The following is a 72,089-nucleotide window of genomic DNA, read 5'->3' as shown; positions in this document are numbered from 1 at the left end:
AAAAGTGCTGTTAGACTACCTTTTCAACAAGAGAACGACACACCAAAACCGCGAAATACTATATACAACGAAATGGATGACCACATGAAAAGCCAAGTGGAAGCTAGGTGGACTAATCTGACCACATGCAAAACTGCAAAAGTTATGTGAAGAACTAACGACAAAAAACTGACTCAATTCGTACTTACGCTCTCGCGAAAGGACTGAGGGTCTGGAGGACGTCTCAAAAGCGGATCTCTCAGCTCTGCTTAGATTCGCCAAAAGCGCTGACATCCTACATCATGTCTACTTTCAGAATTCATAGAGGTCGGTCTCCATTGGGTATCACTAGGGGCCAAAAGGTCTATGCGTGGCTTATTGCTAACCAGGCTAACCTATCCTAACCTTAGTTTCGTATGCCGATCTACCAAATGAATCTTCAAGACGTGGAGGAATTCAAACGTAAACTTTCAAATCGCCGATACAAAAATATTTTTGTCTTGCCCCTTCAACCAGAATCCATTCCCGGTATCTTTTGATTTTGATAAAAGCTTGATTTTGTCCTACCCTGTAATATGATGCAAACATTCCAAATGTTATTATTTTTATTACGAGTGAGCCACTGTACGTTCGCGAAGGTCTGTGTTGTGAAGATTGTACACGTAAAGTGAAAGCGAAAGCGAAAATTCAAATGAAATTGAAATTGAAAGGGTATTAAGAGCGATTGCCAGGCTAGTGAACGCAGTGGCGCACACACACACATACATATTTTTGCGTGCGTGTGTATGTACGTGTGTATACGCATGTGGGTGAATGAAAAGCGATGCGAAATATGCTGCATAAATGATTGAAATCCGCGCTTGAATGATGGCATAATAGGCTTCCTGCTGCTTCCTATTAACCATCGCTGCCCCATCAGCCACCATAACATCCTGCCACGCAATTCCACGCAATTATTTGAGTTGAATGCGTTAGCACCAAAGAGCTGTCTGCACATTAGTGCTAAGAGATGACACTGGTGAAGTGTCAGCCGTTTATGCCAGCACATAAAGGACTCTGACAAGGCAGTGGGGCGTTTTCAAAATCTTTGAATATTCATCGAAATTGTGCGCCCCGCCCAACGTAAGGTACAGACATATCTATGTGCAGTGCGCGATAAAAATATATTGTAGGAATTCAAGATTTTGAGAAATTTTGACTGGGAATTTATTTATTAAAAAAAAACTCTTAAATACATTTTTATATAATTTTTTTTTTAATTAAATAATTTTAAATAAATAAAGGTCGCATTAATCGGAGTTTCAAGCTTCGTACAAGTTTTAAAAAAATCATCACATATTCATAAAAATTTCAAAACTTGTAAGCTGAATTTGTAAAACATCGCAGCTTTGTAGCCCATTAAATTTTGGTATAACAAAGTGCAAGTTTAAAGTGGCTCAAAATTCCCGTTGATTTTATTGTATATAATTTTTTTTCTACACGATGTTGCGTATTTTTTCCATTTTTTTGTTTTTTATTATTTACATTGTAACTAGTTAATAAATTATAAACTAACGAGCAATTTGGATTTAATTTTGTGCATAACAAATGCCCAAGGCTTGCAGAGAAATGGGCTACTGCGTGAGTTGGTGTGGTTTTTTTCGTTTCAGCCTTTCTTTCCATTTACCGGGATGAATTAGGGCTTAGGCTTCGCTATTTACATGGTGGCGTAGTCTTTCCATATGAGACTTAGCGTTTATGTTGATCGAAGTGGCGACTGATTCGATGCCAAGGTCGTGTTCGATATCGATGTTGCGGACGTACCAAAGTGTATTAACAGCGCATCGTAGTACCTTATTTTGGAATCTTTGTATAGATTTTATAGTGGTTGAGCTTGAGCAGCCAGATAGCTGGATCCCATAGTTTGTAATTGGTTTAAGCACCTTCTTCTTCTTTCATAGCGTTACAACGCGTGGTGCGTTCTTCAAAATGCTCCTCCAAAGCGGTCTATCTTGAGCTGTTGCTTCGTAGTTACGTATTCTCAACTTCTTAAGATCGTGTTCCACTTCGTCTATCCAACGGTTCCTCGGTCTGCCTTTGGCCTTCACGCCCATTAGCTTTCCAGTCAAGGCTTTCTTCACGGTACAGTCAACAGGCATACGGATCACATGACCTAGCCATCTCATGCGATGCGCTTTAACAAAACGCACAGCTGTCTCGTTCTGAGTTAGATCGTTCAGTTCAGAGTTCAATCGGATTCTATAGGTACCATAAAGATCTTTCTTAAACTTTTTCTTTCCATGCGAGCAATCTGAGCACAATCATCAACCTTAAGAGTCCATACCTCACAACCGTATGTTAGGATTGGTCGAATAAGAGTCTCGTACATAGTGAACTTTGTAGCTTTAGACAAAAGTCGGGACTTGAACAAGTTAAGGTGGGTGTAATACGCTTTGTTGGCGGCGTTGATGCGATACCTGACGACGGAAGTTGAATCACCGCTACATGCGAACATAACTCCTTGACACTTAAAATGCTGCACTGCTTCAAAAGTATAGGCTCCCACATGGAAATTTGGCATCTGTGCAGGCCGCCTCGATTTCAACAGATATTTAGTTTTGCCCTCGTTTACAAAAAGGCCAATATCGTTCGCTGGTTTAAGCACCTGCTTATATAAAAGTATAGGGATAAGGCTGATTGGTTGCCCATAAGCTAGTACATATTTCTAAATCTGATTTCTAACTCTTCTTTTTTCTTTTTAACGTGAGCATTCCATCTAAGCTTGGTATCTAGTATCATACCTTAGTATTTGGCGTTATTGTGATATGGGATTTGCACACCGTTTATGTGTAGTGACAGATATGGGATTTTCTTCTGTGTGAAGTCCAAATGAACCGATTTTGTTTCGTTTAGTTTTATGCGCCATTTAATGGTCCACTCGGAGATTTTATTTAAATAAATTTCAAAGTTTTTGATTGAGTCAATCTGGGTTTCTTCTACCGCCAAGGTGGCTATCTCGTCAGCAGAAGTTGCCACTTGTGTCATTAGGCAAATTACGTGTGAAAAGAATATAGAGAATGGACCCCGGAATATATGTCTTCGTATTTTATTCAGAAGAAGCGATCCGATAGGCACGATTTTAGAATATTAAAATATTGTGTTGGTAGAAGCGCATTTATTTTGTTGAGGTGCCCACCGTGGCAAACTTTGTCTAATGTCTTAGACACGTCCAGAAAGACAGCAGAGCACACCTTTTTTCCTCAAAGACGTTTTCAAGGATGCGAGTAATTCTGTGCACTTAATCAATGGTAGAGTGTTTTGTGCGAAAACCAAATCGATGTACTGGTATTATATTTCTTTGCTTAATAATTATGTTGAGACGCTCTTCCATCAGTTTTGATGTGATTGGTAGGAGCGAGATTGGCCAATAAGATGTGATATCATGCGTTGGCTTCCCTGGTTGATTAAACATAATTATTTCAGCCGTTTTCCAATATATAGAGATCTGCACCACATTCGAATGTGGCGTTCATTATTTCAGTAATTTTGGATATTGTGCATTGAAGAAGTAGTTTTAGAATTTCAGCAGTAAGAAGGTCATACCCAGGCGCCTTTTTTGATTCTAGCTTATTTATTTCACTAAGCAATTCGGAATCTGTAACAAGGAGAATTTCGGCATCGGTTTCATAGTTAAGTGGCTGCATTCCGGCTGCGCTCGATGTGTCATATGGCTTAAAGATGCCGCCGAGGTACTCAGCAAAAACATTAGATTTTTTTGTATTGCTTTTGGCCCAATAACTGTCGTCTATTTATTTTGATTGGCAGGTGCTGTGTTACTGGCTGTGCAAAGTTTTTTGTGCATTTCCAGAGCGGCATTTTTTGTGAATTTCCAGAAGAGCATTCATTTGACGAGCCCTTTAGATAAGTACTCAGAGATCTATTTTTAAAGCCTTTTATTTTCTTGGAAATTCCTTTCGTAATTTTATTTAGTAGTTTTTTGTCGGATGGAGATCTTGTTTGCTGCCATCGTCTACGTACCTTTTGAGAAATTAAAAATAAAATATATGAAAATGTGTTTCATTTTTATATTGTATATTGTAAAATTTTAAATGGATTTGTATAGTCCATTAAATTTTAGTACAACAAAGGGTAAGTTTGAAGTGGCTCAAAATGCCCGTTAATTTTTTATAATTTTTTTTCTTGCAAGGACTTTTTTGGGATTTTTTAAGAGCTTGATGAATTATAAAACTGCGTACGTTTTTTATTGTTCTTTTTTTTTTTGAAAAATGAAAAATCAAAAATTTGAAAATCTGTCTCATTTTTGTATAAAGTTTGAAGTGGATTTGTATAGTATTTTGTTAGAATTTAAAAAAAGTTTAACATGCAGCCTTATAGTTCATTAAATTTTAGTATAACAAAGGGCAAGTTTGAGGTGGCTCAAAATTCCCGTTGGTTTTTATAATTTTTTTTCTTGACGATGTTGCATATTTTTTCCATATAAAAAAATTTTTGTGGAAAGAAAAAATCATTTAAATACAATGGGGTTTTCTAGCAACTACAAACTTTCACTAAAATTTAATGGGCCATAAAACTGCGTACTAAATTTATTTATTTTTTTTTTCTTTTTTTTTTGGTTTTGTATGAAAAATGAAATATAAAAAGTTTTAAAATTTGTCTAATTTTTGTATGAAATTTGAAATGGATTTATATGGTATTTTGTTAGAACTTTAAAAATTTGAGTACGCAGCTTTATAGTCTTTTAAATTTTACTATAACAAAGTTAAAGTTTGAAGCGGCTCAAAATGTTCGTTGATTTTTTATAATTTTTTTCCTTGGCGGTGTGGCGAAGAAAAAAAATTTTCTTTGAATGAATCATTTAAATTCAATGGAGTTTTTTCTAGCAACAGAAACTTTCACAAATATTTGATGAATCATAAAACTGTTTGCTCAAGTTTTTTTTTTTTTTTTTTTTTTTTTTTTTGAAAAATTAAAAATCAAAAGTTTGAAAACTTGTCTAATTTTTGTTGAAATTGGAAATGTCGATGTATATGGCTTTTTGTTAGACAAAGAGCAATCCTTTTATAAAAAAATAAGGCACTCTAGAAAAGTAAGAAACTGATTAAAATGTTGTGGTGTTATATTCTTTCCGCGCACTGTATGTAAGTTTGTCTGCTATGTGAAAATGCGCGTCGACGCAACCACCGTCACAGCTGCTTAAATTGCTTGATGACAGCGTCATAATTGAATTTACGAGTTTCCACACTTTGCTTTTGTAAAGATTTTCTTTTCCAATTAAATATTTGTTAGAATTTTTCGTTGCTCTACGTACCTTAGACTTTCATGTTTTCATGCTTTCATTGTGGGCATTGTTTTACAGTTGCTGACGCACACACATACACATACATTTTGTATATAAAGCGGGAGCACTTAAAGTAGCAGTAACGGCAGCAAGAAGTAGCAACATCCGTTCAAAAGGTGCGCTTGTGCCATCAAACAGAAGGCCTTTATTATTCCTCCACCTTCGGAGTTTTCTTTGTTGCATAAATTGCGTGTGCTTTAAATAGGCAATGAATGCTGCTGCCATTTAAAAATTAATTCTCGGTTTTTAGCGCATCCAAAATTACTTAAAGGATTCCGAATATAAAGTGTAAACACCCAAATCGATTTGTTTGGTAATGAAAATTCTATTCGATAAGTTCTGTGTAAATATCCATCGTAACCATATAAAAGGACAATTCTGTATTTTACATTTTAATAAAAGGACAATTCTGTATTTTACATTTCTATTTCTCAATCGAGCGAATATTCAACTTTCGTTTAAAGCAAAATGCTTTGGTGTTGAGTGAAACATGAAACCGAGTTAACATTGCACGACGTGTAAAATAATCTAGAATAGAGAAATTCAAGCGAAAGCGTGCCACCTGAAGCCCAAGGGCACTCGTGCATGCCACAAATGTTTTCCTTCCTTTTTATTCTGTTTTGAACTTGGCGCAAATTGGGATAGTGCAGAAGTAGGGCATTTGAAGCCACACTCAATTTGTAAGTAGTGAAATTTTCAACTATTCGATTAAACTGCTGCATAATACGAGGTGTGTTCAAAAAGTATTGCGAATTTTGTGTTTTTTTTCAAAAATTATTTATTTATTCATTAATATCTATTTTGCCCCCTTCAAAGTAATCCTCATGAGATATTATGTGCCAACGTTTTTTCCAATCTTCGTAGCAGTTCAAAAAATCATTTTTTTGTATCTTGTTCAGCTCCTCCTTCGATACCGTATTTATCTCGTCAATCTGAGCTACGATTGTCGTCGTCCTTTCATGGGCCTCTTCAGTCTCGGGAACAAGAAAAAGTCACAGGGGGCCAGATCTGGGGAATACGGTGGCTGTGGCATCATTAGTGTGTTGTTTTTGGCCCAAAAGTCGCGCACAAGCAACGATTTGTGAGCAGGGGCGTTATCGTGATGCAAGAGCAAAGTTTTGTTCTTCCACAAATCCGGGCGTTTCTGGCGGATTGCGCATTGCGGATTGCTTCGCGCAAATTGCGCATAACTTGCAGGTAATATTCCTTATTGACCGTTTTACCCTGTGGCAAGAACTCATGATGCACAACGCCCCTGCAATTAGCCCTGAAACGAAACGGAAAGCGGTAAGCAAAACTTTTACATTCGACCGCTTTTTTCGGTCTTGGTTCGTGCGGCAACTTCTATTGAGATTATTGAGCTTTGGTTTTCACGTCATAATCATAGACCATAAACCCACGATTCATCACCAGTTATGACCGTATGGAGCAAATTTGGGTCGTCGCGGACTGAGTCCAACATCTCATTAGCAATGTTCAGGCGATGCTGCTTTTGGAATCCGTAAGGGAGCAGAAGTCGCGGTCGGCCAAAGAATACTTGGCGAAGGTCGATGTTGCGAGATCGCATGGGACGGAGCAAAAACAACAACCTAGAACCGTGTACGATGATAGAGTCTTGTCAAGGCCCTATGCACCCGAGCAGAGTGGTAGATAGGTAGGTAGGTGAAATGGTTGAAGTGCCAATCTGGCACTCCTCAAGTAGCACTGAAACGCCGTTTTGATACCGTTTTGAGCCAGCCAGAGCTGTTGATATAATGGAGAAGATTGATGGGACTTAGGTTGGCGCACTGCTCCAGGCTGTTGAAGAAAGGAGCACCCAGTGACCTTTGTCGCCTAGCTGCCAATGTTGGGCATTTACAGAGAAAGTGCTCAACAGTCTCCTTCTTCGAAAGGTCCCCACAGCTTCTGCAATGGGGGTTAAATGGTAGCCCTAGCTTTTCCGCGTCGAACGTCCAGTGACCCGTAAACACAGCTACGAGTTTGAAAATTGAATGGTGAGGAGTCCAAAGGGCTTTCTGAGTCCTTCGTATTGTACCGGAGCCCAAAGGGTTTTCGAAATAGCACATGAAGAAATGGAGCTTCATCTTTTCTGCGCTTCTTGAGAAATAATTTGTGCAGTTCCCTTTAACAACTGTCAAGAGGATGCCGATGACCGGGTATGAGGTCTCTGAGGCCAATTCAGTCCCCTTCCTAGCAAGCTCATCAGCAATTTCATTTCCCTCTATGCTCCTATATACTGGAACTCAGATCAGTGAAATGTTACCTGCACACCCAAGAGATTTGATCTCCTCCTTACAGGAGTTTACTACTTTGATTCCATGGCGTCGTCATAGCCTTGATCGCGGCTTGACTTGCACTTTGAGCTGCTGTGGAAATAACGTAAAAGTCGATGGGAAGTAAGTGCAAAACGACATTCAGGGCAGCCCTGGACAAGTTTCATATGCTCCGATGATACCAATGAATGTAGTCCTTTCCACCCTCCCCAGTTGAGTGATATTATAGCCCTTCCGAAGAGCTTTCAACCCAGGCATCCGAACGTTAAAATTGGCAGAACAACTGCGTTGTACATCTACAGCGCGATCTTTGGCTTGAATCCCCTTTTGACGTGATAACGTCTTATAATTCGATTTAACAGGCTGCACGCACGAAAAAATGTGTCGTTACCTTGCTCATTAGTGTTACCTTGCTCTTTAGTGTTACCTTGCTCATTAGTGTTACCTTGCTCATTAGTGTTACCTTGCTCTTTAGTGTTACCTTGCTCTTTAGTGTTACCTTGCTCATTAGTGTTACCTTGCTCATTAGTGTTACCTTGCTCATATGTAGTTACCTTGCTCATTGCATTGAATGAACTGCAAGCGAAAGCACGGAACGAACGACAAAGCAAACAAAGCAAACGAACGGCAACGTTCGACATCTTGCTCTCTCCTACTTAAGTGAGCGTATATATGTATGTATATGCGCATATGTACATATATAAATTCACGTATTTGTATTTGCATATGCCTTCTTATTGATTATTATTAATTTGATTCACTTGAAGAATTTAAAATAAAACCAAGTTTGTTAATAATACCTGTTGTTTTAATGTTATAATTATTAATTTTTTTATTATATATGAAGGAAAAAATGTATTTTAATATTTACCATATACCATATAAGATATGTTGTCTATACTAATATTATAAAGAGGAAAACTTTGTTTGTTTGTAATGAATAGGCTCAAAACTACTGGACCGATTTTAAAAATTCTTTCACCATTCGAAAGCTACATCATCCACGAGTAACATGGATTATATTTTATTTTGGAAATAGGGCTCGAGATATAGGTCAAAACGTGGACCCGGGTAACCTTCGGATGTGTATGTACAATATGGGTATCAAATGGAAGCTGTTGGTGAATGCTTTAGTTCAGAGTATTTCCATCCGCTCCGTGACTAGGGTCTCGAGATAGAGACCAAAACGTGGACCCTAGAATGTGTTTGTACAATATGGATATTAAATGAAAGCTGTTGATAAGTGCTTTAATACGGGGTAATTTTCATACCTATTGATGACTAGGGTCTCGAAATATATGCCAAAACGTGGACCCGCCGTGTCTTTGAACCGAATTAAACCAAACTTACACACATTGTTAAGTAGGTATGGAAGATGATTTCCGTATAGTTTGAATACCTATTGGTAGATAGGGTCTCGAGATATAGGTCAAAACGTGGACTCGGGTAACCTTCGGACGTGTATGTACAATATGGGTATCAAATGAAAGCTGTTGGTGAGTGCTTTATGATATGTTATGTTATGTTATGTTATGTTATGTTATGTTATGTTATGTTATGTTATGTTATGTTATGTTATGTTATGTTATGTTATGTTATGTTATGTTATGTTATGTTATGTTATGTTATGTTATGTTATGTTATGTTATGTTATGTTATGTTATGTTATGTTATGTTATGTTATGTTATGTTATGTTATGTTATGTTATGTTATGTTATGTTATGTTATGTTATGTTATGTTATGTTATGTTATGTTATGTTATGTTATGTTATGTTATGTTATGTTATGTTATGTTATGTTATGTTATGTTATGTTATGTTATGTTATGTTATGTTATGTTATGTTATGTTATGTTATGTTATGTTATGTTATGTTATGTTATGTTATGTTATGTTATATTATGTTATGTTAATGTTAACTCATTCTCTATATCCATACAAAATATCTATCAAACAAATAAAATTAAAATTTTCTTTTGAAAAATGCAACCATTCAATCAGTATTTTCTTATGACGTTATCACGTTAAACTATCGTCAGTAAACCGACTTTACAGACAACCTCTTTTTTTACGGAACATAGATTTTCAGGAGTAGAAGGCTATACTGGCCTTCTTTACCCGATTTCCAATGTGTAGCTACCAATAGAGCTCCGATGAGTGCGGGAGAACGTGGCTGTTTAATTTGGGAAGTCGAAAGGGTGGAGGTTCATATTTTCTGGTAAATAGCACCAGCTCTGTTTTGTCAGAGTTGACTCGAAGGTCGCAAATGGTAGCCCAGCGACTGAGTATAGCCAGTGACCTTTCGAAAATCACAGCTATGACTGAGGGAAACGGTACCGATACCATTAGGACCAAGTCATCAGCGTATGCTACTACCTTAGCTTTACCCTTATTTAGCATTATCAGAACTGAGTCAATAGCAACTAGTCAAAGTAGGGGCGAAAGGCAAGTGAGGTTAAGTCCTTGTATTTTTATGGTTAAGTCCTTGTATTTTTATTTTTATGGCTTCCTATAGAAAATTGAATTGACTTTGCGTGGTTTCATTTTGCGTCGCTCTGTTTTTTTTTTTTTTTTTTTGAAGTGAAACTTCTTAGGCGTCGATGGACGAGCGAGAATGGAGAGTAAAATTTCAAGGTCATGCAACGTTTTGGGCATTTTCGTTCCGCGAGAGAGAAAAAGATATAACGTAGAGGAAAATGAGAGAGAGAGAGAGAGCTATACCTTATATATATCTTCGATACACTTTAGGCTATTTTTCCTGAGTTTTTTCTTGTGGTTGCTAATTTCTAGTGTAATCTTTCCAAAATCTCCGTCAGCAGAGTGAATAAAGATATAAAAACAAAATTCAAATAGTTGTAGTTGAATTGTAATGAATCCAGTCATCTATGTACATACGTGGATATTTTGAAAATTAAAATTAAATAAAAACTTAGAATTTACATTTATTATGCCCTGTTTGCTTTTGCTTCACCGTTGCTTCACTGCTGCTTCGCGTTTTGTTACCCTTACTTTTGCATCGCTACATTTGCCTTGCATACCTGCATTCCTCGCTATTTTGTTTAGACACGTTTTAATAAGCTAATAGAGAAAAAGATAGCGAATATTATATTTTTTATTCGCGGATGTGTTGATTCTCGCGCCGCAGTTGCAGCAAAAGTTAATGGCATTACGAGTATTTACTTTCGCCACCGTTTTGCTCAACTACCTACGAGTTATTTAATTAAAATATTAACCTTGGCCACAGCTTACGCGAATATAGTGTGCAATGGAAATCCCCGTAAGCCCCACAGTAAATGACTACTAAATAGAAAAGCAAAAAAAGACAAACAACAACAACGCCCGCTGACACCACCAAGCAGGCGAAATATGTAGCGAGAATAGTATAATTAACAGAAGCAGCGCATCCCTTAATGTCACTTCGACAGTCAGTCCAGTGAAACCGAGTCAAATAGACGTGAAGTGCTCTAAGTCGTTGATTTCACCATTTGATGCTTTTATATCTACATTTACTTGTACGTATGTATGTGTGTGTGTATGTATGTATGTAAGTATGTATGAATGTATGTATGATATTTGTATACTGAGTATAGAGTACTCTGAATTTTTATTTTTCCTTTGCTTGTTTATTTCAACTTACAAATAAATGCGCGCAATTTAGTGGTTGATTTGCTGAAAACAAAAACAGTTAGTTAATTGCTTCTTAGTTTCAATTGTTCAATTAGAAAATCTCTCGACGAAGTCAAGACTTAATCGATAATAAAATCCCTGGCGAACTAATTTAAAATCCACACCACGTTGAAGCAGTTGTTGTTGCAGTTGTTGTTCAAGCAGTGTTGGGTAGTAAAATTGCTAAATAAAGTATCTCAAACATGTGTATGCACATATAATGAGTGCTTTTTTGTGACGTATCGAACTTTTTGTAGAAATATCTGTCAAACCACTTGCCCTTACTAGGGCACATGTTTTGGTCAATTCTCTTAGTATCTTTTTCTTCTTCTCGATTGGCGCCACAACAGCTCAAGCGATTTTGGTCAAGTTTAACAAAGAGGCTCAGCCGTTTCTTTTACTAAACGATGCTAGTTGGGCACACTAAGTGAACCCAAGTCCATCTCCGCTTAATCTTTCTTACGCAGAGAAGGCCCTCCTCTTCCTCTGCCTTCTACCACCAGCTGGTACCGCATCGAATACTTCCAGAGCCGGAGCGTTTGTATACCTTTGGACAACATGACCCAGCCAATGTAGCCACTGTTCTTTATTCGCTGCGCTATTTCGACGAGGTGTGTTCAGAAAATAAGGCGAATTTTCATTTTCCTCAAAAAATAATTACTTATTCGGAAGGTGGTTAAGTTTTAAGGGCCGGTGTTGATTTTGAATAAAATACAATTTTTTACGAAATTAGTATCAGTTTTCATTATTATAATAATACTGGTATGGCTCAATTACGCATGGAACAAAAATTGGTCAAATGGCCGCCGTGGCCTCGGCGGCACACCTCCATCCGATGGTCCCAATTTTCGATGACGCTGAGGCATAATTGAGGTTCTATGCCGTTAATGGGCCGAATTATCTCATCCTTTAGCTCTTGAATTGTTGCTGGCTTATCGACGTACACCTTTTCTTTCAAATGGCCGCAAAGAAAGAAGTCCCACAGGGGTTCAAATCACATGATCTTGGCGGTCAATTGACATCGCCGCGACGTGAGATTATTCGGCAATCAAATTTTTCGCACAAAAGAGCCATTGTTTCGTTAGCTGTGTGACAAGTGGCACCGTCCTGTTGAAACCACATATCGTCCACATCCATATATTCCAATTCGGGCCATAAAAAGTTCGTTATCATCTCACGATAGCGAACACAATTCACAGTAACTGCCTGACCGGCCTGATTTTGGAAAAAAACGGCCCAATGATGCCGCCGGCCCATAAACCGCACCAAACAGTCACTCTTTGTGCATTGGTTTTTCGTCAATCACTCTTGGATTATCATTCGCCCAAATGCGGCAATTCTGTTTATTGACGAATCCACTGAGGTGAAAATGGACGATTAAATTGACCGAAAAAATTAAGAAGTGACCGAGATATGCATTTTGATTTGAACGCCCGTTTTCATAATAAGCCTGAATAACTTTAACGCGTTGCTTGATTGTGTATCTTTCCGTGGTTCAAATTGAACTAGTCTCAAATTGAAAAATGTCAAATGAAATGCAGAAATAACTTGAAGTTTAGGTGTGGTTCACATTCAACATCGGCCCTTGAAATTTAACCACCCTTTATATCTCCTTCAAAGTAGTCCCCCTCAGATGTAATATGATACATTTATGCCGGCGTTTTTTCCAATCCTCGAAGCAGTTCTGATATGCACTTTTTGCCGTGCCCTTCAGCTCTCTCAGCGATTCGGTTTTTATCTAATCAATTGTCGCAAAACGCCGCCCTTTTATGGGTCTCTTCAATCTTGAGAACAGGAAGAAGCCGCAGAAGGGGCCAAATCTGGTGTATACGGTAGCTGAGGCATGATAACGGTTTCGTTTTTTTTGCCAAATAATCTTTCACAAGCAAAGATGAGTGAGCAGCTGCATTATCATGAAGCAAAAGTCATGAATTTTTTGTCCGCAATTCCGGGCGTTTTCTTCGTATTGCTTCACGCAAATTGCGCATAACTTCAAGGTAGTACTACTTATTTCCTGTACGACCTTGTGGTAAGAACTCCTGTTGCACTACGCCTTAGTAATTGAAGAAAACAGTGAGCAAAATCTTGACGTTTGATCGAACTTGGCGTGCTTTTTTGGTCTTGTCTGTACTGGACTCTTCCATTGGAAGGATTGGGCTTTGGTTTCGTTGTCATAACCATATACCCATGATCACCAGTCAGCAGATATGAACCTTTTAAGTAAATCTGGATCATCGGTGACGCCATTAAACAATTCCTGAGCGTTGCTCATGCGACGTTGTTTGCGGTCGAAATTCAGCAATTTCATGCCCATAATTTCCGAAAGGATTGCATGACATGAGCCAACCGATATGCCGACACCCTCAGCAAGTTCTCCAATTGTGATTCGACGATTGTCCATAACAATTTTCTTCACTTTCTCAACATTTTCATCGATTGTTGATGTGCTGGGGTGTCCAGAACGAGCGTCGTCATTCACATTTTCTCGACCTTCTGTGAAAAGCTTGTAGCACTTGTAACTTTTTCGACTCCGTGTACTCGACCGTATGCCACCGTCAACAATGCAAATGTTTTTGAGCAATTAATTCCATTTTTTACTCAACTACTTCGTTAGCAGAAAATCACCCAATACGCAAAGCACTTGTCTTATTTATGCCTCTCACAAAAAAACTAAAACTGCAACGAGTATATTGCTAAAACCGTGAACATATCTTCGAGAGTGTACCAACATAAAAAAAATAATAATAATCGAAAGTCGAATGTACGTAGCCCGTGAAATTTGAAAATTAACCTCGTTTTTGAGCACACCTCGTACGTCAAAAAGCTCTTACAGCTCATTGTTCCATCGCCTGCGATATTCGCCGTCACCAACATCCAAAGGTTGAAAAAATTTCCACAGAATCTTTCTCTCGAACACCACAAGCGACGCCTCATCGGATGTTGTCTTCATCCACGCTTGTGCGCCATACGTTAGGACGGGCATGATGAGAGTCTTGTAGAGTGTTAGTTTTGTTCGTCGAGAGGAGACTTTACTGCTCAGTTGCCTACTTAGTCCAAAGTAGCACTTATGGCGAGCGGGATTCTCCGTTGGATTTCAAGGCTGACATTGGTATTGGTGCTAATCCTGGCTCCCAGATAAACGAAGTCTTTTACAACCTTAAAATCATAACTATTAGCAGTGACGTGGGTGCTGATTCACCTTTTCTGAAACCGCGTTTGGTATCACACGGCTCGCAGAGATCCTTCCCAGAAGATGGTTCCATATGTAGAAGTCCACGCAAGGGGGGAAAGTTATTGACCGCCATTCACCTGGATGTGGCCAGGACGATTCTTCTACATATAGTTCAAGTAGCTCATAACTTCCGGGACTAGCCCAAGTATCCTCTGGGTAGCTTCCGAACACCCGTTCGGGAGTGAGCCAACGAGAAAAGCCGAAGCATCCCAGGATAGCTGGTTGTGCGCTGGGTTTGAGACCCGCCACTTAAAAATACTCCCCAATGAAAACATATACAAAAAATGTATCTCTCTCATAAAAAAACACCCTTTAAATGAGTGCACAATACCACGGCGAATCTTTTTTTTACAAATGAAATTCAGAGCGACTAAAGAGCAGAATTTTGTTTCGTTATGCTTCGCTTGAGAGCTTAGTGGATAATCGACAATTAAACAGCTACAAATAAGACAAGAAGCTCACAAAGTTGCAAATACACGAAAATACAAGCTTGCATACGTAAAATATATAAATATATGTACATACATATATTTACATACGCAGAGTTTACTCCATTTCAAGACGTTCGCAATTTTTGCTAGGTTTCGTGATTTGTCCTCGCCGTTAGAGTAAGTAAGTCGCTTTTTCGTGGAAAACAACAAAAATTTGCTTATTGTTTTGCAGCAGAAAATAATTAAAAGAGGATTTTTTTCCTCTGGTATCATACAATTGGGACACATGTGGTCGTATTTCTGATATTTTGAAATTAAATAAAATACATATTTACAAATCGTAAACCCAGTGTCATATTAAATGTACTTTCATTTGATTATTTTATAAAAGAAATAGAAATATTTTGTTGCTTCATTGCGACGATGAAATTAATGTAGTTAAGGGTATTCGATGTAAACCATTTTTTCGGCTAAAACTTTAGTTCATAAAGAATGGAGTACGTAAGAGCTCACATGCCGGAGTCACTCGTCAATTTTTTTGATATTATTAACATTTTCTACGATCGGCATAGCAAAGTTTGCGTCCCCTTCGGTGTTCGTAATCCTTGAAACCATCGCTTTGTTGTTGCAATCGATATTACATTGGGTCTATCGGTTTTTTTTTTTTTTTTGGCGGCTCTATCCGACTTTCCAGCTTGGCTTTTAAAATAGAAACACAGAACTGTTAAAGATATTTTTTTTTTTGAGCATAATGTCACCTTGAAATCGATAAGTCGCGAACTATGACTCACTAAAGACATCTACAAATGGTCAGACAATTTTACTTCACCTAATATTAGCAAAGGTTCAGCTATGTTCCTGTATTGTGGATAGAAGCGAGAGTTGTGTTTATTCCATAAGCTGCAACCTCTCAACTCGAAGGAATACAGACCCATTAGTCTGACCTCATTTCTCCTGAGACGTTAGAGAAGATTCTAGACACATACATTAGAGACACAATTGCGCCAGATGAATTATCCAAGGCGCAGCATGCTTACACTAAAGGCAGATCCACTGAAACTGCACTTCACTCACTTGTACTAAACATAGAAAAGGCGTTAGAATATAAGGAGTTTAACAACGTGACAAAAGATGCTATTTTAAATAGCATAGAGTCACTTAATGTGCAACCCGCGATTTAGCTATGGATAAGGCAACTATTAGCCAGCAGGAAGATAAGAGCGGAATGGAACGATATGAGCGTCACCAAATATGCATGTAGAGATACTCCGCAAGGTGGGTACTATCGCCGCTATTATGGTTACTTGTAGCAAACGAACTGCTCAAGAAATTTGACGGAGGGGCATCAAAACTAGTGGCATATGCAGATGGCATAGCTCTAGTAGTTACGGGAAAGTATCTGGACACCATCAGTAATGTGATGAGTAACACACTTAAAACGGTACACCAATGGACATCTCGCGCAGGGCTAGGGATAAACGCGTGAAAAACGGACATGGTACTTTTTACCAGGAAGTACAAGGTATCGATGTGGAACCTCCCGAAGCTAGGCAACAACGAACTCCTTCTCAAAGATCATGCAAGGTACCTCGGAGTAATACTAGACAGAAATTTCTGTGGGAGCGCAATGTTGAGGAAAGGATGAAAAAGGCCAGTAATGCGTTGTACGCATGTAAAAGAATGCTGGGCTTTACTTGGGGTATATCACCCTCTCTGATGCATTCGTGCTACGCGGCAGTAGTTAGACCGATATTGCTGTATGGGGCCTTAGTATGGTGGACTGCGACAAGAAAACTGGCATACTTAATGCCACTGGAAAGGATTCAACGACTCGCTGCTTTGTGCATAACAGGAGCAATGAAAACCACTCCAACGGCGGCGCTGGAAATGATACTCAGCATACTTGACCTTATGGCGGAAAATGTGGCAGCGAAATCCGCGGGGAGGTTAGTGGCTGCTGGAGTATTCACCTGTAAAACCTTCGGACACAACTCAATAGGAAAGTGGAGTTCAGGTGGCACAGACTACATGACTCCGTACTTCAATTAGGAGAGAAGGTTTCGTACTACAATTGAAGAAGAGTGTGGCATAAAGGTATGAAGCCTGGCCATAGGACTCTAAAACTTTAGACGGAGTAGGAGCGGGCATTTACTGCTCAAAACTAGGGATAAGGCAGCCTGTCAAGCTGCCAGATCACAGCAGTATTTTCCCAGCGGAAGTTGGTGCTGTGGGGAGAGCCGCGGAGCTAGCCTACACTAGAACAAGAAAGAACTCAACAATTAATATAATATATACGTGGACAGTCAAGCTGCAATGAAAGCAATAAGCTCATATTGTATTAGGTCCAAAAATGTTCGACGGAGCAGGGAGGCCATAGAAAGGCTAGCTGCAAACAGTAGGCTGCATATCTATTGGGTACTTGGTCCCAAAGACATTATGGAGAGCGAAATAGTAGATGAAATAGCAAAAAATGCTGTTAGACTACCATTTTAATAAGAGAAGAAAGACAAAGTCTTTGTCTTGTAGACAAAGACGACACTCTCTCATCGCTGGCTATGTATCGGCTTCGGTTGGTTGGTTGACTACGGTATTCCCAGGGATAGTAATTGCTTTACTGAAAAATGATTCTACACCCAAACGAGTAGTGAATTGAGAAATAATGGCTGGATTATTCATAAGATTTTCGATGTTTCCAAGGACCAATGTGTTCCATAAATTCGAGAAAAACTTTCGTCTCGCATCACTGCATATGAATTCAGCCAGACCCGAGGTGCCTAACCCAAGGTGTAACTTCTTAAATCCTTTTTTTTGTCGTGTTCGAAGATCCTTTTTAAAAGGTTATATCTCTAAATCGATAGAAAATCAAATTTTAGGAAGCTACCTGGAAGCGCAAGTCGTTAGTTATAATAAAAATATGTTAAATTCACCTCCAAAGCCGAAAAAGGTCTCGCCAGACCGGGGTGCCCAACAGAGAGTTCAACGATTCTGGCCAAAGTATTTTTTTTTTTCGAAATTTCTTTTGAGGCAATAGGTCAATTCACAATTATATGCCAATGCCCTGGTAAATTATGATAGCAAATATCCACATTTAGTTGTTATGCTCCCAAGTAATTTGCAAATGCCTTAATAGCAGATTATTCTCAATTAATTGTGTGCTGCCCTAAAACATACATAAAAAGTAGGCATTTTACCGCGTTTTTTTTCAGAAAATATTTATTCCGTTCCCTATACCAACTTAGTTCATAAATGTTTTGTTAATAGATGTTTGGAAAAATTATTTGTGAATTTCCTCCTTCCAAAGAAATATTAACAAGTTTATTTGCTATCGAAGAGAATAATTCCTTTGTCGGTAGTGAATAGGACTCACTAGACCAGCTAAAGCTTAGCCGGTGCTGTAGCGCAATTTCAATATTTTTACATATGTATGTGTGCGTGTGTGCGTATATTCCAAGCAACACACCAAACAACAAACCCAGCAATCGACCAAACAACAAACCAACAAATCCAAGGCAATTAAGCAACCAACCCACTTCCAGCAAACATTCGGTTACAACACCAACGTTTGTTCGCACATTCATGCTCAGCTCGCTATTTTCAGCCCATTTGTGAGCTCGCTAGTTTAAACGGTAACATCCAGTTCTCCTGTTTCCCCTCTCTCTCTCTCTCTATCGCTCTCCCTTAATTCTACACCTGCGACTTCGCCATGCTATCATCCAGCAACATTTGCTATCACAGCAAAATTTATTACTACCTCAGTGGAATTTAATTACCACGGAGCCGCACACTGCATATCTGAACTCATTGCCGCATTTCCGAGTGCTAAATTATAAGTGGCATTTCCGCTGTAGCTAAAGTTGCTGGTGTACAGAAATAAAGCAGGTGCATAAAAAATTTGCCCGCATAAATGAATAGTGTCGACAATACATACAGCCACAAAGCACTCATTTAGATATTAGAATCGTAGGCTTTTAATAAACAAAAAAACAAATTGGGGAGCCTATAGTTTTTTGTAATTTTTTATATGGTGATTATTTGGGCATGGATGGTTCCATGTGTAGAAGTCCACGCAAGTGGGGAAAGTTACTGATCGCCATTCACTTGGGAGTGGCCAGGACGATTATTCTACATATGGTTCAAGCAGCTCACAACGGCCGGGATTAGCCCACGTATCCTCTGGGTAGCTTCCGAACACCCGTTCGGGAGTGAGCTAACGTAAGAAGGCGAAGCATTCCAGGATAGCTGGTTGTGCGCTGGGTTTGGGACCCGCCACTTAAAAATCCCCCCAATGAAAAGAACTGCAAAGCCTCGGATGAGAACTGCCTTTACTGATGACGACCCCTGCAAACGAAATAAGGAATATGATTTGAGGGCATGCACCTGGAATGTCCGGTCCCTTAATGGGGAAGGCGCCTCTGCCCGGCTGGTTGATGTCCTCGTGAGAGTAAAGGCTGACATCACTGCCATCCAAGAGATGCGAGGGAGGGGGCAAGGTGAGAAAACCATAGGACCTTGCGACGTCTACTACAGCTGCTATGTAAAGGAGCGCAAATTCGGTGTCGGATTTGTTGTGGGAGAGAGACTTCGTCGCCGAGTACTGTCGTTCACTCCGGTGGACGAGCGTCTCGCAATAATCCGCATCAAAGCGCGATTTTTTAACATCTCGCTAATTTGCGCCCACGCCCCGACGGAAGAGAAAGACGATGCGCCCAAAGATTCCTTCTATGAATGCTTGGAACGTTCCTATGAGCGCTACCCCCGCCACGACATAAAAATCGTGCTTGGCGACTTCAACGCCAGGGTTGTCCCACAGTCGGAAAATTCAGCCTGCACAACGAAACATCCGGTAACGGACAGAGGATGATCGACTTCGCCGGGGCCCGAAACATGGTAGTCTGCAGCTCCAGATTCCAGCATAAAAAGATACCCAAGCTACCTGGCTGTCTCCTAATCGAAAAACGCGAAACCAGATCGATCATGTTGTGATAGATGGAAGACACGCTTCTAGTGTATTAGATGTACGTACGATCCGAGGACCCAACATCGAATCGGATCATTACCTTGTTGCAGCCAAATTGCGCACCCGCCTCTGTGCAGCAAAAAACGTACATCTACCTACGCAAAGAATGTTTGACTGCAATCACAACAGACAGCCAGAAGATTCGCCACTCGACTCTCACTCCTGCTCTCGGAGAGCACTGCCCAACAAACCGGCATGCGCGAGCAATGGAGCAACATTTCTCGTTCCCTACGTACCGCCGCCGAAGAAGAAATCAGATTCCGCCGAGCCCGAAAAAACAATTGGTACGACGAGGAATGTCATGCTGCCGCAGAAAGAAAGGATGCCGCCTATAGAACCACGCTGCGATCGGGCGCAACGCGAGCAATGTGGGATCGCTACAGAGAGCTGAAAAAGGAAGAGCGACGTATTATCCGACAGAAGAAACGAGAGGCCAAAATGCGTGAGTGCGAGGAGCTTGAGATGCTGGCCAACAGGAACAACGCCCGAAAATTCTACCAGAAAGTTCGGCGGCTATCGATATCATCGGCCTTAACAACCGCGCTGTTAGTTCTGCCTTCTCCAAACTGGATAAAGAGGCAAAGTGAATGGGTTTGGTGGTGAACGAGGACAAACCGAAGTACCTCCTGTCTTCAAACAAACAGTCGGCGCACTCGCGTATCGGCACCCACGTCACTGTAGACAGTTATAATTTCGAGGTTGTAAAAGACTTCGTTTATTTAGGAACCAGCATTAACACCGATAACAATGTCAGCCTTGAAATCCAACGTAGAATCTCTCTTGCCAACAAGTGCTACTTTGGACTAAGTAGGCAACTGAGCAGTAAAAGCCTCTCTCGACTAACAGAACTAACACTCTACAAGACTCTCAGCATGCCCGTCCTAACGTATGGCGCAGAAGCTTGGACGATGACAACATCCGATGAAGCGACGCTTGGAGTGTTCGAGAAAAAGATTCTGCGTAAGATTTTTGGACCTTTGCATGTTGGCAACGGCGAATATCGCAGACGATGGAACGATGAGCTGTATGAGCTTTACTACGACATAGACATCGCGCAGCGAATAAAGATCCAGCGGCTTCTTTGGCTGGGTCATGTCGTCCGAATGGATACAAACGCTCCGGCTTTGAAAGTATTCGATGGGGTACCAGCTGGTGGTAGCAGAGGAAGAGGAAGGCCTCCTCTGCGTTGGAAAGATCAGGTGGAGAAAGACTTGACTTCACTTGGTGTGTCCAATTGGCGCCGGTTAGCACGAGAAAGAGACGACTGGCGCGCTTTGGTAAGCTCGGCCAAAATCGCGTAAGCGGTTATCGCGCCAATTAAGAAGAAGATTATTTGGGCACCCGGGACTGGTCTTTCCTCGTCCTGTTCGAGGATTCTTTTTAAAAAAGTTATACCCATAAATCGATAGAAAATTTAATTTTAACTACCTGGAAGCTCAAGTCGTTAGCTATAATAGAAATGTGTTAAATTCACGTTCAAATTCGAAAGTGTGCCCTGGTGTTCTTTCCTCCTTTCTTAAGTCATGGAAATACTAATTGTATCCATTCGGTTTGTCCTTTTTCTCAATCTGTTAAACCTTTTTGCTTTCCCTGCTTTGATTTTAGCTAAGATTGGACAATTGCGAAGGAAGTGCTCTCTTAATGTTTCTGTGCACCGGTATCCAATAAGGCTGACCTTGAATACGACTCAAATATCATTTAGGACCGCCTGGCATTCCTGTGCAACCATTGATCTTAGTATAGACGCATTCGTTGATTCGTTATAATCAAGAGAATAGTGCAGACAGTGGAATAATCTTTTGTTCACTTTATATTCAATCCTATGTGAGGAGGGATATCCTGGGAACAGCTAAAGCTATGTTTGGCTCAAGCGCTAATCACAATCGCAGGAAGTTTGATATACTTGCTAAACTAATAGGACTATGAATAAGTTCGTGCGGTTTTTTTCGAAATTTGAAACTTTATTGACGTAAAATGGTTACAAATTTAATATTCAAAATATTGTCCATCGCTTACTACTACTTTTTCCCATCTTTCTGGCAATTCACGGATTCCCTTTGTGAAAAATTCGGTCGGTTTTGCCGCAATCCACGAATCGATCCATTTTTTGACTTCATCGTAATTACGGAAGTGCTGGTCAGCCAGGCCATGTTGCATCGATCGGAAGAGATAGTAATCGGATGGCGCAAGGTCTGGACTGTACGGCGGGTGGGGTAGGACATCCCATTTGAGCGTTTCTAAGTATGTTTTGACCACTTGTGCAACATGTGGCCGAGCATTGTCATGTTGCAAAATAACTTTGTCGTGTCTATCGGCGTATTGCGGCCGTTTTTCTCGCAGTGCTCGGCTCAAACGCATCAATTGTCGTCGGTAGACATCCCCCGTAATCGTTTCATTCGGTTTCAGTAGCTCATAATACACAACACCCAGCTGGTCCCACCAGATACACAGCATAACCTTCAGGCCATGAATATTCTGCGCCGACGTCGATGTTGAAGCATGGCCAGGGTATCCATACGTTGCCCGACGTTTTGGATTGTCGTAATGGACACACTTTTCATCGCCAGTCACAATTCGATGCAAAAAACCCTTTCTTTTGTGCCGTTGAAGCAGTTGTTCGCATGCCATAAAACGGCGTTCAACGTCTCTTGGCTTCAATTCATACGGCACCCAATGGCCTACCTTTAGGATCATTCCCATGGCTTTTAAACGTTTGGAAATGGTTGATTGATCAACTCCCAAAGTTTTTGCAACCTCTTCTTGCGTTTGAGCCGGATCTTGATCGAGCAATTCCTCCAATTCGGTATCCATGAACTTTGGCGGCGCACCCTCGCGTTCTTCGTCTTCCAAGCCAAAATCACCACTTTTAAAGCGTGCAAACCACTTCTGGCACGTTCGCTCAGATAGAGCATGCTCACCATAAACTTCCACCAAGATACGATGACTTTCGGCTGCTTTTTTCTTCATATTAAAATAATGAAGAAGAATTCCCCGCAAAAACACATTATTTGGCACGAAATTCGACATTTTCAAGTGTGGTAAAAATATTGTTGTTTACGCTTCAAATAAAAAACTTATACTGACGTTTGTGCCTTACGACAGTAGCTCTCCAATGAATGTTTGGAAATGTGGATCGATGGAATAATAATCAAGTTACGCCATCTGTTGTAAAACCGAAACGAACTTATTCATAGTCCTATTAATATACCTCCGAAATCTTAATACTATGGCATATGATGGTAACGATGTTCAGTTTTGTCAAACACTTGAAGACCGAACTGGACAATAAAGCGACTTGGGAGGGACTATTTAAAACCAATCGAATAAACCGGAATATGATAACAAGCTACATGAACGGATCCCTCACCGAGGAAAGTACAAGGACAAGTATCTGCAGACCGGGTAAAGTATATTACTCGGAAGGGCTAGGCAAGAATGCAAGTATTTTTGAAACGGAAGTCTGCGCTGAAAGATGTGCTCACTTTAACCTTGAACGCAGCCATAACAACATAACCTTAGCTATTCTTAGGGATAGCCAGGCAGCAATCAAAGCTCGCAACTCTTTCCAGGTTATATCAAGGGATGGAATGTCTTGATAAGCTAAATAGGCTTAGGCTACAATAATTAGGTAGGTAGCCTATGGGTTTCAGGACACAAAGGAATTACTAGGAATGAGCTGACAGATAAATAAGCTAGAGAAGGGGTGGTTTTCGCATTTATAAGCGCAGAGCCGTTTTGTGACCTAAAAGAGGGTAACTTCTCCTCTCTTGTTCAGGATGTAACGCAAAAACGATTATAACGGCAGATGTAAAAGTTTTGGAAGCCTTCGAGAGAAACATTATATGTGAGATCTTTGGCTCACTCTGTGTTAGTGAGGAGTACCGCGTACGGTGGAACAGTGAGCTGTATGAACTATATAGGCACATGGGCATAATTAAGCATGTAAGCAACGGCTACACTGGCTAGGCCATGTAACTCGTATGAAAGAAGACGCTTCAGGGGGTGAATTTGCGACACGGTAACCCAAAAAGTGAGGCCTGGAAGATGAAGACCACATCTCCGTTGGAAGGACCAAGTACTGCAGGACCTCTCTTCTTCGAGATTTCCAACTGGCACCCGCGAGCGCAGAAACAGCTGGCGCACTATTATGGATTCGGCCAAAACAGGCATACGGTTTTAGCACCACATATGAAGAGGAGAGACAAAGGCAATATACCGGGTTTATAGTAATCAAAATCAATAATAGGTATTCTTAACCTAAGCCGATTTGGAGGCTATATGGAACTAAATAAGAATACTTTTAAAAATCATCACAGAACTTATAACAGGGCATTGTAGATTGAATTATCAGCTTACTAACGTGGAAGTATACTCCAATGGAACATGCAGGTTCTGTCGGGAGGAAACACCTCGGTAAACAAATTTTACCAGAGGAATAAATAAAACTGAGTAAAGTAAAACAAATACTAAAATTTATTGTTCAAGTTGGGTGCAGAGATATACTCTGAGTCCGTGAAGGAGGCTCAGTGGATCTCTCAAGTAGCAGTACCAAATCGCTTCATAATAATAATACTAGTACGGTGGTATTCCCTAATCTCTTATATCTGCCTATTTTAAAAATGTGTATGTTTTCCCATCAAATCAAACGATGGCAGATATAAGGTTTTGTATTGGTAGGGTTCTAGAGGTGCCAAACCTTGCCAATTTGTTACCATTTTTTATATTTATTAAATCTCTTTAATAATCAGTTTTTACTAGAACAAAACTATCACTCTCGATTTTAACCCTTGTTCCACATAACGGCATATATTTCCTCTTTAAAAAGCAGAAATACCAACGACAATTACTAATTTATTCTCAAAATTTCTCTCTCTTTCTCTCTCTTTTCCGCAACAACTCCAATCAACTCCACACTTCAGCCATTTTGAGTACACTCTGCAAAGAGTTCCTTCAAGCGAATGTCTCTGCCATACTTTATATGATGAATAATGAGCAATTTGGTCATAGCACTGCCTCCGCCCAGTATTTTCTACAACTGGCCGGCTATCTTGGCATACCGGTGATCTCTTGGAATGCTGACAACTCCGGTCTGGAGAGACGCGCCTCCCAATCGACACTTCAACTTCAGTTAGCTCCAAGTATAGAACATCAAAGTGCTGCTATGTTGAGCATTCTAGAGCGTTACAAATGGCATCAATTTTCGGTTGTCACCTCTCAGATAGCCGGACACGATGATTTTGTACAGGCTGTACGGGAGCGTGTCGCCGAAATGCAAGACCATTTCAAATTCACGATACTCAATTCGATTGTGGTAACGCGCACCAGCGACTTGATGGAATTAGTGAATAGCGAGGCTAGAGTGATGCTCCTCTATGCCACACAAGGCGAAGCGGTTACTATTCTTAGAGCTGCTGAAGAAATGAAGTTAACCGGTGAAAATTATGTGTGGGTCGTTAGTCAATCGGTTATTGAGAAGAAGGATGCGCATGCACAATTTCCCATTGGCATGTTGGGTGTACACTTCGATACGAGTAGTGCGGCGTTGATGAATGAAATATCGAATGCGATTAAAATCTATGCCTTCGGTGTGGAAGCCTACCTCACAGATCCGGCAAATCGGGGACGACGCCTCACAACACAATCACTTTCGTGTGAGGATGAGGGACGCGGACGCTGGGATAATGGTGAAATGTGCGTATTATTATTTGAAAATTTTAATTTTATAGATCAAACTAATGGAAATTTTTTTGCACAGTTTCTTCCGTTACTTGCGTAATGTGTCGATTGAAGGTGATCTGAATAAGCCCAATATAGAATTCACTGCCGATGGCGATCTCAAATCCGCCGAACTGAAAATCATGAACTTGCGTCCTGGAGCAAACAATAAGAATCTGGTTTGGGAAGAGGTGAGTGATACAAAAAATATTTTCGATTACTGGCACCGCGAAACTTTCCACTCGTTTTCGTTTTCCACTCCTTATTTCATCAACTTAGTTTTTTGACTTTATCACAACTCTTCCTATGAATCAGCGCCTCTTTTTTCCATGTATTTTCATTTCGTTCGTTAAAAATTTTCGCTTCTGGTATTTTTTCTTATTTCCCTCCTTCATTCATCACTATTCCTTTCTCCATTCCTCTGCACTTCTCTGCTCTTACTATTTCTTTCCACTCTCCTCACTCTCCACTACTTAGATTGGTGTCTGGAAGTCATGGGAGACGCAGAAGCTGGACATTCGTGACATCGCCTGGCCGGGTAACTCGCATGCTCCACCACAGGGTGTACCCGAAAAATTCCATTTAAAGATAACATTCCTCGAAGAGGCACCCTATATCAATCTCTCACCCGCCGACCCAATTAGTGGCAAATGTCTAATGGATCGCGGCGTCCTTTGTCGAGTCGCAGCCGATCACGAGATGGCCGCCGACATTGATGTGGGGCAAGCACATCGCAATGAATCGTTCTATCAATGTTGTAGTGGCTTCTGCATCGATCTGCTTGAAAAATTTGCCGAAGAATTGGGTTTCACATACGAATTGGTTCGGGTCGAAGATGGTAAATGGGGTACACTTGAGAATGGTAAATGGAATGGGCTGATTGCAGATTTGGTAAATCGTAAAACCGACATGGTATTGACATCGCTGATGATCAATACCGAGCGCGAAGCTGTGGTGGACTTCAGTGAGCCATTCATGGAGACGGGTATTGCGATAGTCGTAGCGAAGCGTACAGGTATTATTTCACCGACGGCCTTTCTAGAACCATTCGATACGGCCTCATGGATGTTGGTGAGTTAACGAAATGACTGCATACACTGTAATATTTCCTTTAAATCCTAACTTTTTTGTTTCATCCAAAAAAAATTTAGGTTGGCATTGTTGCAATTCATGCAGCCACTTTTATGATCTTCCTTTTCGAATGGCTTTCGCCCAGTGGCTATAATATGAAACTCTATCTACAAAATGCAAGTGTGACGCCATATCGTTTCTCGCTGTGTCGCACCTATTGGCTTGTATGGGCAGTACTGTTTCAAGCTGCCGTACATGTGGACTCACCGCGCGGTTTCACCTCACGCTTCATGACGAACGTGTGGGCTCTATTCGCTGTGGTCTTCTTGGCCATCTACACTGCTAACTTGGCTGCCTTCATGATAACGCGGTAAGTACTGGGAAATCTCAAATAAAAGTCTTCGTACTATTTTATATTTCTTATATTTAGCCGCATTAATAATTTGGTTTTATTCTCCAGAGAGGAATTCCATGAATTTAGCGGTCTTAATGACAGTCGTTTGGTACATCCCTACTCGCACAAGCCCTCGTTTAAGTTCGGCACAATACCTTACAGTCACACTGACTCGACTATACATAAATATTTTAAAGATATGCATTTCTATATGAGACAGTGAGTCTTCTTGTTAAAAGAAACTTAACCTTTGCGAGATAACTTCAACTGCAATTTGTATATTTTCGTTTCATCCTTCCTTCTATAGATACAACAAAACTAGCGTCGCTGAGGGCGTAGCCGCAGTATTAAATGGTAATCTGGACTCGTTCATCTCTGATGGTACTGTGCTCGATTATTTGGTGGCGCAAGATGAGGACTGCCGTCTGATGACAGTCGGCAGCTGGTATGCTATGACAGGTAAAATATGACTAGAAGTAAGAAGCTCATATAAGAGAAATTAGCTATGTCCCATTCGTTGCGTTACGAGCAACCTGGACTTAATCAAAGTATAAAAAAATTTTTATTTTCTGAGAACTTTTAGTGTCTTTACATAATCGTAGAAGTAAATATTATTTTATATATAGTATATATCCCAGCACGGAATTCGCCTGGCGTAGCCCCATAATTTGGTACCAGCAAATCTACCTTAACCCAGCTCCTCACTCCTAAGCTTCAGCTAGATGGTGTGTTGTCCCATAGCAAAGAAGGGCTCGAGTCCTATTAAAAGCGAACCCGCAGGCTCTCTCGCGAATGCGTTCGCTATTTTGCTCCCAGTTATACTCCTGTGTCTTGGGACGCAAATTAGTCGAATGCGATTGTGCGTACCTATTAGTTTGAGTTTCTCGATGCACTCAAGGACTAGTGATGACTTGATCTCATAGGACGATAGGGCTTGAGTGCCGTCTGACTGTCGCTCAGAATGGCAATTCGCTTATTCCAAAAGCTGCTGCCTAAGTTCATCTCTACACATAGACAAATGGCATACATCTCAACTTGGAAGACGCTTGGAAAACTACCCATCGCGACAGAACGCTTTGTTCTGGGGCCATAAATTTCGGCGCCTATGCCTTCTGGGGTCTTCGTGCCATCTATGTACCAGTGCTGGGTACACTCCTGGAATTTCCCTTCAAATGCAGATCTACTCCAGTTTATCTTATCGTTCAGTTCAATTCTGAACTTCTTTTCAAATTAGATGACTTCGGTGATATCATCTCTGGGTAGCTGGGTGTGTGGGAGCTGCAGCCTCAGCACTGCCATGTTTTTAGATGGCATCACTTTTCCTCTCCGAAGCATTTCCTTGTAATGTTCAGCAAGGTACGCTTGGCTGATTGCTGAATAACTAAATGAAGCGCCAAATCGTAAGATTTTCTGATTTGAGTTATTATTTCCTATTGTTCCAGGGACGGACAAATGGCCACAACAAATTCTTTCCATTCAGATCTGTTCTGCGCCAGTCTCTTAGCTTCATTTCAGTTCAAATTCATGGCGCGTGTCTCCAAGTCCAACAATCGTCTCCAAATGTTCGATGGCCTTCCTCGTCTACGTCTGCCCTGGGGATTCCACTCAATTGCGGCTCTTGTTAGGGCATCACATTGTCTACGAAAAACGTGGCCACTCCAACAATATTTTCTTCTACAAATCTCAACAAGTATTGGAGTTTATTTCAGTTATTCTCGACAGAGCAGCATTCGAGACTGTGTTTGGCAAAAGATTTTCGGGATTCCACTAAGGCAATAATTAGTGAAAACTTGCAGCGCGCTTATATCGGCCGCTGGTGCATTCCATGTTTCACAGGCATAGAGTAAAGATGATTTGACATTAGAATCAAAGTTCCTCAGCTCTGTGCGTTGCGAAACATGTGATGCTTTCCAGGCTGGATGTAGCGAGATAAATGTTGCTAGAACTTTCCTAATGCGTTTCTTGATGTCTTCGCTCGAGCCACCTGACAAAGAGATTATAGTCCGCAGATCGCAAAAAGATTGCACTTCCTCCAGCTGGATACCATCGATCAGGAACCGCCGCGTATTTTGAATGTTATTATGGATCGCTTTGACTTGGGAGATGTTTAAAACCAGCCCAGCTCTAGCGGGGCTTCCTGTCTTGATTGGAGTTGCATTGCCATGTCGGAAAAAGTATGTAATACTCGTAGTAGACAAATATCGTCCGCGTAGTCGAGGTCAAGCCAGCTCTTCAGGCCCAAGGAAATCGCACTTCGTGGTTTTGTTACATTATTCATAACGATGTCCAAGACGATGTTAAAGAGCAATGAGGATTATAAGCAATCTTGACGTACGCCTGCTAACACGTATACTGTGTCGAAACTGTGCTTTCTGAAAATCGATGAAAATGAGGTAAAGTAGGGACCTGCATTCAACGGCTTGTTCTACCATGACTCGGAGACTGTTTATGTGATCAATACAAGAGCGGTTGGGCTAAAAGCCTGCCTGCTCTGGCCTGTGCCCTGGTTGAAGTGCGACTGAAAGCCTTTTATTGATGATCTGCGCAATTATCTATTTAGATTGCTTGGCAAAGTAATCCGCTCCAGTTTTTACATTCTGTAAGGTTTTCTTTCTTTGGGATCTAAACCGAGCCCATCTGGCACTTTACTAGTATTCCAGATTTTTTCGATGGTAGGTTAAATCAGAAAGGCACTCGCGTCGGCGTCGGCTTTCAAATGTTCAGGTGAGATGTCATCACGTCCTGGGGCTTTATTATTCTTCAGGGAGATCCTCGCTGCCTCGACCTCCGAGGTGTGTGGACGTTCTGATGGGATGTCACTCCGTTCTTTGTGCGTTGCAAACATGCAGATTTTCTGGTCAGTACCCAAGCCAGGGGGTCCGTATTGTGCTGTGTCCAAATAGAAAGTTGCGTTCTGCTGCTGTGAAACAAGTTTGTCGTCTGTGTCTTTTATTGGCAATGAAGATGGATTTTTTGTTTTGTATCATCCTTTTAACCGTTTGAAAAAGGTCCCAGGTGTGATTTGTTGCAGCGACAGTATGTGAATGACTTGTCACAAATAGCGGATTGAAAAATTATAAAAATTTGCATAATTAATGCAGGAAAATGTGTCGTTTTGAAGAGGGTGGTTAAGTTTCGAGGGCCGATGTTGATTTTGAATAAAATAAAATTTTTTTAGGAAACTATTGTCATTTCTCTTTATTATGATAATACTGGTATAGCTCAATTACGTATGCAACAAAGTATTGCTCAAATGCGGCCTCGGCCGCACACCTCCATCCGATGGTGCAAATTTTTGATGACGCTGAGGCATAATTGAGGTTCAATGCCGTTGATGTGTCGAATTATCTCATCCTTTCCCTCTTGAATTGTTGCTGCCTTCGACGTACACATTTTCTTACAAATAACCCCAAAGGAAGGAGTCCAACGGTGTCCTTGACGTTTAGGTGGGTTCACATTCAACATCGGCCCTTGAAATTTAACCACCATTTAGTTAGTAAGGTCGAAATCATACATATTATGTTTATGTTTATGTTATGTTATGTTATGTTATGTTATGTTATGTTATGTTATGTTATGTTATGTTATGTTATGTTATGTTATGTTATGTTATGTTATGTTATGTTATGTTATGTTATGTTATGTTATGTTATGTTATGTTATGTTATGTTATGTTATGTTATGTTATTTTATGTTGTGTGATTTTTCATTATCATGTTTAAGGTTAAATAAGTTTTAATTCAAAATCAATAAGAATCAAATTATCTTTCTCAGAGGGTTCATTAATTCATAGTTACGAAATGTAGATTTCTAGTCCAACAACTCTCATGACATAATTTACTTAACTATTAGTAGTGATTCACGTGCAAATCTCTTATATGTATTTCTCTCTTTCTCACTTTTTCTCTCTCTTTCTTTCTTTCACCCTCTCTCTTCCTCTTTTTCTCTCTCTCTCTCTCTCGGCAGGTTATGGACTCGCTTTCAGTCGCAATTCAAAATACGTCCAAATGTTCAATAAGCGTCTGCTCGAATTTCGCGCCAATGGCGATCTGGAGCGATTACGTCGCTACTGGATGACGGGTACATGTCGACCCGGCAAACAAGAGCACAAATCCTCAGATCCACTTGCGCTAGAGCAATTCTTATCGGCTTTCCTGCTACTCATGGCCGGCATTTTATTTGCGGCGCTGCTACTTCTACTCGAACACGTCTACTTCAAGTATGTGCGTAAGCGTTTGGCCAAAAAGGATGGCTGCCATTGTTGTGCGCTGCTCTCACTTTCGATGGGTAAGGCGTTGACATTTCGTGGTGCGGTTTTCGAGGCGACGGAAATACTGAAAAAACATCGCTGTAATGATCCCATTTGTGATACGCATCTGTGGAAGGTGAAACATGAGTTGGATATGTCTCGTTTGCGTGTGCGACAGCTGGAGAAGGCACTGGATCAACATGGCATTAAGCCACCGCAATTGAGGTGCGTACATTTCGGAAATTAAGAAATGTGTGAATTAAATGGGTTTATTTTTTTGGGTTCGTTTTATTTTATCTTATTTTATTTATTTACAGACTGGCATCATCCACGGATTTGCTGAATCATCATCATCTGAAGGAACGTCCACCACTGCTGGGTAACCTGAGTTTGGCAGCGAGCGCACAAGATTTATACAGGTGGTAAGTTTTTTATGATGATATGAATGTACCCGCCACCTCCCCTCACTAGTGTCCTGTAGCGCTCCAAATGCAGTAGACAGTAGACATAAACTCGTATTCCCCTTAACCTGTCGAAATTTTAAAGTAGCAACGAGTGAGTGAATTCGCAATCAACTTCCTTAGTACTTAGTAACGCCTGCACGAGCCAACATTCGCAACAAAAAACATGCACATAAAACCACAACAACAAAAAAAGCATGCTAAACCCATCAGCTACACAATATACGTAACAACAACTTTAACCGTAGGTGTTAACTCATATTTACAGTTAAATTTCTGTGAGTATTTGAATGCGCCATTAGACAGCCAAACAAGTAAGCGATTTAGGGAGAGTAGGGAGAGTAGCTCGCACGTTTCCATACCCCTTAGCTGGGGGTAACCTGTGTGAGTGAAGGAGCGACTGACTGATGTACTGACCTATTTTTGCTCAAATACACACACACAAATTGCTATTTTGTAGCTACATTAATTTTATTGCACTCTTTCGTTTGTTTTCTTTCTTCTTTTTTTTGGTGTTTTTTTTTTCTGTGTGCTGCTTTGACTGATGGCAGCTGCAAACGAAAACTCAGCCAATTTTGTATGAAAAATACAACTTAATCCATTGATTTTTTTTTTTTGTTTTGGTTTTGGTGCTTTAATCTTTTTATTCAATGTTTCTTGTTGGCGCGCAAAACTTTAGCAACAAGCGAAGCTGAAACGCTGAAGCAAGAAAAAAAAAACATAGTAACACAAAACTTATTTTTCCTATTCCTTGCTATTTTTTGGTTGTTTTCTTTTTGTTGTTCCTGTACTGCAAAAATTGGATTATGGAATTTCAACGCAGCTCAATTGTGCACTCACACTTACTCATATTTATACACTTATCGTATGCTTTAGCTAAGCTTAAGCTTATAAATTCATATAAAATCAAACTGCTTCCCTGCTATGCTCGACTAACCATAACCATAACCATTACCATTACTTAGTACATACAAAGCATTCACGTTGTTTGTGCCTTTATCTAGGCGTGTTATTTGCTTATATATATCTTTATTTTTATTTTTATTTTCTCAAGTTGTTATTGTTATTATTGAATAAACACACAAAAATGCCCAACGCAAATATTATAGTTGACGCAAAAAATCGCAATGGTGGTTATGTGTATGCTATGTTAGCTATGTGTATGTGTGTATATGCATACGAAGTTTCACGCACAACAAACGCATTTCATAAAAGCTTTTGAGCGCCTATTCCATGTTTAAGTACAGATTTAGAAAAAAGGATGGTTTGGAATTTTACAGAATCCCTATTAATTGAACAGTCAATGAGCATAGAATTCCCCATACTTCGGTCTCTTAACAGTACCTTTTTGAGCATTGCCTTTAAGCTCGCTCATGCATCATTTCTTCCTCCCTTTTCCTATATCTTGCATTGCTTCTTTTATTGCGTAATCCACCTAGATTTCCACAAAAGTGTGGTACACCTTTAAGGATTTCGTGCTGCTACCATCGATAGGCAACTGGCCGCTATAAAGCGCATACCCTCTGCCGCGCCATGTCATGGATCGATAAGGGGCAGCTGCTGCGGTACGGCCTTCGTCACGTCACCAAGCAGTGGCATTAGCATGAAGAAGAAGATGCTGAAGTTTCTCAGTGCCCAAGAACTGAAAATTTCTTTTTATTCCTCCACTGTGAGACTCCAAAAATGTTGTTAATTGTTTGCGGCTAATCTGGATTTTCCAAGTGTTTTGCGGTTGTATTCCTTACAGACGTTTCTCAAACGCTTCTTCTATCGCGAGTTGAGCAATAGCTGTCAAACTTATTCAAAGCTCTCATGTGCCGCATATAGATGGAAGACCCTGTATCTACTATTACCAACATAAAAACTTATCATTTTTTGCTGAAGAGTGCATGTCATACAAAGAAGTCAGTTTTTTCAGAACCCTTACAAGCCAAGGAAAATATGGAAGATACAATTTTTAAACTTCTTGCATTTGAAATTTTGGAAGCATTCATAGTATTAAGTTTCATCAATAACCAGTAGTTGGCTATAGAACTCTTAGAATCTATATTAGGTCAAGTAGAAAAGTTCAAACTTTTTTAGTTGAATAATAAATTATTTGCGTCTCTCACTAAATGGTGGACTTTTGAAACGAGTCTTGTTGAATGTCATCATCAATTGAGGCCTTATCGGTGTAGTCCAATAATATTTCGATGACCGTCAGTTGCACTTTTCTTTCACAACTAGTGGAATTAAGGTTCCCACAAATACTTTTTTGGTGCGTAAGTCAACATTTTTTTGGAGAAATATGTTTTTGAAGGTGTTGCGCATTTTCTTCGTATAAAGAATGCACGAAATTTTTTTTATACGGAGAAAATGCGAAACATAATTAAACATACAAACTTTTATAAATCTTGTACACAGTTTGAAACTTGGATTGATATGTTTTTGCTATAAATAAACTATATTTAATTAAAAAAAAAACAATTTCAATTTTGCTGTGATATGTTATGTTGTATTTTGTCGTATTTATGGTTATGTGTTATATGTTATGTTATGTTATGTTATGTTATGTTATGTTATGTTATGTTATGTTATGTTATGTTATGTTATGTTATGTTATGTTATGTTATGTTATGTTATGTTATGTTATGTTATGTTATGTTATGTTATGTTATGTTATGTTATGTTATGTTATGTTATGTTATGTTACGTTATGTTATGTTATGTTATGTTATGTTATGTTATGTTATGTTATGTTATGTTATGTTATGTTATGTTACGTTATGTTATGTTATGTCATGGTATGTTATGTTATGTCATGGTATGTTATGTTATGTTATGTTATGTTATGTTATGTTATGTTATGTTATGTTATGTTATGTTATGTTATGTTATGTTATGTTATGTTATGTTATGTTATGTTATGTTATGTTATGTTATGTTATGTTATGTTATGTTATGTTATGTTATGTTATGTTATGTTATGTTATGTTATGTTATGTTATGTTATGTTATGTTATGTTATGTTATGTTATGTTATGTTATGTTATGTTATGTTATGTTATGTTATGTTATGTTATGTTATGTTATGTTATGTTATGTTATGTTATGTTATGTTATGTTATGTTATGTTATGTTATGTTATGTTATGTTATGTTATGTTATGTTATGTTATGTTATGTTATGTTATGTTATGTTATGTTATGTTATGTTATGTTATGTTATGTTATGTTATGTTATGTTATGTTATGTTATGTTATGTTATGTTATGTTATGTTATGTTATGTTATGTTATGTTATGTTATGTTATGTTATGTTATGTTATGTTATGTTATGTTATGTTATGTTATGTTATGTTATGTTATGTTATGTTATGTTATGTTATGTTATGTTATGTTATGTTATGTTATGTTATGTTATGTCATGGTATGTTATGTTATGTTATGTTATGTTATGTTATGTTATGTTATGTTATGTTATGTTATGTTATGTTATGTTATGTTATGGTTCAATTAAAAAATAAAAAGTAAATACTCAAAGCTTGTGAAACCCTGGGTATGACATATTAAATGATAAAAAAAGTGTTTTCTAATAGTGATCGCCACCATGAAAAAGCTCCTCATAAAACCATTTGCCGTTCGAAGTCAAACTTCTCTGCATCATGAAAAATCTCCTCATAAAAAACAATCTGCCGCTTCGAATCAAACCTCTGAGTATCATGAAAAAGCTCATCATAAAAACCATCTGCCATTCGATGTCAAATCTCTGAGTACAACGAAAAAAATTCTCATAAAAAACCATCTACCGTTTCGCGTAAAACCCCTCAGTACCATGAAAAAGCTCCTCATAAAAACCCACCTGCCTTTCGGAATCGGCTTAATATTTCGTTCCATTTGTAGAAACACATGAACGCACACCACAAATAGAAGGAGGAGCTCCTATCCCACAAAGAGAAAAGTAAAGTCGGGCAGCTGATGCTTATTTACACATGTGGAAAACCAGTATCTTTTGAATTTTTATCTTTTGAATTTTACTCCGGGTAGCTTAAATTTACTTACATTTATATTACATTTTGAAAGCAAAAACAAAAACAAAAAAATTATTAACTTCATCTTAACACACTGCGCATATACTATAAGCTACCATTTGTGGCAGTACTTATACGCCCCGTATTTCCATATTCAATACCTTTTATTAGGCTTAAACTCTCAAATACTCTCTCCCAAAGCAAACAAGTCACTTATGCAATAAATACATACAGACAGACGCACGACGTCTACTTGTACTTATAATCATATAAATCCGTCAATTTATGTGTTTTTATGTTAAATGCACGTGCGTGAATGCTTGAGCATAAATGAATCTGCATACAAGAATTAGGCTGCCTGACAATCTGGAAACAACCTCATTAAATTGCTTTATTATGATTTGGGTAGCTGCCGAGACTGCTGACTCGCTGTCTAGTGGGCTGACAGGCTGTCTGTCTGCCTACCTTCCTGACTTCTTCTGTCTTCTTGTCTTCCTGCCTTCCTGCCTTCTGTCTTTCTGCCTTCCTGCCTTCCTGCCTGCAACTAATTCGCTCATTGATTATGTGACTAAGGCTTAGTTGATTGTGATGGTTGCGTTGGTTGCAGTAGTGAGAGCAGCTTAAGTAAAACCGCTCAACACATAAATTTGCTCATCAGTGTTATTACATTGACATATGCATGCACGCACACGCACACACGCACTCGAAAATCTATTTATATGAACATTGGACTAGTCTCTCGCACAGCCTATGTGCCCATTCTAAAGCATTCGCCACTATTGTAATTGATCAACCGAAGTAATCTCGTCACTTCATCATCAAAAACGTGCGCCTGATAAAAACAAACACGCACTTATACGACGTAAATCGCGCTTATCCTTAAAAAACTTTGCATACTTTCCCCTTTCCATTCGCTTATTTTCGATTTGAAAGCTCTGGTGTTTGTGTAACTTTGCTGGCATGACAAACAACACGTCATATTTTGCTTTCCATAACATAATCACTACTTATTGTTAAACATTCTACACACTCCAAAGCCAAAAACACCAACTGCAATGACGCACACAAACACTTTGGCAGCTATACACACACACATGGCACAACAATGAGAGCAAAAGTTTGAAAATGTAACCCACATTGGGGCTTGTCGAGTTGGGTTTGTTGTTTGCGTTGTTCGGGTTGTGAGTTGTAGGAAATTAAATTTTTTATGTGCGTGCAAATATATTTGCTGGCAGCGGTTAACGGCTTTATCCGCATTAATTATGTATGTTCGAGGTACATCCTTCTATGTATCATTTTTATGCATTGTACTGACAAATTCAATTTATTTATTCATGTCGACTTATTTCGACTGACTTGTCGTAAGTAAGATTTAATTCACATTTTCTCAACTTTTCAAATTAATTATTTAATGAACTTTGTTTAAAGGGAAGACTTAATTGATTTAAGAGACAGATATGTACTTCTACGTATGTGGTACACATACGCTTGCACCAAATATACACACGCATACACTACTGAAAAAATAAACCTGTAGGACATCCGTTTATGGGATTCAGAAAAGTGAAATGTCAAGCAAAACATTTTATTATATTTTGATGAAGTAAGAAGAATTGGGAATGCGGCCGCCGTAGCCGAATGGGTTGGTGTGTGACTACCATTCGAATAATTGAAACAGTTTTTTCTAATTGTGGTCGCCCTTCTGGAGGCAATGACAATCCTCCGAGTGTATTTCTACCATGAAAAAGCTCCCCTTAAAAAACCATTTGTTATTCGAAGTCGGCTTAAAACTGTAGGTCCCTCCATTTGTGAAACTAAAGGGTGATTTTTTAAGAGCTATAGGAAAATTGTTCAAAAAAACACACGTAAAATTCAGAAAAATGCATGAAATTTTTATTTTAATCGATAGTACAATCCATATAATTTAATGTTTGAAGATTATGTCATGCAAATGGTGACCGCGACTGCGCTTCAAATGGTCCATCCGCTTAGTCCAATTTTGTCACACTCTTTCCAATGCTTCGGCCGGTATCTCACATATAAATGCTTTAATGTTGTCTTCCAATGCGTTAATTGAAGCAGGCTTGTCTGAATAGACATGAGCTTTAACATAGCCCCACAAAAAATAATCTAAAGGCGTTATATGGCACGATCTGGGTGGTCAATTGACAGACTGACAGGTCCCGAACGTGAAATAAAATGTTCACCGAACTCGCCTCTCAACAAGTCCATTGTTACGCGTGCTGTGTGGCATGTGGCACCGTCTTGCTGAAACCACATGTCATGCAAGTCAAGCTCTTGCATTTTGGGCAAAAAAAAGTTGGATATCATTTCACGGTAGCGCTCACCATTCACAGTTACGTTACGATTCGCAGCATCTTTTAAGAAGTACGGTCCAATGATACCTCCAGCCCATAAACCGCACCAAACTGTGGCCTTTTCTGGATACATTGGTAGCTCTTGCAATTCTTCTGGCTGATCTGTGATCTTCACTCCAAAATCGACAATTCTGCTTATTTACGTACCCGTTGATCCAAAAATGAGCTTCGTCGCTGAACACAAGTTTTCGATAAAAAAGTGGATCTTAAACTTTCTTAACTGAACACGCATTTTTATAATAAAATTCAATGATTTGCAAGCGTTGTTCGTTTCTAAGACGATTCATGGTTAAATTATAGACCAAACTGAAGATGTTTAACAGTGAAACAAAACACGAAACGTGCGTCAGCTGTTTAAACCAACTGTTTAAAGAGATAATAGCTAAAAAATTATCCTTTACAACTTTTCAGGTCTTAACTATGAAGTTGCGTATTATCATTCGATATATGAATTTTAATATTTAAATTTTAATATTTAATGGGAAAATTATGTTTGAACACGTTGCCGCCGGCGACCGAATTTGTTGTTCTCGGCATTTGGCGGCTCTGTAATTCCAAGATTGTTTCATCGGACGGCGCTGTTGTAACCGTAATTGCATTTCGCATAGAGAGAGCTGCCGACTATGTCTGCGTTAGATGTAAACTATTTCTCTCCTTTTTGCTCAGAAAACCGTTACCAGCTTTCTCAGAAAACCGTTCGATGAGACAATTGCGTATGTTCCACCAATGGTACAAGCCGTCCAATGGGGCAGGCCTCAATGCACCACTAGTGGTACATGCCGGTGGGAACGTGTTAAATTCCAAAGAAACATATAAATACTCACATATTGAAATGCTTTGTAAAATGCCGTCAGTCATTAATCAATTTTTAGATTTCCTACAAAAGCCAAAAACTATGCAGAGTCAATATATGTACTCGTACTTGGAGAGAATTCACTGCAATCAGCTCTGTTAAGAATTTCTCTGTTGCTCTGCTCTGTTAAGAATTTCCCCGCTGTCGAGCTGTGTGAGGAGTAAGAGTCTTCGCTGTTTGACTTTACTTTTAACAATACACTCTATTCGTAGCTCGCGAGACTTCTCTGTCCCATTAACGTTCTCTGTTCAACACCTGTAAATGTCCAAAAATGCCTTGCAAAATGCCATCGGCCATGAATCAATTTTTCGATTTCCTACAGAAGCCAAAAACTGTGCAGAGTCAATATACTCGTATTTGGAGATAAATCACTGCAATCAGCTCTGTTAAAAATTTCTCTGTCGAGCTGGGTGAGGAGTAAGAGTCTTCGCTATTTTGACAATTCACTGTATTCATTGACATTTTTGACAATCAACTCTATTCGTAGCTCGTAAGATTTCTCTGTAGGTACTATTAACGTTCTCTGAGCAACACCTGTACGGCCGCGCTCAAGCTCTAAAGCGTATCGATTTACAGTAGGAAATGAAGAAGCAGAATCCTTTAACACTGACATCATTTTTTCTGAGTTTCTGTTGCTGATAAGCCTCTCGAAACAAAGAATTTTACCAAAAAAATACATTGACACGTCAAGTTCAAATGGCTGGTACAGAAAGAATAAATTTTTTCTGAGTTTCTGTTGCTGATAAGCCTCTCGAAACAAAGAATTTTACCAAAAAAATACATTGACACGTCAAGTTCAAATGGCTGGTACAGAAAGAATAAATTTTTTCTGAGTTTCTGTTGCTGATAAGCCTCTCGAAACAAAGAATTTTACCAAAAAAATACATTGACACGTCAAGTTCAAATGGCTGGTACAGAAAGAATAAATTTTTTCTGAGTTTCTGTTGCTGATAAGCCTCTCGAAACAAAGAATTTTACCAAAAAAATACATTGACACGTCAAGTTCAAATGGCTGGTACACAAAGAATAAATTGACAGATTGAAATAAAATTGTTTGTGTACTCAAATGAAGGATTAGATATTAAAATGGCGTATATTTTGTCTGTTTTAGAGGTATTCCTCTACTGTTTAATAGGTCTCGCTTTCTAAGCCTTTCAACTAATCTATACATTTACTAAAATTGCAAAGCCTGTTGTGTTCTTACTTCCATTAACATTTTTATTTTTATTTTGTTATTATTTTAATTTTTTTTTTGTTTTTATTTTTATTATTGTACATTTTTATTTTATTTTATCATTTTTGAAATTCTTTGCAATTATTTTCTCAACTTCTTTCGTCTAATTTGTATTCGCATTAATTTAATTATCACTAATGTGTTCGCATTTAATTCCTATTTGTGCATTTCCATTTGCGCGTTCGTGAGTGCCTTTCACCAGCAATGTATGGACGTGTGCACAATTTTTATCTCCGTCAACATAATTAAAAATACACAACATTCTGTTATGCGTCTGTGTTCATTAGTCTGTTCAGTTTTCATTGCATTCGAGGTGTTTAAACTTTCGATTCGAAATAGTAAATATTATATATGTAAGTGCATCTGTACGTATGGTGGACTCAATTCAAAGTGCAACATGAATTTAATAAGTTGCATACGAGGGTCGTTTGAAAAGTCCATGCAAAAATAAAAACTACTTCTGTAATTGTTTGGGGCAGCGCTTGCAGCGCAACCTGACACCGATTGGCATTGCAGCGGACTGTCTAGCAGCTAAATCTGATGTAAGACTTAACATAACAGGGGAATTCATCTGTAAATTATTCGTGCATAGCTCAATAGGCATGAGTTATAGGATCAATACAGATATATTGAAATTCCGAAATGAAATTGAGAGAGGAAAATTTGAACAATGATAGAAGAAGAAGAGTGGCGCAAAGGAATGCAACTTAACTGCAATACGCTTAATATATTTATTGATAGCTCGAAAATGTTAGACGGAGTAGGTGCAGAGATTTATTGCGCAGAGCTGAGCATCAGGCAGCCGTTCCGTTATAATCTCTGCAGTATCTTTCAAACAGAAGTCTTTGCTGCGCTTTTAAGAAAGGCTGCGAAAATAGCATTCGCACTCTCCAGTGCGCAGATTTTGCAATGAGCTGGAAGAAAGAGAAACATTAGAAATCCTTTTATGTACTTGCCCTGCCTTAGCTAGAACACGAATAAAATACTTAGGAGCTGCACAATATGAGAAGTTGGAATATGTCTTGGGGTTAGATTCGCAAAAGATGCACTCTTACTACAAGGTGTCTACTACAGATAAACGTAAAGGTCTAGCTCCATCTGGTAGCACTAAGGACAAATATGTCTCTGTGATGGGTTTCAGCCAGACAGGTCAGCTTCACCTAACCTAATTGTTTGGGGTAAACTCTTTTTTAGTTTTCGACATAGTCTCCTTTTAGAATTAGAATAAGCACTTCGTCCAACGCTGTTCGAGTTTGTTGATCCCTTACGAATAATAAGATTTGTCCAAGTCTGAAAAATAGCCATTTGTTTCGGCAATCACTTCCTCGTTTGAATAAAATCTTTTTCCCCGTCAGCCATTTCTTCAAATTGGGCAACAAATAGTAATAGTCCGAAGAAGCCAAGTCTGGATAGCAGCCGAGCCTGTTTGGAACTATTATATATTTCCATTAATTTTGCGACCACAACTGCTGAGGCGTGAGCCGGTGCGTTGTCGTGATGGAAAAGAACTTTTTGAAAATCACTCGACTTCCTCGATTCAATCGAACGCCAAACACAAAGGCATACACCGATCTGGCTGAAATTTATTGTGTATTCTTCCAACAGAAGCTACTAACTAAACATAACCTCGATACGCGCCAGTAGTGGCATCTATTTAGCATTGCACGTACCTTTCAAATGACCCTCGCATACAAAAAGGTGATGTTCACATATCTGCTTGGAAATATATTTATGGGCATAGGTTAGGTTAGGTTGCCTGTGTATGTTTAGCCGGAGAGGGCGCACTTGGGCGAGAAATCAAATTTACATAGCACACATAGAAATTTCCATATGTATGTACGTGCGTTTGTGCTCGTAGTGAAATGCATTGCCCAGTTTGCTTGTTTACAATTTATCATGAATGCTTAAATTATTGTTTTTACGAAATGAAAAGTTTTTACGACTGCACAACATTGGCTTGGTTATTAAATTTGCAGTTGACTTAATTAACATTGAGCTTAACATTTTACTGAATTAACTTTTACAACACACCTATTAAGATCTACACGGACGGATCTAAAATGACTACCGGTGTAGGATCAGGGTTACATTGCGAAGAGGTTGTGATCAGTGAATGCTTTAAACTACCGGACCACTGTAGTGTTTTTCAAGAGGAAATAAACGCTATTCATGAAGCCTTCAGACGGTTAGAGATAAACAGAATATCATCAAAAGATATCTGCATTCTATCAGACAGCCAAGCTGCCCTACGGGTTCTGGATGCATTCCAAATAACATCAAGGAGTGTCTCACATTGTCGCCGTCAATCTTTTACTGAGGTGGCTAAATAGTATCGTATTATCTTATGCTTTGAGGAACCTGGCTTCTAGCATAAAGATGACGCAACTACTAATGCAGTTGTCCACCTCTAAGTCTATCAACGCCCGTTGGATGACATCTGTACTAACATTGTTAAAGGCGCCTTCTATATCCAAGAATGCCGCCATGGTATAATGTTTGGTCTCTAGAGAGCCCTCTATTGTTCGGATTACCGAGTGAAGCGCTGTCTCCGTAGATTTGCCTTTAAGGTACGCATGTTGGGCAGTTGATATACCAGAGCCCTCCAAAGAGCTTCTGAGGTGTATATTCAAAAGTCTTTCAAGGGTTTTTAACAGGAAAGACGAAAGACTGATTGGCCTATAGTCCTTCGCTGATTCATGTCGCCTCCTACCTATTTTTGGAATGAAGATGAACTTGCCATGGTAGGATACAGTCCAAGGTTTCCTATAACATCTTTGGAATAATCCGATCTAGCCTCGTAGATTTAAAAGGTGAAAAAGATTAAATTGCCCATACAACTTTCTCTTTGGTAATTATTTCTTTTACAAGATGCTGCAGATTATAGTGGATCCGCTTGATATTTCCCCTCCCACTAGTTCCAGCGATTCTTCTGTCTTAGGTCCAAGAAACCATTGGCCCAAGAAACCATTGAATGATCTTTGAAAGGAACACGGCGGTCTCTCTCTTGACGGCCCTGATTGCCTTCTTGTACTGTCTCCGACTTTCTCTGTACAATTCCCAATTTCCTGTCGAGTAGCTGAGGTCAAACGTTGATCTAGACTTTTCCCTTAGTTTTAAGAGCTCACTGCTCCACCAAAGAGGACGAGTTTTTTTTTTTTATTAATTTTATGCGGCAGGACGTTTTGTAGGCATTTCCACTGAAGTCGGTTCTACGTTACCCGAACAACCCGAATTTATATTCGCTCAAGGCTGGTCACCCCAGCAGCATTCCCGTTCCTACATTGATAATGTTTATGCAGCTACTACAACAACAACAACAACCTTATGAACGATCTTCACAAAATTCGATCTGTATTTTTTTAGAGGTGGAAAACTTTCCATTTAAAAAAACTTTTTTTTTAATTTTTGTTTTTAATTTTTTTAATAAAATTTGGTTTTAATAATACGATTCGGTCGATTTTTTTTTTTTTGTTTTTGACATCACCAAATTTCACAGTATATTGTTAATTTTTTTTTTAAATTTCTAGACCACCGGGCCCCCTTAAGCTATCGCATATTGGGCAAACCCCCAGGCAAACAAGCGCTGCCTCTTCTGATGTAATTCGAAACGCGCTACATACCTTCTGCTCAAATATGAACGAGACGTTATCAAGCTCAAGTTGCCGCTCCGTGGAAAACATTTTGAGACAATTGAAGTCATAAAAGTGAATTCGAAGAACACATTCGAGCTTGACTTGTTTACAGTAGCACAGAAAACAAACTATGTGACATATCACGCTGTTTGCCATGTAAGCTTATAACAGTCCTACCAAAAAACAAAAAAAATTATTTTTGCCATATGTCATCCGCGGACCGTTTTATTGATAACGTCTCGTTCATATTTGAGCAGAAGGTACTCTTACATCGTAAATACAGTACAAGGATCTCATGTCACGTGCGTATGAGGCCTTATCCAGCGCATCAGACCAAATAGATGCACCGTACAGAAGAACACTTCTTGACACGCTTGCGTACAACAGCCTGCGTTGTTGTCTGTGCGCCCTCCCGAATTCACGATCAGCCGAGTTAGTGACGCTGCTACTTTTTCGGCTTTCTCTACTGCATTCTCAATATATAGCTTAAAGGTTAGTCTAGCATCAATCATAATGCCCAGATATTTGAGGGCGGCTGCTTTTGAAACGATTTCATGTTCCCCGATTGTGATATTAGCAACCTCACGCATTTTTCTGCTGCTTATTAACACGGCCTCTGTTTTATGTTGCCGTATATGAGTGAATATTTAATTGCCTGTCAACCGTAATGCAATTCAGTAGCATCACAAATAATACGCGCAGCGTACGTAGAAACTGGTTTCACGAGTATACAGATATCTATATGAATGTATGCACATACTTTAGACGCTACTCATACACACGCGTATTCAGCACATCGAACAAATGGAACAAGAAGGTAGAGCACCAGTAAGAACACATGTTTTTTGTTTTTCTGAATGACGCTCTCATGAGTACTGCTATACCGGCATAGCCTCACAGCTCCACCTACATACAAAACACCTCTCCACAATCTGCCGCTTTCCCCTCCGAACTGCAAAAGAGGTATTACCTCACGATATGAATTTATATATACATTTGTATGCGTATGCAAATTCTTGAATGGATGTTGTATAAAAGCCCCAACTTTTGTGGGCTCGCGTACATGTATAGATGCACACGCACACACACACATGTACTAACACTCTTAAAAAAGCAATAAAACAATAATGTATGGGTGTATGTTTCCTTATTTGAATATCATCTGTTCGTTCTTTTTGTTCTATTCGCTGTTGGTTGTAAAGGAAATTACTTGTAATTGTCTTCTGATTTGAAAGGAGATTTGAAAATTGCTTCATAAATGTTGCCTTTCAAATAAAAAAAGAGAAACGAAATTATTTTGTATAGCTTTTGGTGTGGATGTTGGTGTGAGAAATGTTACCAAGACGCATACACACACATACTATGATGCAATGAAATATAGCTACTTGTATTTATATACATACATACCTACGTCCCGAGAGAATTGCGTACATATGGATGCCTGTTTTCTTTTATGCACAGAATTTTCATATAAAAGCGTGTACTTTTTTCTCACTTGTGGATATTCACACACAGGCCATACATTTCGAAGTTGAATGAATCTGTATCAGTGAAAGTGTTTTCACACCTAAAATTCATTTTTTCGTGAACGTGAACTAATTCAAACCAAGGCAGTTTACGTTAACAAAAGTATTCACGTTTTGGAATGCCCAAAAATACCAAGTAAATATATTTTTTCACATTTTATTCTTCTTTTCGTTACATATTAATTGAAAATTAAGTCATACGATGGATTTATTTAAAAAAATCTGTCATCTTGTTTTGTATCTTCTGTTTTTCTAAAACTTGAAGCACAGCTTTCTCCCTTAACCGTCTTAGCACACTGATATCATTTTGATCGACGTCTTCATGACCCGCCCATATTAACGCCTTGTTGAAAATTTCAACTGCTTCAGTCGGCTTAATTTTCTCCAGCTGCACTGACACGCTGTCATCATCGGATTCGTCCTCTTTTTAAAGATCGTCATCTCCATTGCCCTCCTCGATATCTTCGTTCCATTCATGAATGGCTGGTAACGCGAATTCAGTCTGAAATTTTTAATAAAAAAGTTTTTTTCAATAACCCACATACATACATATCTTTGAGCATATCTGCGAACACGAACGAACTTCAGGATTTAAACTACTAAGGAGATCGACGGTGTTGCTCATCAAGGTGCGAAGTTGTCGCTGCTATTGAAGCTAGAAGACTGTTTCTGTAATGCAACTTAGTGATTTTTATTGCATTCTGATCCATCGATTGAATGAGGGGAGTAACGTTTGGTGGCATAAACATTGCCGAAATTTGCCCATTCTCCGTTGTCAGTTTAGCTTCATTTGGGTGAGAAGGAGCGCTGTCAATTAGAAGGAGAGCTTTAATTGATAAGGATTTCTCCTTTAAAAACTATGTAACCTTAAAAAACAGCCAGTTAACCTTAAAAATCGGACAAAATTTGAAAGGAATATTCACCTGTGGAACAAATGACTCATGAAACCATTGCTTGAAAATAGCCGACGTCATCCAGGCGGATTTCGAGCTCTTATAGGCGGTGGGACACTGAAAGTTTTTAAAGCAGCATGGGTTCTTCGCCTTTCCAATTACCAAAAGCTTAAGCTTGTGGGATCCAGAGGCGTTCGAAAAGCATAAAAACGTGATTCGCTGCTTCTCGGACTTTACCCTTCTCTTCTTCAAACTTGACGCGTACGTTTTCTCTGGCAAAAGTCTCCAGAATAACCCCGACTCATCAGCATTTTATAACTGATCGTTGCACACCTCCAATTCGGCCATTCTAGCTTTAAGTTTTTCTTTAAACGCATCCACTAGCTGAGGTTGCGACTACAATTTTTCGCCTCATATTTTAAGAAGACGAATACCGTACCTCTTCTTGAATCCTTGGCGCCATCCATCACTAGCGAAGAAGTTTGATTCATTTTCTTTAAATTTTGCATGTTTTGCCTTTTCTTTTCTTTCAACATTGGAGCACTTACTGGCAGGTTTTTATCTCGCATTCGGATAAACCAACGATAAAGAGCTCTCTCTATTTTGGGCAACTCTGAAGAACGCAGTGTTTTTCTATTTCCAGGTCCGCAATACGTGTTGCTTACGCATTTTAAAATCACTTGCTTTTTCGCTTTAATGTTACAAATTGTTGATTTAGCAACATTATATTTCTTTGCTAAATTCGTCACAGATGAGCCTTTTTTTAAAAAGCCGAGCATTCTAGCCTTTTGTTTTAATGTCAAGCACACGGGTTTTTTAGAATTCATTTTGACCAGAAAACATAAGACGAAACACTCTTTGCAAAACCAAAACCGCGACTGAAATATTTTACTCCTTACATGCACTTACGAATAAAAAGCCTATTTTATAATTAGGGGATTCCCCAATATCAGAATTACTTGAGATCAGTGGAAACTACGTTCAAAGAATTGTAACATTTATTGTTCATGTTATAGAGCTTTTTGGGTTTGTTCACGTTTTAGAGTAGTCTATGCACAAAAATGTCTGTTCACGTTTTGGGGTTCACGCTTTAGAGCGTTCACGTCATCGAGGGTGCGCTGTAAAGGCGAAATGGCCTGCTTCCATTACAGGCATTTATGTTATCGAGGTCCTATTGTCCAAGTTGTAGAATTTGAAATTCTGCGTATTTTCAGTTTTCTTAATCATAGCAAAAGACTTTAAGCTTTTAGGGCGAAATCACGTTTGACTGAAAATATCCTTGCCGAAGCATTTTTATATTTTTGTGCGTGTCATAGGACTTTCGGTAAAACGTTGGACCTGCTAGCTAAAGGAGTCATGTTGTTGTTGTTGTTGAATTGGTTGAATATTTCCACTGAAATACTCCTAATTAGTGTGCAGCACCGTTGTTGGCAAAAAATGTTTGCAATTCAATAACTTTATTTAAATAAGCTGTACAAAATCAATTAAAAAATTTGGTTGCTCTGTCTGCCCTGCTGTCTGTTCGCGTACTGCCTTTTTGCTACACGGCTTTCGATTTCCTATGTTTCTCCCGTTTTCTTCTTTTTTCATCGACCAATCACCGATCGACACGTATTTCAGTGTTGCTTTTGAGCCACAGTGGGATCTATCCTGACTGTGCTGCCAGACTGTTCGTAACAACCGTTTTACTACCACTGCACAGTGGCAGATTTGAAGAAAATAGCGGCATAAATTAAAATACTGTCCGTAAGGACTTGAAATTTGGTACACGTGATTGTATTTGTATATACAAAAATTGGAAAAAGTTTCAAACGTATCAGGCTACGCCCACTCATACCGCCCATATAACTCATATAAAAAAAATTTAATTTTTTACTTAAAATATCGCTTTTATTTAATATTCTTCTGCTTCGAGCTCATATGAATATGCATCTAAGTATAATCCGAATCTGAATCTGATTCATATTCGATATCTACTAAGGCGAGATTTTCGTCGTCAGTTTTCACATTGGGTTTAGCGAGAAGTTCGAGTACTTTTGACGGCAATTTTTTATAATTGTGGTTGTTGTATTTATCCAAAAAATATTTACTTGAAAGTAGGGGATCTGATGAATCAATTGCTCGGTGAAACACATCTACTAAATTATTAATGCGACTGTTTTTTCGAGAATGCGACAGTCTATCCCGTTTGTAAAACCTGTTTCGGCTCTCCGAAGCATTTTCTCCTAATCATCCAACTGGAACTGAAGAAGCAGCAATAATTTGGGATCCATGAACCAATATTTTGTGAACCGTCGGCGACATTGGATACCAAGGATATTTTGCCATGTATAAGTCTGAAGCTTTCGTACAGAAATTCTGGAACTTTTGTGGACATATTTCATATTCACAGGAGATTGCAATCAAAAGTGTCCCAAAGCATTCAAGAATATCCTCATCAAAGTTCAAAATAGATGAGAATAAGTGAACATTTGAAAAAGCCCTTCTAGCAGTATTCCCATCATTTGTATTGCCGCTTCCGTTTTGTTTTGGTCTATCTACGTGTAGTCCCATTTGTTTCCATAGCTTTTCTTGAATATTTTTTTTTCGAGATGCCATAAAAGCCCTATCATTTGGATCTCTGATTTGCCACTTATTTATTCCTATCCGACACGAAATATGCAGAGCAAATTCAAGAAACCTTATCCATGCGTGTAATGGGCTTACACCATATTGCAGAGCAAAAGACTTTGGCTTAAATACTTCAGCATTTGTATCCGTGGTCATCAAAATGGTTTTAGGAGTAGCACCACATATTGGACATGATTGGGTCGAGTTCGTTCCTGTTAAAGCATTTAAAACTTTTCCATCGATAAGTGTCATATTTAGATCAAACGAAACAGAGACAGTTCTCCCAGACCAATTATTGAATAAGTACGGTTTCAAGTTTTCAATTTCGTCCTTCAATCTATTGTTTTCTGCTAAAATATGTTCTTTGCTCTCCTTAATGAATTCGATTTTCAGTGGTCTACAAAATCGCACTGATTGAGTTTTAGAATTCATCCATAGAACTCCCCCCAAAGAATCTAATAACTTTATAGGGATTATTGATGTGACAAATAGAGATTGGTCAAGCGTGTCCTGCACCTTTTCTTCAAATTGTTGCTTGTATAAACTGTGTCCAGTCGATCCATCAAAGCCATAGGTGACGATTAACTTCACATCGGTTATGCTTTCAAATTGAGCAAAAACTTCTTTTTGAAAAATAATTATTCTTTTTGCAGTATGGTTCAGCATATTTTGTAACGAAACTTGTGCTGAAGTTTCTGTTGCTTGTATTCCGACGGGTCTACATTCAGATTTAGCTTTAAAAACGTTGTCGTAGCATGGGAATATGTCGCAACCATGCTTCTGGTTTATGGCTCGAATGGCGTTATACTGCTTTTTGGAGAAAGAATTTTCAAGTAAAATGCTAATGCTTCATCTGCAGTCATCTGAACTGGTTTTTGATTGCAATCGCTTTTCCTCTTGACATTGATAATATTTTCTTTTAAAGAACAATCAATACAGTCAGTACATTCATTACATTTTGATTTTTTGGCGCATATGGTAGCTGCATGAAAAAGCATTGCTGTATTGTGCCCTTGACTAGTCGCGATATCTGAAGCTATCTTTCGTTTTAAACGACTACTGCCTTCATCGTAAGTCAGCCGTGGACGACCAACGGAACACTCTTTCACAGCAGCTCTTTCAATATGTATTGTCATTTTTGAATCAAGGAACTGTTGGTGTTTCTCTTTGAATTTTTCTAATATATTTTTCTTTGGCATTTTGGCATGTACTTGCATATATAAGCGACAAAGTTCGAAATTTTTTTGTTTATTTCAAGTTTATTAGCTGCCTTAAGATTTTCATTAATCTTTTCAAACACCCACTCAGAAAGCGCTTTACTTGTGCGCCCATTATCAATTCAAATTTGAAGCAACTCCTTGTGACTGAACTCTACCTTGTCTGCAATATCAGCAAATATTTTAAAAAAGCGCAAAAAAGCGCAAGCAAAATTATTGGCGTCATCTTAAGAACATTTAACGGAAAATAATTGCATTCTTACTTGCAAGTAGCAACGAGAAGCAGGTAACATTTAGTCCACAAATCACAGAACGTTGAGGTTAGGTTTCTTCTACAAACAATACCAACAATAACAAACGAAACGAAAGACAAAACACACAAGTACAAATTCTTTGACATTAACCTAATGATCAACATACCTTGAACTATGTTTTCCATATTTAGCAATACCTCTAGCTATTTTATTAAGCGAATTATGGAGCATTAAAAGTTAAACAAGCTTTTGAGCAAAATCAACACAAAAGCCACGTGCCACAAACAGCTGCTTTTGCAGGGCTGCCAGAAGGCCGGGGCTGCATGAATAATTAAAATTTTTTTATTTTCAAATAGATAAAACACTTATTTAGTGAAAATAATATTAATTTAATAGCAATGCTAAAATTTTTTTTTTGAGTTTATGCCGCTATTTTCTTCAAATCTGCCACTGTGCACTGTCTCGTGTGATGACGTCTTTTTTTTTCTTTTGTTGGTTTTTGCTTCCAAGTCAGATCCATTTAGTGAATTACCGAAGGAGCGGAGTCGTGCCCTGGCTAGCCCCGGACATTCACATTAATAGTGGAAAGGACTTTCCTTCGCCACTTCCGCTTGACAGCTTCTGCGGACGGGATTGATGCGGAGGTTGAGTCTGTCTGCATGATCCCCTATTTTCCAATGATCTGTAAGGGTTGCAGTGATGCGTGAGATGTTTGGTCGAGAACATCCTAACAGGTGATTCGTCCTTTGGATTTTGTATGACGGCCATGCGTTTTTTGTTGTAATACATGTAGTCAGTTGCTTCCATCTTCTTTCGGCTAAAGCAAGATAGTGTGAAGCAATGGATGCTTTTATTGTGTTCAATGGGGTGGAGACTGCCACCGCGTCTGCTAAGTCTATTGTCGAACCTTTTTTTGCTAGCTCATCCGCTATCTTAGTAGCCCATATGTTCCTATGACCAGGAAGCCATATCAGAGTGATTTCAAGCCAATGGCTAAGAAATTCCAGCTCCTCTCTACACTGTAAGACCAGTTTGGATAAAATGTAGTTGGAGTCTAAGGCCTTCATAGCTGCTTGACTGTCTGAGAAGATAGCTACTCTTGCACCAACTTCCTTATAGAGCTTTAGTGATTTGTATGCTTCTCTGATCGCTAAAAGTTCTGCCTGGAACACGCTGGCATAGTCAGGAAGACGAATTGACTAAGATAGGTTGAGTGGCTCCGAATGGAAGCCAGCTCCCACACCACAGTGCATCTTAGAACCATCGGTATAGATTTCGATATCGTATCTTCCAATTACCTTCCCATTGCTCCATTCGGCTCTCGGTGGAAAACGTACCGTAAAGCCTTTCTTGAAGTTAAGGTCGGGGACTGTGTAGTCTGATCTGTTTTTGAGCAGCGAGGGTCCCTGTAGGAAGATCTTACTCTGAATTTCGGCTCACTCGGAATTTGACAGTTTGGTTGTTTTACATTTGATTTTCATAATTTTTCGTGGCCAGCAAGCGCAATACCTTTGCAGCAACCTCCCGAAATTTCACGCTGATCGGAGTAAAGAGAAGTGAGTTATAGGAATTTGTCTAAAAAGTTATGGTGATATCACCTATAGCCAAAGCAACCTTGCACTAGGAGGTTTTTCGGCTCACTCGGAATTTGACAGTTTGGTTGTTTTACATTCGATTTTCATAATCTTTCGTGGCTAGCAAGCGCAATACCTTTGCAGCAACCTCTCGGAATTTCACTCTGACCTTGTTGTCCAGCTACCTATGTATCTGAGTCTCACCGCGCTGCAAGTAGCGATTGTTTTAATGTGTAAATCTAATGGTAGCAGGTGAGTTAGTACATTGAGCGCTTCAGTAGGACTGGTGCTAAGCGGTCCTGTAGTTAAGATACACGCTGTTCTTTGTATCTTGTTCAGCTTAGTTTTCTTGTATTTCTTTTCTGTTGCAGGTCATCAAACTAGTGCCGCATATGTTAGTATTGGCCTTACAATGGCTGTATAGGACCAATTGGATAGTTTTGGTTGGAGACCCCATAAAAGAGTCATATCGTAATAATTTAATAATTATTGAGTATGCTTGGCCTGGAAGAGTAGATAAGCGCGCAGTTGCCTAGTGAGCGCGCTTGTTAAGGCGTTAGACTTGGGATGTGAAAAATCAACGTATTCTTCGGAATTTATTTGTCTACTAATAAAGCGGCCAGAAATTCCTTTTGCATTGCAAAATCAATATATAGGGTTCTTTAATAAGATGTGTTTTTTTTTTTTTTGATATTCAAAGAAAAATGCTATTATTTAATATAAATGATCGGATGTTTATTTCATTATACCATAAAGAGGAAGGTATGCCGTTAATAGTGGATAATAACATCAGGCAAATGACCATCACGGCCACGGACAATATCCTTTTTATGAAATTTTCCATAACCGAATTGCAAAGTGGCCGCCCTATGTCCTCGAAAGCCTCACGAGTTCCATCATTGAGGTATTGAATCGACCCTGGACTGTTGGCGTAGACCTTCTATTTCTCGTGGCTCCAAAGAAAAAACTCACAAGGTGTTAAACCACAAGATCTCGGTGACCAATCGTAATCACCTCTTCGAGAGATAACACAGTCCGGAAACTTTTCCCGTAAAATATCAACGGTTTCGTTGCTTGTGTGGCACGTAGCGCCGTCTTGTTGAAAATAAACGTTGTCCAGATCAATACCATCCAATTCCGGCCGTAAAAAATCGTGAATCGTTAATCATCTTTAGATAGATAACACCTGCTATTGCAAAACCCTTTATATAAAACAAAATTTAAAAGTTTTTGTTGGTCATCGGTGGACAGTAAATTTTTTAATAGATGTACGAAAAGAGAAAAGGATTTTTTGTTAATAGCATGCGTTTTTTTAAGTGGTGCACAATATTATGATAAAGAGGTCGCCCATATTCGACGGACCCATCTGGCAGCCCTGTATCTTGTGACAGAGACGTCAGATCCCTTAGTGACATACCGCGTTCTAAGCGTCAGTCCAAGCAGATTTTTACCATGGAACAGTACACGCCACGCGAGCGCTCCCAAATTGTTGAAATTTACATTCAACAAAAGAAGTCAATTGTGAAAAGAAGAAGAAGAAAAGAAGACAATTGTGATGCCAATTATTCGTCGAAAGCGTATGAGGCAGTTCTGGTTTCAACAAGACGGCGCTCCACCACAGACAGCTCGCACCTCAATCGAATTTAGAAGAAATTGTTTCCTCGTCGTTTGATGTTCGCCCGATTTAACGCCACCTGACTTCTTCTTGTGGGGATATTTAAAATCAAAGGTTTATGTTAATAAGCCAAAGACCATAGAAGAGCTCAAGAGCAACATCCGTGAGGAAATAGCCGCTATTCCAGCCGAAATGTTAGCTAAAACTATGGAAAATGCTGCAAAACGGGCACAATACGCCGTACAGGCTCAAGGCGGCCATTTGAGAGATATCATATTCAAAAAGTGATGTCAACAATTCTACTTGAACCAAATAAAATGACTATTATCGTCAACATCAAAAGAATTGTGTTTTTCTTTGGTTGAAAAAAAAACACATGGGTCCGTCGAATATGGGCAACCCTGCATTTATGGTACTTCGCAAAATGGTAGCAGAAAATTAAGCTAAAATAATTTATCCAAAAAGTTCTAATAAATTTAAGCTGTTTGAAAAACGAGGGGCCAAGAAAACCGCATTTCAAAACGCAGGTTTCAAAACATTAGTTTGGAGGGAAAGAAATTCATTTTTTTTTTTGAGTAAAATTTTTGTGCAAATGGTTTAAAACTGTTTTATAGTCTATCTGTAGCTCCAGATCCTAGCTATGACTATTATGCCGGCCAACTTCGATTATTTCTGTGATTTTATCGACATTTTCTTTAACATCAAAAATGCCTGAACGGAATCGACGAAACCAAAATTGCAATCAACTGTTACAGAAACGGCACCATAAAAACCATTCACAATTTCAGCGGCCTGGCTTGGATTTTCGCATTTATCAAAGAAAAACTGTAAAATGTAGAGAATTTTCTCTTTTTTAACACCCTGTAGCACGCAACTGAATGCGACAAACAAAAAACATAAAAAGAATTTTTGGAAATTTTTGAAATGAATTGAAAAGTTGTCAATAACCCATCGCGCTTTGCCACAACGACAAGGAAGAGAAATTTGTTCGCTTAATTTTGTATCTCAATAAAACTGAGTGCTTAAATTCAATAATTTTTGATAAAATTACTCACGCAAAATGGTTTGGTCTCGTCGTTGGACTTAGGCTTTTTCGCTACTAATTTGCACCAGTTTCCGCCTCTTTGAAAACAATTAAAAAGTTGAATATCAGTTTTCTACACTCGTGGCAGAAAAATCTCTCAGTTGTGCATATTTGGGGCAACTTTCCAGCGCCAAAGTCAACTCAATAATCCATTTCTAACTTTACGTTAACGAATTTCCTAACTGAAGTAAATAAAAAAAAAATGAATACCCTTTTTCGCTTTGCACTGTAAATAAACTTTTAATATGCTTTGATATACTATACTAATATACATTCACACATACTCGTGCATACGTGCATATTTTTTGTAGGAGAGAACTCTCTGCAAACAATAATAATAACAATAACAATAGCAACGTGTCAAAGCTTATATTTAGTTTTGCTTTTGTACATACATACAAGTGTTGTATTTGTATTCATTCTCAATTTCAATCAACAAAATTCACTGATTTTCGCATTTATACTCATTTACTCCTACGGACATACATACATGCACACATACATACAGTTTTAATGAAGTGAAAATATTTGGTTGACTTATACAAAAACTATTGAACAAAAGTGTTAGTGTAATTGTGGCTATGCGCAAAACCGCAGCATTTAAGCTAAAGGCTTATAAATTAATGCCGCCGAGCTAATAATGCAAGAGCTTTAAAATGACATTTTAATAGCAGAATGAAGTTTTCAAATTGACTGCATGTGTGTGCGTGTGTGTATATAACATTCGTAAATTTTACTTAACACGTTCACCGGCATTGAGTACAAGATGTAGTAATATAATTTTTTAAACTATTTAAGACTCCTTTAATTTAATGAGGCATTAAATGACATTCATTTGCATTTCACAGGTAGGACTTACTGATTCAGTAGTATTTTAAGTATTGTTAAAGTTCAAAAAAAAAGCAGAGCGACGCAAAATGAACACACACAGCGAATTCAATTTTCTATAGGAAACCATAAAAATATAAAGACTTAACCTCACTTTCTTTAAACGCAAAAATTAGAAACGGGGATATATACAGGGTCCGCCACTCGAAGTGTAACCAATTAAAAAGGCCATAAATTTAGCTTGACAAATTTCATTTATTCAATTCAAAGTAAAAAATGTGTGAAAAAATTAGGAATTTGCTCGATATGACCACCTTTTGCCTTGACTATGGACTTCAGACGGTCCAGAAACGAATCGCAAGCTGCCCGAATGTGACTTGAAGTTATTTTGACTCACTCGCAGACAATGGCTTTTTTCAGCGCCTAAAAACAGGTGAATCTTTTAGTTCGGACCCTGCTCTCCAAAATTACCCAAAGAGAATAATCCATCGGATTTGAGTCTAGTGAGCCATTTGAGAGAATGTGAACGTTATGAAGTTCGGAACGTTTTTTTAGGCATTCTTGGTTCACTCGAGCTTTGTGAGACCTGTTGAAACGTCCATGGTCTGCCACCGAAATGATTGTCTGCCCACTGCTGCAAAGCAACCTACAAAATACTCTCCAGATAATATTTCGCATTTACCTTGACTCAAGGCTCAATGAAAACGATTGGAGAGCGCCCATCTGCGGTTACAGCGGCCCAAAGCATTTCCTGTGGCGGGTGCTGTCTCCTGGTGGGCAATCGTTGACTCAAGTTCTCGTATGAACGGTTGGCCATATAAACCCTATCGCTTTGGGAGTTTACGAATTGTTTAATTTGAAAAACTTTTTCGTCAGAAGACACAATGTTCGGAAATTGACTGCTTTCGGTCAAGCGAAGCGACCCCTTTGCTCTCTCAAGTCTGGCTTGTTGCTGCTTTGGTGTGAGATCATGCGCCTTTCGCATCTTGTATGGCTTGACTTTGAGATCATTTTTCAGTATGCGCGGGTTGCTACGGTCAGATATTTTCAGTTCTTTCGCCATTTTATTGGCACTTCGTCAGGGATTTCGCTCAAGTCGCTTCTTCATTTTTTGAACCATTTCACGTGAGGTTGCAGTCATTTGATGACCACCTCCATGACGTTTCGCGATGCTACCAGAATCATTGTAATGAGTAATGGTGCGATAAACAAAAACTTTATTTCCTTTAAGGTGCTCGAGGTCACGAACAATCGCTGGTTGTGATTTTCCAGCCAAAATAATGCAATCACACTTTTACGTTTTAAATACATTACTGATTTTCTTTTTTCGCCTTTACTTTCGGCAAAATGCTTCCGCGCATTTGTAAACAATACTCTGGACTGTCATTTAGCGAACTAACAGTGCCGGATCCTGTAATAAAGTGGATGGTACCATAGCTCCAAATGTACTCCACAAAACTGATAGGTCGTGGAAGGAGAACCGAGGAGAAGATGTTCGTGTGTTAGTTTAGTATGGCCGAGCCTCAGACGTATGCTAGTTGTGATTTGGTGTTTGGAAAGAGCGTTTAGGAACCAGTCTTGTTTTAGTCTCTAAGTAAATCATATCCATTTCATCCCTATTCCTAAATTCTGAAAACCTGAATGTGCATAATAATCAAAATTTGTATGTATATGTAAATGGATAGTGAGCAAAAATAACTTTAATAGAACATTTGACATTGCGATCAGGTCGTGCGGTAAATTAGGCATTAGACTCACATTGTGATTTTCTGTACAGCTTTGGTTGAGTGTAATTATCGTTTTGAATAGAATTACAGCGGACAGCGAACAACAGATTGACGGGTAACCGCTGTAAAAATTAGAGTACAAGGATGATAGGTACCAGGTTTGCTCCTTAGGTATGGTGAAAAAAAATGTTTAAGGGGAACTTTGGACTCTGCGTCATTCGTTTTGTGTTTCACAAAATTCAGCTTTAGCTTAGTGAAACACAAAACAAATGACGTCGGCATATCTGTCAAATTCGCTCTGAGTCGAATAACGGTCTGCTAGGTGGTACACCTCTAAAAATCTTTTTACCATGCCTTAAATAGCATGAAATTGCGGCGGAGACGGATTTTTTGCCGTCAGTTATTTTAACGGTATTATTAATTATTTTTTCTGTACCAATGAGCTTCAACGAGCTGCTTCAGCAATATAGCAAGCCAAAAGATTTCAATAAAAAATTATTTTATTGTAACCGTCCTGTCACAATAGAGTTTTCCATCCCCGACGCGATTGTGTTTAACCGACAGAATTTTCCGGTGGAAGTAGATCAGGTGATCACCACCCGTCAAGTCGTTACCCGAGCCTATTAGTCAATGAATAACAAAATTCTTACTGACAAAGTTGACTTATGGTAATTTAGTTTCTCCCAGAAAATTATACTTTTCATTGCCTTCTACTTTTTTCCAAAATAAGTGTAATCAGGCGTATTCACTTTTAAAAATGCCATACTCAGCGAAGGCAATGAGAAAAATTGTTCTCCCTTGAGAAGCTTTGTCAGCGGAGTTAGTTGCCCTGAAAATCAGATGACTACTTAAAACGTTAATTAAGAAATTATTAAGAAATGCGTGTGCCAGGCAAAGATAGATACATATTCGCAAAAATTATGCCACTTTAAAGCATCTGCCGTTCGGCCTCCATTTGTGGAATAACATCAAGACGCACGCCACAAATAGGAGGAGGAGCTCGACCAAACACCTAACAGAAGTGTACGCCCCAATAATTTTTTTTTTATAAAACTTATTTACACCGCTTATTTCAACAACTACAATTCTTCAATTCAGCATCTTTAGTGCAATTTAAGTGGTGGCGCTCTAAATTTTTCATCGAGATTGAGCTGTTTCAAAATGTGGAAAAAATGAAGTTCTGAATGCGGTTGATATTGTTAACTATTTACCTAATAGAATTCATTAATCGGTGGGACCTATCCTCAAGTATTATCAGAAGATGGCTAAGTTTGACTTTCAGTTATGGTGAACGCCGAAATTGAGCGAATAACTTCGGCTGTCACCATGATGGAAAGAATAATGAGATGGCGCCTATCGTAGTACCGTTACTTCGCTCTCAGAAAATTTGGCAATGAGTTACGTCGTTTTAGCACCAGTATGGCCAGGTTACCATTTTCGTAACTTGATTTAGCATTTTTTTGTTTGTTACTTAATCTCGGATTTCTCTCTTCATGACATTTTTCTAGCCAATTCTAATTAAAATGTAATGTTTATAATTTTGTAAAATATACACTTTTTAAAATTAGTTCAATAAATCACTCAGTTTTATTTAGCTTGACTTTTTTTAACATCTGGTCGCATTGCCCGCGATTGCAGTTGTTGTTGACGTTCTCCTTCTTTCAGCAGTCAAATCTTTCTCTCTCCCTACTGGATATAAAAACGCACAGAAATGCCCATTTAAAGAAAATAAAATACCAAATTTTTATAGAACTACTTAAAGAATTTTGTATGCGTGACAAATTTTCTTTAAAATGTGGGTTTTTTAAATCAATGTGTTGTGCTTATTCAGAATTTAATTTATGAGTTTTTTTGTTAAAAGAAACTCTTTTGTCAAGGGAACGACTTATATGCTATATTTTAGGTTATGTAACAAAGGTACTCTTCTTGTAAAAATGTTTTTGTGGTTTCTTCAGTATTTTCTGGTATTTTGTTGCTTAATTTTACTATGAATACACCTCTTGATGCCCTATGTCCCACTAAGGATTGAGGACAGGAAGAAACGAGTATACCTCTATAGTTTTAATTCGCTTTCAGTAAATTCAAACGCTTTGTAAAATGTGTAAAAAGGTTTCTAATGTTGAGTGAAGAGTTTCCAGAGTGGAGTGAAGAAGATGTAATATCCTCGCATAAGCTTAAACGGAGCAAAAAATTAAATTTGCACTTTCAAAATATCAAATTTTATAAGAACCAACAAATTTTCATTAACACTTAAATCTTTTCGGAGTGGCCTTTTTTAACCTTCTTTTGTTTAATAATACCTTTCTGAACTTTTACCTTTCTCGTCTAGAGACGTGAAAATTTAAGAAAACCAATCGATGTCAATTGAAAATCCTTTTTTTTCATTAGATCAATTCTTTATTTACAAACAAAAAAAAAAAATGTTTTTCAATGACAATAATAAAAAAAATTGCTTCCCCTGACGTAACACATGCCACTGGCGTCACTGATTGGGCTGCTCAGGTACGTCTAAAAAACAAAAATTCGGTCGATTATTCATCAGGAGATATGTCGCTATGGTGGGTAGCAGACTTACAAACAAAAAAAAAAAATGTTTCTAGATATTTTATCTGTTTATTGGAAAAACAAAAAAAGTATTTGTTTGCACGTTCTCGCTCTTAAAAATAATAGAAAAATTGGTTATAAAATTATAATTCTGCAGCCGCGAGAGCCACAAGTCTACTCAATAACATATAAAAATTCAAATCAATCGGTTCAGTACTTTTTGAGATTTTACCAACGCCAATTCGGAAAAACATGGTTAAAGCGCTTATACCTGGGCGTCGTACTCCAAACCGGTATCGTTTTAAAGGACTGCAACGTCTAAACTACAACGAATTTCAATATAAAATTTTGCAAGTATATTTTTGAAAGTATAAACTATCATACCATGAAAAAAAATCGATTTTTTCGAAATTCTAGACCAGAAAGGTGACTTAAATTAAAAAAAAGAAACAAACACAAAACTTAATCATTTTCGCATTTTGGGTATAAAAAAGCACTAAATTTATTGCGTAGAGCAAATGGTTGGCAACACTGCACAACTCAGCTAATGCGACGTCCCGCACTCAGTGATGGGCGCAATCTTGTTTCTATCATTCTTGCATCAACCAATCAGTTGATTCTCTCAAATTCGCTGAGAACCAGTTAACGGTCTGATATTGACCACATCTTCTCAATTTTTTTCACCATGCCTTTCACATTATCTATGCCTTTCACATTTGCTCTCACTCGAAGGTCGTGCGGTCATTATTCTGCTCCGCAACATTATCATTTGATCCTCTCCAACTCGCCTCTGAACTCAAGCACACGTCTTCCCCTCTCAATGACAATAAACAAAGCAAAAAGCCCATTAATAAACATTCGCGTTTTAATTCTGATAAAACCATATTTTTCAACTGCCAGATTTATGTTGGCTGCTCTCGCGTGGACAACCAAGCAATTTATTTATTTTTACTAAAGATAGAGAAAAAAAATTGCATATACTTAGCTCATCCTGAAGCGTTAAAATATTACTTTTATACTCATTCAATGTAAAGTTGTTTTTGCGGCACAGCCTTTTTTTCTTCACTGCTCCAATATAATTCACACCTGCATGACCACATACACAAATACATACGTATGTATGTGTGCATGATTTCCTTCAAGTGACCTAAATAAATATTACATAAAGGACTTGATGCCGCTACAATCAATACATTATTCACATGATTACTTAAATGACTACTAAGGGATTTTGGCTTTACTGAGCCATCGATTGGTATTAAGGCAAAGCATACAAAAACAAATACGATAAGTACAATTGCATATGAAGAGCAAATAAAATTAAAAGAGCATTAAGTAGATGATTGTTGTGTGAATCTCTGCAACAAAATGTGGAAATAAATAAAGTGAAGTCATTAAACGAAATGATATTTACCGAAATTAGTATAAATCACAATGCGTAATATAGAGAGTGTGCTCTTAAAGCGTGTTAGATAATGAATTTGCATTTTTTCTTTAACTCAAATAAGATTTCGGGAGTATTTCGGGAAATATTCAAGAGCGTAGAATGTCATGATCTGGTAGGTTGAGGCACCGGACAATTTCTAAGTAAAATTTCACCGCCGGTATTACTATAGGATGATATTTTTGGCATTTCGCTGAAAAGTATCGTAGGTTCCACCATAGAAATCGAGAACACCATGAATTGGGTTGACGCTGGTGGCTATTCTATTGCACGGGCCGTGATAGACGTAGCTTTTGTAGGTAGCGACTGTTTTCAATAGACGACTATTCCTAAGAGTGAGACCAGCCGGGGTAAGCTCGAAGGAGCTGCGTACTTCCGGAGCATCAATAATACCATTTACCACTTTATAGAAGAACGCCAGATCAGTTATACGACGGCGAGACCGCAGACTGTTGATGTTCTACCGAATGTAGATATCTTCTTAGCCGGAAGGCTAAGGTCTTGCAGAGCTTACGCTGCACTCTTTCAATTCTAGTAATGCCTGCTTCAGTGTATGGAGACCAGATTATGGATCCATACTCCAGTTTTGGAAGAACTAGAGTTTTGAAAAGACAAATCAGGGAGTAGGGGTTTTTGAAGTCCTTACTATTCCTAGTTATAAATCCGCGTATCTTAAAAGCTCTCTGAGTTATTCCGTCTATGTGCTTGTGGAAAGTTAGTTTGGTGTCAATCGTGACATCGAGGTCTTTGATGTCATCCACCTCCCATATTTTATCACCATTGAGTGTGTACACTGCAGGTAAGGGAGTGCGCGATCTCGAGAAGGACATCACAGCACACTTTTTAAAGTTGAGATCCAGTTTGTTCCTTGTGCACCAGTCAGAGAGATTATCGACGTCATGTTGTTCTAGTAGATGACTATCCAACACACTAGTGATTGATCGATAAACTTTAAGATCGTCTGCAAAAAGTAGGTATTCCGAGTTGAAGTCATTACCAATATCATTCACGAATATGCTGAAAAGAATCGCTGCTTTAAGTGAAATAACGTGTCGAGATTGGTTCAGTCGCTTCAAAGACGGTGATTTTAATGTTGACGACCGTCCGCGTGAGGGAAGGCCAAAAACCTTCGAAGACGCTGAATTAGAGGCATTGCTCAATGAGGATCCGTATCAAACGCAAGAAGAGCTTGCTTCAGTATTAGGAGTTTTCCGCCAATCCATTTCCAAGCGATTGCAAGCTTTGAGAATGATTCAAAAACAGGGAACTTGGGTTCCTTATGAATTAAAACCAAGGGATGTTGAACGTCGTTTTTTCGTCTGTGAACAACTGCTCCAGCGGCAAAAAAGGACGGGTTTTCTTCATCGCAGCGAGACGGGTTATGAAAAATGGATTCATTACAGCAATACAAAGAAAGGAAAGTCATGGGAACTGACCGGTCATGCTTCTACGTCGTCGCTTCGGCCGAATATTCACGCTGCGAAGGTTATGCTATGTATTTGGTGGAACCAAGCTGGTGTTATTTGTTATGAACTGTTAAAGCCAAACAAAACCATCACTGGAGATCGGTATCGACCTCAATTAATGCGATTGAGCCAAGCACTGCGCGAGAAGCGGCCGCAATACGCGGAGAGGCATGAGAAAGTGATTCTGCAGCATGACAACGCTCGGCCTCACGTTGCCAAACCCGTTAAAACCTACCTGGAAACACTGAAATGGGAAATCCTACCCCACCGCCATACTCTCCAGATATTGCGCCGTCCGATTATCACCTGTTCCGATCGATGGCACATGGTCTAGTTGACCAGCAGTTCCATTCATATGAAGCCATAAAAAAATGGCTTGATCCGTGGATAGCCTCAAAATATGAACAGTTTTACCGCGACGGTATACGAAATCTACCAGAAAGTTGGGAAAAAGTAGTAGATGGGCAATACTTTCAATGATTCACTAGTAAGCATTTTTTCAGAATAAAGTTGTATCAAGTCAGTCCATAAGTTCGTACGATTTTAAAGGTGGTTTTAAAATTAATAAAAAAGATGTTTAAAGTATTTATTAATCAGTAATATATTTTCCATCATTATTTACAATGTCTTTCGAACGTTTAGGCAAATTTTTAATTACCTCCTCAAAAAATTGTTACTTATATGGAATTGAAGTCCACGGAAAAGGTGATAATCACAAAGTGCAATATCCGGAGAGTTAGCTCCCATCCGAGCTCGTTCAGCTTCCCTAATGTTTGCCTTGCGGTATGAGGTATTGCGTTGTCGTGGTGAAACAAAACTTTGCGTCTATTCACTAAAGATGGTCGATTTTTGTTAAGTACCTCATTCAGGTTTGATAGCTGATGGGAATAATAATCAGCAGTTATCGTCTGGTTTGGTTCCAGAAGTTCATAATAAACAATACCGGTCATATCCCACCAAATAGACAGGGGAATCTTCTTGGGGTGAAGGCCATCTCTAGGGATCGGTTCTGGTGTATCATCTTTTTCTAACCATTGGAACAGGATTATTGTAAAGGACCCATTTTTCATCACCAGTAACGATACGGTTCAAAAGACTTTCATTTTCAAGCCGTTGCAGCAGCTGAGAACACACATTCACTCTCTGCTGAAGGTTGGCGACGGAAAGTCTATGCGGAACCCATTTTCCCAGCTTTAAAACTTTTCCCAACTCTACACCAGGTGCCTGTGAACTGTTCCATGCGATGAATTTAACCTCTGAGCTATCATATCGACTGTCAAATTTGGTTCGGCTTCCACGAGTTCGAGCCAGGCGTCGGAGTTAAAGACTTTAGGACGACCGAGCGAGCAAACAGCGAGAACTTAGTTGCGCACCTTTTTTATTTTACCATAGTTTTAGAACTTTCTAATCTTTCTCAGGCAGTTGAGAAAACGAAATGATTTGAATTTTGAATATTAATATTGATTATTATTTAATCGGTCTGTACAACTTACTTTATACTACTACGTTATCAAGTTACACAAGTTCACGCCTAAGCTGAAAACTTTATAATCCATATAAAAGAGTGACTGAATTTGAAGCAACCAAAAGGGAAAAAAATACACTGCGGCCAATTTTTTTTTTTTTTGTTTTTTTCCCCCATACATTAATTTCCATAGACAACAGCGTACAGAAAATTTCAGATGCGCAAAAAAATACTACAAAGACGCCCATCACTTCCTTCACCACTGAGCACATCCATCTCCATGAACAGCCAAGTAGCCAATCAATCAAATCATTTTCACGAATAGGCAAATTTCTAAAACCGCACACGCACGCAATAGGCACGAATTTGTTTGTTGATACCTCAACGTACACGCATACATACATACAATACAAATATACCTAATTCGAAGCCAACTAACAAATCAAACAGAGGCGGCGTTGACAACGACGCCCATAAACACTACAAACCCACTTATGCACATACACACATACACCTACTTACATACGCCCTTTGGAAGCCAGTTAGTCAGACAGTAGAAGAACATCAGTCATTCGAGGAATAGACAGCATAAGCCATACTTGGGCTCAACCACAAACGCGGCACCCATAAACTTAGTGTCCAATAAGAAGAGTCCTTTGCTTTTACTTATATGTATGCTACCTTTTTTTGTTTTTGTTTTTGTATTTCTTCATAAAATGTAATAATAAATTGTATTCATTAAGGTCTTACAAAACGGAAATTGCGGAAATGGAGACGGTGCTGTAAGAAGCCACTGCACAACCCCACCACCTGCCCGATAATATCATCATCAACAACAACGACACGACCATCAAGGCAACAGAGCAACCGCCACGTCAAGCCAAACGCCCAGCAGGAAGATGAGCTAAAGTATTAAAAACGAATGAATCTAGCTTGCTTGCCTATCTGCCAGCCATCCAACCAGCCAACCAACCATGCAACCAATATCTGTACAATGCGGAAGCAATCGATTTCAGTTGGAAATGCGCATAAATGGTAATATCATGTTTTGTGAGGTTTGAATGGATTCTCTACTTAGTGGATAGAAAGGTGGGGAAAGAGAGAGAGAGAGAGAGAGAGAGAGAGAGAGAGCGCGCATAAGGGGCAGTAGGTAATGCAGCTGTTGTACTGATGTACGAGTGCACCTTACTGATTTTGTGGGGATTCATAGCAATAAGTTAACAATGAAAACAACAACTATAAACATTAACACGTACAGCTAAAGTATGAAATTTGAGTAATGTGTAAGTTAAAATGAAAACATAACAAAAACAAATAAACAACAGCAACGCATCAAAAATACCATTGTATGTACTATTTATATGTATATGTGTGATTAATATTAAGAGCCAACAGCAAGCTAAATTAAAAAATATAAATACAAAGAGTCGAAAATAAAACGAAAGTTACAAAGAATAATAATAGTAATAATAATAACAACAATAAATAACAACAAGAGTGTTTCGCGCACATCAGAAAATCAATTTGTGTGCGATACTGGAGTTTAGTGGTAGTGAGATTGCATTTTTTTGTTTTCCACTAGCAAAGCCAGAATTATTTAGCGAGCTTTACGGTTTCAATTAATATGCGGAATTTGAATAATTATTATAAATCTATGAGAAATAAAATTTATAAAATAAAAAAAGGAAGTCTATGCGATAAATCTAAATATGATTTCATTTATAATTTACTGGAGAATGAACGAACATCGATTTTTAAGGCCGAGCTGAATCGAAACGAATATTTTCAAGGCGCCAACTACGTAAAAATACGCTATTTTAGTTTGTTATTCAATACTGCACTATTTTAAATTTTAACAGTCTGATCAACTTAAAATTGATTAGTGAAATCGGCAATCAATCAAATTAATTTCACCTCATAATATATAATACGAATACTAATTTTTGTAAAAAAGACAAATGCATTTAGCAATTATCAGAAATTTGAAAAGTCGAGCCTTAAGCACCAAGAGATTTGGTAACTTCCAAACACTCAGGCTAAAAAGCCCATTGTATTTAAAGCTCTGGAAAGCTCTAGTCGAGGAGGGAAGTAACAGAAAGAAAAAGATAGGATAGAATAGAGAAGTAGAGTTACTTAGACCTGTGAGAATCTTCCAGATTCTTTGGTAAACCTGAAAATATCCTCCACTTTGAGAGAACGAATATTATCATTTTCATGGCATCGGAACCCAAAATTTGACAGGCAGAACACTCACAGAGAAAAGCAAGATAGGTAAATCGGGGCCTCAATGCTTCCAATGCTGGTCATATGTTGACCCCATGGGTTGTGTCCTGTAATACCGCTCATCAACCGAACGTCTTTTCTATCAAGTGTTAGAAGAAATTACGACACTTTTCTCTTCGGGCTTGTCACAAAACGCTTTGCATTTCTGTAGTGTTCTAGTCCAAACCTTCGCTCTTTATATAGATTGCATAAATACTCGCTGATCCAATTTATGATTCCTGCGGAGCTGATTCCGATTATTGGCTCTGGCCCTTGTGGGGGAACCGCTGATCCACAGTTGGCCAATTCATCGGCGATTTCGTTTCCTTGAACACCGGAGTGTCCTGAAACCCATATAAGTACAAGCCTGTTTTGTCTTGCGACAGAATTAAGCTTCTTCTTACATTCTTGAACAACCTTTGAGGTTTGCCTTGCGTTCTCCAGAGCCTTTAGTGCAGACTGACTGTCACGAACGATTCCAATCTGTTTCTCGATCCATCTCTTCTCAATTATCCATTTTGCTACTTTCAGAAGGGCAAAAATTTCCGTTTGGAAAACAGCCATGCCATTGCATAATTATACTTTATACATCGTTTAAGTACCATAATTGCTTATTAGCCAATTAAAAAACATTTAGTTTTTTTTTACTTTGATACCATTGTTCAAAAAATGTTACAAAAACTAAAAGTTAATAAAATTTTCAGCAAAAAAAAGTTAAGAAATGTTCGGCCAAAGCGCGATTCTTTTTTGACCAATACCGAACTGAAAACTTATGGCCGAATATCACCGAAGCCGGAGCCAAACCCGAAGTTCAGTCGTTCTCTACAATTAACCGTTTTAAATCCTGTGAAAAATTTACTCCGAAATTGTTATGCTTCATTATCAAATATAGAATATTTTAATTAAAGTTTTAATGAAAGCTTAAAAAGCATAAATATTTTATAAAAATGGGTAAATTTCTTCACGAAGCGTTGAAAAGAAAAATTAACTTCAGGCCCACCTACCAGTACTCGTATGTACTTCAAATAAAAAACATATAAATCCAGTTCTCAAATTGTATACAAAAATTAAAAAATATTTCTGAAGTACGCAACACCGTTAAGACAAAAAATTATAAAAAATCAAAGGACATTTTTGGCAATTTCCACCTTGCGCTTTATTATACAAAAATTAATCATCCAATTTTGTTTTTGAATAACTTTTTTTATTGAATAAAAAAAAACGTCTTGAGCGATGGAAATCATTATTTTGACCTTTGCGCGCCCCAATGCAGCTGTCTAGTTAACAAGTGTCAAATATTATTGATATATGACGGTCATTTGCAAGAATTATAAATCTTCTGATACGATGATTAATTTTTCACCACCCTGTATAATAATTTAACAAGCAATAAAACTGCTTACTAAAAATCTTTCTAGAAATTCTTTATTAGACAACGAGCGATGCTTTTATACAAAAATCTTTCTAGATATTCCAGTTAAAAACCGTGGAATTGGGTTGAAAAGTTTGTGGATTTTTTTTTTTAATTTTTGCATATAATTTGAAAGTTGGATTTTTATGGTTTTTTTTAGGCCATGAGCGATGCTTTTATACAAAAATAACAAATATTCAATAAAAAAAGGAAAAATTGACAAAACTCCAAAAATATTGAAGTGCTATCGTTTGCCGTGGATTGTAGGTGGTGTTTTTTTTCGCACTTTTCTCGGCTCTTTTTAGTTCTTTGAACGAATAAGCACAAGACACTATTAACCGGGAAGTAACTAAAATAAAATAGAATGACTTTACAAAACAACTGATTTGTATAATTTTGGTTATTCACAATTTATTAAAACTATTTTTTGAATACAATATCAATCAAGTGGACACCTTTATTAGCAATCACAAACTGCAATCTTTTTTCTGCGTTTGTCATCAACTTGTCAAGCATTTCGGGTTTTATAGCGTCGATTTCGGCACGAATGTTTGCCCTAAGCTGGTCAATAGTCTGCGGTTTGTTCGCGTAAGCCTTGCTTTTCAGATAATCCCACAAAAAAGAAGTCCGGGGGGGTTAAGTTAGGTGATCTGGGGGGCCAGTCGATATCGCCTCTTTTTGACCCTAGACATCCAGGGAATTTTCGTTGCAGAAATCCAATTCTTGCATTGCAGTGTGGCGTGGCGCACCGTCTTGTTGAAACCAGTAACCGTCTAAACCTTTCTCACGCATTTGTGGGCAGACATAATGAGCCAACATCCATCGATATCGGTTTCCATCGACCGTTTCGTTTTCTCGGCAAAAATATGGCCCAATGATGGTTTTGGCGCGAATGTCGACCCAAACAGTTACTTTCCGGTCATGCAATGGCGTTTCATGGATCTCGTGTGGATTCTCAATTCCCCAAATGCGGCAATTTTGTTTATTCACGCTGCCAGAGAGGTTAAAATGTGCCTCGCCAGTCTTTAAAATTTGCTTTCAAAACTTGGGTTCAGTGTCAACCATTCGAGCGGCTGTTTGTCCGATTTCCAAGCGACGTGGATGGTCTGTCGGTAATATTCTTTGTGTCGATTGCACTTTATACGGAAGCAAATTTAAATCATCCTTTAAAATGCGCCGCATTGTGGCTTCACTGACGACAAATTGCTGAGCGCGTCGACGATACGACTCTGCTGCATGATGGAAAGAATAATGAGATGGCGCCTATCGTGGTCCCGTTACTTTGCGCTCAGCGAATTTGACAACTAGTTACGTGATTTTAGCTCCAGTATGGCCAGATTACCATTTTCGTAACTTGATTTAGCTTTTTTTTTTTTGTAATTTTTATTATTTTTTGTCTCGGAGTTTTAGTTCTTTCTTCATGACATTTTTCTAGCTGTTCTAATTAAAATGTCATGTTTATAATTTTGTAAAATATACATTTTTTAAGAATTAGTTAAATAATTCACTCAGTTTTATTTAGCTTTACTTTTTTTTAGCATCTGGTGGCATTGCCCGCGATTGCCGGTGTTGTTGGTGTTCTTCTGCTTTCGGCAGTCAAATCTCTCTCTCGCTACTGCAGAGTTGCCTAGCTTTGGATATAAAAACGCAAACAAATTTTTATTGAATCACTTAAAGAACTTTGTATGCGTGACAAATTGTCTTTAAATAAATGTGTTATGCTTATGTACAATTTAATTTATGAGTTTTTTTTTTGTTAAGCGAGGCTCTTTTGTTAAGGGAACGACTTTTTTGCTATATTTGAAGTTATGTAACTAGATAAGGTACTCTTTTTGTAAAAATGTCAGTATGGTTTCTTTAGTATTTTCTGGTATTTTGTTGTTTATTTTTACAATGAATATAACTCTTAATGTCCTATGTCTCACTAAGGATTGATGACCGGAAGAAAGGATTACATCTCTATGGTTTTAATTCGCATTCAATAAATTCAAAGGCTTTTTAAAATGTGTAAAAAGGTTTTCAATCTTAAGAAGAGTTGAGAGAGGAGCATTTAATATTTTTGCACAACCTTAAATGGAGCCAAAAATTAAATTTGCACTTTCAAATTATCAAATTTTATAAGAGTAAAAAAATTTTCATTAGCACTAAAATCTTCTCAGAGTGACCTTTTTTAACCTTTTTTTGTTTAATAATATAGTTTGTTTTTTAACTTAAAGTTTCGGTAGCTTTAAATTAAAAAAAAGAAACAATCACGAAACTTCTAAATTTTCGCATTTTCGGTATAAAAAAGCACTAAATTTATTGCGAAGAGCAAATGGTTGGCAATACTGCACAACTCAGCAAACGTGACGTCACGTACGCTCTGATGGGCGCAATCTTCTTTCTATCATTCTTGACTCTGCTGGCTCCTGGGCAACGCTCTCCCTCTCTGCTTCAACAAGTTCATTGGAACGTCTTTGTCGTTGATGAACGGCATGTTGTCGATCTCCTACTGTCCCATGCTCAAACAAATTCGACACCAAACGACGAATAGTATTGTCAGACGGTGCCTGTTTGCCGCGATACTTTTTGCGACTATTTTCGATGTGTAGCGTCACTATTTCAGCACGTTGTTTCAGTGTAAAGCGATGCATGGTTGAAATTGTACTGAATTGACGTATCGAAAACTTGTATGGTGAAGTAAATCGGTGGGTAAATGACAAAGTTATTCAGCGTTTACATACTGACATAAAAGATGGTGCACCCTGTAAATTTTTTGTGAGTTGTTTTTAATGGTTTTTATTTTAATAAATATAATGAAAATTTTCGAGGATGTTAAAGAATAAAAACTTTTGTGGGTATTTTTCGCGTATTTAAAAAAAAAATTATAAGAAAATTATTTTTTTATAAGAAAATTATTTTTTAAATATTTTTATTAAAATAATTATAAGAAAACTAAATATTTATTTTCTTTGCATTTTGTACCTTTCTATCATCAGCATAATCGTCGTGTCATTAATCTCCTATTAAAGCATAGGTCCTCAAGGCTACCAGCGGTCTAATTAAATACTTTAAAAAATTTATAATACTTTTGCAAATCCTAAGTTCTAACAGAAACTCTTTAAATACTCTTAAAAAATATTAACATGAGAAATGACAAACTAAAAGTACAGAGAATATGAAGTAGAGGAAAGAATACAGATTTTTTACAATGAATCTCTAGTGAAGCGCACATATCGGTTTTCTCATGTGCGTTAAAGTAATAGAAAATTGGGGTACTGTGTTGTAATCAAGGCGCATTTATTGAAGGTGGTGGCACTACACCAACAACAATATTTTGTATAATACTTTTGATTGTCAGAGAAATGTATTGACAGAGTAGAAAACAAAGAATGAGTTCGCCTTGTTTCACTCTGGGCTGACAGCCACATGGACACGGCGAAAAAAAAATATATCAGCTGATTTACCGATACCACCTTTAATAGATTCGCCTTGGTTGTAATTCATAAAAATAATAAGTAAAAATAAGAATAAAAATAAAAATAATAAATAAAAAGAAAAACATTAACTGTGGAAATACAAAATCATGACTATTGCACACAAAAATCAAAATAGTTTTATGGAGTAAAAAGTAAAGGGAACGAACAATAATAAGCTTTGGCAGTAAGCATAGAAAGTGAGCAGTGAAGGTGAAAACATTTACACAAAAACATATTGATGCATACATACGTAAAAAATAAAATATGAAAAAATAAAAATATAAAAAAATAAAAATATAAAATAAATCAAAATATAAAAAATTAAAATATAAAAAATTGGAAATAACTGTAAACTAATAATATTAAGTTTAACAAAATTTTAATTAAAAAAACAAGTCATCCTGCTATGCATACCCCTCCCCTCAGACACACACACACACACAGAACTTTTAAGCTGCGCACACATACACGCATACGCATTAGATAAGTCCACCCATAAAGCTTTACCAAATGCAACCATGTATGTGCAGCTTAGATGTAGTGCGCGCTTCATCGGAACACTTCCATGCTAACGCTTGCATACAAACACAAAATTTACTAACATTAGTTTTATGATGAAAAATAACAAAACAAAAAACAACAAACGCGACACAGCTCAACTACTTACAATTAAGACAAACTCCACTCATACTCGTAAAGGCCTCAAATTTGTTATTATGTGTAAATAGAAATTTTGCGAGGAGAGTTGAGCTTAGCTAAATAAGAGTGTATGAATGTA

General features: G+C 38.3%; 1 protein-coding gene across 1 annotated transcript; it reads left to right on the top strand.

The window, feature by feature from the left end:
* Positions 1–24,858: 24,858 nt before the first annotated feature.
* LOC128857101 (glutamate receptor ionotropic, NMDA 2B) lies at positions 24,859–66,984 on the top strand. The gene is made up of 9 exons (XM_054092677.1): positions 24,859–25,628; positions 25,693–25,843; positions 26,130–26,723; positions 26,804–27,093; positions 27,184–27,336; positions 27,425–27,576; positions 31,084–31,591; positions 31,684–31,788; positions 64,924–66,984. Exons 1-9 carry the CDS (start codon positions 24,916–24,918, stop codon positions 64,964–64,966), a joined length of 2,709 nt encoding a protein of 902 aa, XP_053948652.1. The 5' UTR covers positions 24,859–24,915; the 3' UTR covers positions 64,967–66,984.
* Positions 66,985–72,089: the final 5,105 nt, after the last annotated feature.

Source organism: Anastrepha ludens, chromosome 3 (genome assembly GCF_028408465.1).
Source record: "Anastrepha ludens isolate Willacy chromosome 3, idAnaLude1.1, whole genome shotgun sequence".
NCBI lineage: Eukaryota > Metazoa > Arthropoda > Insecta > Diptera > Tephritidae > Anastrepha > Anastrepha ludens.
The sequence above is the reverse complement of the archived record's forward strand: the minus strand, read 5'-3'. Positions and strand labels throughout refer to the sequence as shown.

Excerpts from the sequence above, each read along its gene's own strand:
- LOC128857101 (XM_054092677.1), top strand. The coding sequence starts at position 24,916 with ATGATGAATAATGAGCAATTTGGTCATAGCACTGCCTCCGCCCAGTAT. Across the intron at positions 27,094-27,183 it reads GCTGCCTTCATGATAACGCG|AGAGGAATTCCATGAATTTA; the intron begins GTAAGTACTGGG and ends TTTATTCTCCAG. Across the intron at positions 27,337-27,424 it reads ATGCATTTCTATATGAGACA|ATACAACAAAACTAGCGTCG; the intron begins GTGAGTCTTCTT and ends TTCCTTCTATAG.